Source organism: Medicago sativa, chromosome 8 (genome assembly GCF_051527215.1).
Source record: "Medicago sativa cultivar Bolivia chromosome 8, Bolivia_mono, whole genome shotgun sequence".
Classification (NCBI taxonomy): domain Eukaryota; kingdom Viridiplantae; phylum Streptophyta; class Magnoliopsida; order Fabales; family Fabaceae; genus Medicago; species Medicago sativa.
The window spans coordinates 88,134,157-88,206,245 of NC_140756.1; the positions used below are offsets into that span (position 1 = coordinate 88,134,157).

The 72,089-nt window shown below is 33.1% G+C and overlaps 4 protein-coding genes and 2 pseudogenes across 6 annotated transcripts; 2 read left to right on the forward strand and 4 right to left on the reverse strand.

The window, feature by feature from the left end:
* Window positions 1-3,548: 3,548 nt before the first annotated feature.
* LOC146902890 (protein SMALL AUXIN UP-REGULATED RNA 12-like) lies at window positions 3,549-5,112 on the reverse strand. Of its 2 annotated transcripts, none has more exons than XM_085738322.1 (3): window positions 4,903-5,112; window positions 4,012-4,516; window positions 3,549-3,908 (listed from the first exon to the last, which is right to left on the reverse strand). In XM_085738322.1, exons 2-3 carry the CDS (start codon window positions 4,439-4,441, stop codon window positions 3,871-3,873), a joined length of 468 nt encoding a protein of 155 aa, XP_085594448.1. In that variant the 5' UTR covers window positions 4,442-4,516; window positions 4,903-5,112; the 3' UTR covers window positions 3,549-3,870. The 2 variants fall into 2 exon arrangements, with proteins under 2 accessions (XP_085594448.1, XP_085594449.1); XM_085738323.1 differs by having other exon boundaries at window positions 4,012-4,505; window positions 4,903-5,037.
* Window positions 5,113-6,043: 931 nt separating this feature from the next.
* LOC146902891 (protein FAR1-RELATED SEQUENCE 5-like) lies at window positions 6,044-8,230 on the forward strand (annotated as a pseudogene).
* A 3,789-nt stretch (window positions 8,231-12,019) lies between these two features.
* LOC146902892 (uncharacterized) lies at window positions 12,020-13,842 on the reverse strand. The gene is made up of 2 exons (XM_085738324.1): window positions 13,639-13,842; window positions 12,020-13,525 (listed from the first exon to the last, which is right to left on the reverse strand). The coding sequence occupies exons 1-2, from the start codon at window positions 13,755-13,757 to the stop codon at window positions 13,396-13,398; spliced, it is 249 nt and encodes an 82-aa protein (XP_085594450.1). The 5' UTR covers window positions 13,758-13,842; the 3' UTR covers window positions 12,020-13,395.
* A 939-nt stretch (window positions 13,843-14,781) lies between these two features.
* Window positions 14,782-17,099, forward strand: PRXQ (Thioredoxin superfamily protein). Its single transcript, XM_085733417.1, has 4 exons — window positions 14,782-15,051; window positions 15,137-15,274; window positions 16,535-16,624; window positions 16,695-17,099. The coding sequence occupies exons 1-4, from the start codon at window positions 14,830-14,832 to the stop codon at window positions 16,911-16,913; spliced, it is 669 nt and encodes a 222-aa protein (XP_085589543.1). The 5' UTR covers window positions 14,782-14,829; the 3' UTR covers window positions 16,914-17,099.
* An 11,333-nt stretch (window positions 17,100-28,432) lies between these two features.
* LOC146902894 (putative flavin-containing monooxygenase 1) lies at window positions 28,433-35,082 on the reverse strand (annotated as a pseudogene). The gene is made up of 5 exons (XR_015022720.1): window positions 34,441-35,082; window positions 34,135-34,375; window positions 29,584-29,762; window positions 29,097-29,446; window positions 28,433-29,008 (listed from the first exon to the last, which is right to left on the reverse strand). The product of XR_015022720.1 is annotated as a putative flavin-containing monooxygenase 1 (transcript).
* Window positions 35,083-38,285: 3,203 nt separating this feature from the next.
* Window positions 38,286-43,716, reverse strand: LOC146902895 (putative flavin-containing monooxygenase 1). Its single transcript, XM_085733418.1, has 5 exons — window positions 43,148-43,716; window positions 41,330-41,570; window positions 39,426-39,604; window positions 38,956-39,305; window positions 38,286-38,862 (listed from the first exon to the last, which is right to left on the reverse strand). The coding sequence occupies exons 1-5, from the start codon at window positions 43,613-43,615 to the stop codon at window positions 38,520-38,522; spliced, it is 1,581 nt and encodes a 526-aa protein (XP_085589544.1). The 5' UTR covers window positions 43,616-43,716; the 3' UTR covers window positions 38,286-38,519.
* Window positions 43,717-72,089: the final 28,373 nt, after the last annotated feature.

Genomic DNA, 72,089 nt, shown 5'->3' on the forward strand with positions numbered 1-72,089 from the left:
ACAACAAATCTTGCCCAAATTTGGAGTTTTGTTGCTCAAAAACACCGCATTTCAACCCTTGTCAAACATCATGGAAGGTAAGTTCGATTTGTGTACACATGCAAGTTTAATTTGGTCGATTTTTTTAGTAATTCTGGTCGAATGCAATCCGGACTTTGTATTCCGGACTAGGTTGTTGCCATTCCGGATTATGAAATTCGGACAAACCCATAATGTTTTTTTGCTTTTGTTTTGTGCTGTTTGATTGTGTTGTTTGATTGTGATGTTTGATTACCCTAATTTGAATGTTACAGAAGGTTCAACATCTAATACTCAGCACGTAAGTGAGGCAGGGCATGCTTCCCGTAGGAGAGCGCATAGGCAACAGCTAGAGGCTGAAGGTGGTGTTCCTCCGAGGCGTTGGGGTGGTAGAGGACGCCGTGCTGATGTCGAGCCTGATGTCGAGCAGCAGCAATATATGGACATGGAGCAGGAGCAGGCTGATGTGGATTTGCAGCGTATGGAGGAGGAGGAGCTGCAGGGTATGGACGAGAAAATGGAAGATGCCGAGCCACGACGAAGGCGAAAGAAGAAGGTGGTGGACCCTGAGCCACTAGAAGACTATCCCGGTGGCCCACACCAGACTGACCTGCTGTGGAGGTACCATGTGCACGTGGCCAGGAAGGCGGCTGATGGCGTGGTATGTATTGTTAAACTCACTTTATATCTGAAACTCACTTTATATCTGAAACTGCATGTTTATGTACTGTTAAATCTTTGTGGTTTATTTATTGTTAAATATGTTTGTGAAGCCATGAGTTTAAACTCACTTTATTAATTATAATTATTTGCAGTGGCGTGGAAAATTAAAATGCATTAACAACGGAAAGAAGATAGAAGCGATGCATGATGATGACACCAGACCTATCATGGCTGCACGGTGGTGGGAGAACAGATTGCATGCCACATGCCTTGGTTGGCTCCAGGATACCAGCTACAACATTATTGACCATGGGCTGATTTGTGCGTTCGTGGAGAGGTGGCACGAGGAGACTTCTAGCTTCCACCTTCCGTTTGGGGAGATGACAATCACACTTGATGATGTGGCCTCTTTGCTGCATATCCCCATTGACGGCATGCTCCTGTCCCATGGGTCCATATCACGAGACGAGTCGGTGGAATGGACGGTGGAGTACTTGGGGTCTGATCTAGGAGATGCTCGTAAAGAGGTCGAGAAGACCAAAGGTGCACATTGCAGATTTAGCTATTTGGAGACGATATTCAAGGAGCGTTTGAAGGAGCAGAGGGATTTGGCGGCCGAGTATGGTGTGACCGAGGAGGTACAGAGGTTGCGAGACCAGACTGTCTGCATATATTTTCTATACTTGGTGGGGATCACGATCTTCAGTGACAAAAGCCAGTGGGATGTGGATGTTGTCTACCTAAAGTACTTCAGAGACCTTGATCTTTGTGCTGGTTATTCATGGGGAGCTGCAGCACTAGCTCACTTGTATAAGGAGCTCAACAATGCTTTACGTTGGAACACCAGTCAGGTGGCAGGATACCTGAGTTTGTTGCAGGTATAAATTAAGAACTATGTTTTATTTGTTTAAATGTAAGTGTATATGGTTTGTATATTTATATGTGGTTGTCTTTGGCGCAGGCTTGGGTGTTTCATCACTTCCTAGGTATGGGAAGCAAGGATGTCTGGGAAGGATATGTAGAGAATCAGTATCCCCGCGCGATGATTTTTTTACCACTGCAGGGTTTAGGCACAGTTGACAACTACAGAAACTATCTAGATGCGCTGGATTTGACGAGGGTTGTCAAGGCCCCATATGTTGTGCACCGTCAGGCACATCAGTTTGAGCGGGTCAGCCTTTACTCTAGATGGTTGAGATGCGGAGAGCGCATGGTGAGATATCTGCCGGAGAGGGTGCTTCGCCATTTTGGGTGGGTTCAGACCATACCGAGACATCCCCTTCAGAGTGCACCTGTTGATGTTAACTTGTCGCGGATCACAAACCGCTTTCAACGTGCACTTGATTATGCGCTGACACCTCAGGAGTTGGGAGAGACTGCAGTTCATAGTGTGGAGGTAGCAGATGGATACATCGAGTGGTTTTACCAGGTGTCTCATCCACGCATGATTCTTCCAGACATGCCGGTACCGGTGCCGAGGCCACTAGAGCGTGAGCTCCTTGATGCTCAAGCTGCTCAAGATGATGGAGACCTTGCGTACTTACAACTTAGCGGAAGGATGACCCGCATCAAAGACCACATCTATGATGTGATGAGAAGCGGTCTGGTGCCGAAAGGGACTGAGGAATGGCAGCATTTGGAGGATGCGTTGAGAGAGGTGCATGATGGGAAAGTTTACCGTCGTCGGGGAGCTACTGAGGGTGGCAGGGATGGTGGCAGAGGTGGCGGTGGTACGGGTGTAGTTATTAGGGGCAGATAGTATTATATTTTATGGTTTATGTTTGAACATTTTGAATTATGTAACACTTGGATAATTTTTAATGTTTCTTGGATAATTTTTAATGTTATTTGATTAATGTTTTGTTCGAAAATTATGTTGTGTTGATGATTTTAATGTTATAAGTTCGATTTACTGTTAGAACATGTCACCGGCATGATATGTCTGTTTGGAAGCGACCAAAATGCGCCAAAACAGAGGCTCAGCCAAAACATATGGCTTCTGCCTCTGTACTGATGCAATCCGGATTATATAATCCGGACAGGTTTAGCACATTCCGGATTATATAATCTGGAACCGTCGTTCACCACCCCCTTTTGTTGACTTTCAACGGGGTGATTTACACGTTTCGGATTATATAATCCGGAAGATATCTCACTTTTTCGGATTATATAATCCGGAACAATAATTTTCATGACTGGCATCATCATCCATCCGGATTATATAATCCGGATTTAATATTCCGAAATGGGTTCGGATTATATAATCCGGACTAGGGGTATTTTTGGAAAAAAAATAGGGCGCGCGAGGAAGGGCATAGGGTGGAAAAAGTAATACTCTATCTTTAAAGTCCCTTAGATACACATCTGTTAGTTATCTAACTACCGGATCTACATTTTTTATTTAAACGTACATCTAGTAGATAACTACATGATGTGTATCTAGGAGGCCTTAAAAATATTAAGGGGGCACAAAGAGAAACGTTCCAACAATTCTCACATTCCATATTTATGGTTAAAAAATTGAGCATCTCTCTGTAATTTTATTACTCTAAAAATTCAAAGTGTGACAATATAGGTTCACGCTGTTACTTCTCCATGTGCACAGATTCGATGCAGAGAATAAAGGATGCTTTATTATCAGAACATGAAGAAGAACACTTTAATCATTATTTACTTCAATAATAAATATGCATATGGTCCGAATGGATCAGAGCCAGCTCAAAACCAGATTTGATTGAAGATTATGTTACAAAAGCACATGCCATATTTTTTATATAACAATTATTTTAAGAAGAGAGAAGTAAAAAACAACTTTGGTGTATGAAAAGTGTATACTAAGTCTTAATTAGTATAATGATGTTTGAGAATGAGAACACAATTGAACATCACGTTCTATATACTAATGCTGTTCTGTTACATTTGAATATGTAAACAGAATTTAGAAAGCAAAGTACAAGGATTAGGACAATAATATGAGATACAGTTCTTAAATACAGAAGCATATAAAGAATACAACCATTGTACCAATAAATTGAATTTTTGTAAAGGAAACATAAATATTTCTAACAAAGTAACAAGGTTATTCTATCATTTCTCACATGAAATCAAACCAAAAAAAAGATGGAAGCAAGGGAAACTTTCTTCACACTTGAAACCAGCACTATGATTTGCACCTCTTTAAGTATCATACTAGTTTATTCTCTCTTCCACAGTTCCTGTGTTTCCAGCTGCAATTTCACCAATAGTCGAATAATTAGTTAAAAAAAGAAAAGGCTATTAATGAAGTAATGAGTTAAACCTATATGAAATTATATAAAGTAATTAACTTACAAGAGGTTTGATCATGATGAAGCTGAGTATTCTCCATACAGCTGAGAAGGTATTTAAAGGTTTCAATTTCACATGGAATTGTAAGTCCACCACACTGATTAAAACCAAATTCATCAGCAGCTTTTTCCAACAACATTTTGAAAAGTGAGTGGCTAAGGTAGCTTGTGGGAATGATGAATCTCCTAAGCTCAGGACCAACATAGACAGCTAAGTATCCTTTGGGAACATCGTGCGGTGCTTTAGGACTATTGCAACTATCTTCATCAGAATCAAAAGACACTAAACTGTTTAACCTTTTGTTAATCATAGGTGAAATTCCTCCATGATTCACACCAGAATGATCAATATTGCCCTCTTTATAACCCACTTGCCACTTTTGAAATATTTCTTTCAATTTAGCAGTTAATTTCGAGACTCCAGCATCGTCCATTGATGATAAGCTTTTGCCACAAGAGTTAAAAGTATCCCAGGATCAAGTTTAGCAGATTTGAATCCTTATGTCACACTAAATACAGAGATGTTATAAAGGAAAAAAAAAAAGTCAATGTTTGATTTCTTCAAAAACTGTGTAACAACGACACTTTAGATTGAAGACGTGTTAGGCATCTTACACATTTTGTTACATTCAATAACTTATATTTTTTAAAATTGTTAACTAGTGTGCAGTGCAGGTAACTGCTAAATTTTATGGAAGATTATATTTGCTTAGATTAAGATCTATTGTTCTATTTAAAATTTCTGTAATCATGGGAAGCCAAGATAGATGATCATAGATCCATTCATAGAATAGTAGAAAACAATGTATAGTAGCATGTTACATGAAATTTGAAGCAGCATTGTAGTGTTAACAAAAAAGGAAAAGAAAATGAATGAAAAATTTGATGTACATACCTGATATTGAATAGAAGATAACATTAGATATGAAGGGATGTCAATGAGATCGGAATGGCAGAGCGTTTGTTAAGCTGGAATGGAAAACAAAGACTTTTGACAAATGATGTTTCTCAATTTTATTTGCTTCCGTTTTCTTGTGTGCTCCAATGTCATTATCCACCCTATATACTTGCACGACACGAGTGCTATAGTTACGTGAAATTCTTCAAAATGAAGTACAGTGCTATACGATTCATTAATATTTAATGGAAAATGCTAAGGGAAATATTTTGGAAGTTTAAAAGTTTAAAAAAATGTTATTTTTCAATACAAAACTTTATTCTTTTAGTCCCTTGACAAGTACACTTGTTAGCATGAGTGCATAACCCATACTTAATTGGGACACCTTTGAATTTTATATGCTAAATTCTTTTCTTTGTGTTTCTCTTTTTATCACATCATCAACATTTCACATTTATGTGTTCACAAAACATTTTTCCAATATTTATGCTACTTTTGACAAAAAGGTATGTATAAATTGAGTCCGGATCCTCTCCATTTCCAAAGGAAATGGGGATCGACATTTCCTTTCCTTGCAAAACGACACATGGCGTAAGTGGAAACCAACGGCAGGGATTTAAAACAAATTAATATTAATAAATAATAAAAGAATTCAATCACGTTTTCAGTTTGAGTTGCCATATTTGCCGGGTAAAATTGCAGAACGGAAACCCACGACTGAGACAGATTTCCTTCAACTGGTTCCTCCCTATTGACCAACTATATCGAACCACATTCTTCATTCTCCCTTTCGGTACCTTCTGCAGGTACTCCTCCACTCCTTACCAGCATTGTTGCACTCTCACTTTACTGTTGTTGTTCTGTCTCGCCACCACCTCTCATGTCGACGTCGACGTTCCGTGAATTGTGTGCAAGATGGAGAAAACCAATTCTGGCCGTCCACCACCTCTTTGTCATTCCACGGGTAAGAAATTCACTCATTATTATTGAAACCTGGTTTAACAAAATACTTATTTCTCATTCTTTGATCACGTTTCTTGAAAAAATCCTCCTCTTTTAATTAATACTACAAAATTGCATTTGATTTTACTTGTTGTTTTTTTCGTTAACCGTTGACTCAATATTTTTCCCAGGAAACCTTAATGAGCCATCAATTTCAATTGTTGAAGGTGTAGAGAAATTGGTTAGTTCCATTCATGAAAGTATTTTGCCAAATAGCCAAGAAACTTTTGTAGATTATACACCACACTTGGAAATGGAGTTTGAATCTGAGGCAGCAGCCTATGAATTTTATAATGAGTATAGCAGGAGAATTGGATTTGGTATTCGTCGAGAATATGGCAATAAAAGCAAAAAAGACGGAATTCTGACTTCAAGAAGATTCTCGTGCTTTAAAGAGGGAAAGCGAGGTGATGACAAGCGAGACCACTTGACAAAAGAGTCTAGAGCAGAAACCAGAACTGGGTGTAAAGCACGTATGGTTATTTCACTTGATTGAAAAATTGGAAAATACAAGGTTGTCGACTTTGTATTTGAACATAATCACCTTCTTCAACCACCAGGGTACGCTCATATGATTCGCTCTCATCGACGCATATCTGAGTCACAAGCATCACAAATTGTGTTGGCTGATGAATCCGGATTAAAGCCAAAGGATTTTCATGAGTATGTGTCCAAGCAAGTTGGTGGAATAGACATAGTTGGTTATACAAGGCAAGACCATAAGAATTTCCTTCGAACTAAAAGGAATCATTCACTGAGGTATGGTGAAGTAGGTGCATTATTGATGTATTTCAAAGGACAAAGTGAAAATCCTTCTTTCTTTTATGACTTTCAAATGGATGTTGAAGAGCAAATAACAAATATCTTTTGGGCGGATGCACAGATGATAAACGATTATGGATATTTTGGTGATGTCATCACTTTTGATACAACATACAAGACAAATAAGGATTATCGACCATTGGGAGTATTTGTTGGACTGAATAACTTCAGACAAACTGTTGTTTTTGGGGCAACATTGCTGTATGATGAAACAATTCCTTCCTTTCAATGGTTATTTGAAACTTTTCTCAAAGCAATGGGTGGAGAAAAGCCAAAAACCATGTTAACAGATCAAAATGCAGCAATGGCAAAGGCTATTTCTCTAGTTATGCCTCAAACATTTCATGGACTATGCACTTGGCATATAAGAGAAAATGCCCTAAGGCATGTGAACCACCTATACCAAAAGAGCTCCCATTTCTGCTCGGATTTTGAAGCATGTATTGATCTACATGAAGAAGAAGATGAATTTCTGAACGCATGGAATGTTTTACTTCTTGAGCATAATGTTTCTGATGATTCGTGGCTGCATTCAATTTTTCGAGTGAAGGAAAAATAGGCATGGGCTTATGTTCGAAAAACTTTCACTGCGGGTATGAGATCTACTCAATTAAGTGAGAGCTTCAATGCTGCTTTGAAAAATCATTTGAAGTCAGATATAAATTTGGTCCAATTTTTCACACACTTCGAAAGAGTTGTGAATGGAAAACGAAACAATGAGTCAGAAGCCGATTATGAGTCAAGACATAAACTTCCTAAGTTGAAAATTAAGAAGGCACGTATGCTTGTTCAAGCCGGAAACATTTACACTCCAAAAATATTTGAGGAGTTCCAAGAAGAATATGAAGAATTTCTAGGCACTTGCATAAAGAATTTGAATGATGGGTTGTATATTGTTATAAATGATGATGACAATAAGGAGAGGAAAGTAATAGGGAGTTTCGAGGATCAAAAGGTTGCTTGTGATTGTCGTAAATTTGAGACACATGGTATTTTATGTAGTCATGCTTTGAAAGTGTTGGATGCAATGAATATTAAGCTAATTCCTTTGCACTATATACTCAAGCGATGGACAAGAGAAGCAAGGTCAGGAAGTAATCGAGATTGGAAAGGACGTCATATTGATTTGGACATCAAAGCTCACTTCATGAAGCGATACAATGATTTATGTCCTCGGATGGTCAAATTAACAAATAGAGGATCTGAAACTCACGAAACTTACATGTTTTAGTCCAAAGTCTATGACGAGTCCAACAAGATAGTTGAGGATATGTTGGCTAATAAGCGTACTGATGGAGAATCAATTGGAACGTGTCATGTTTCCATATCAATTACAAATGGTGAGATAGACAGCAATGTGAACACTACTGTTTCTGTTGAACCAAAAGCAATAAAAAAGAAAGAATGCTCATGTAAGAGTAATAAACGTCCTAAATCATGGAAGGAGAAATTGGATAGAAAGAAAAAGGCGTGCATATCAAGGAAAAAATGGAAAACCTAAAGAAAATTTGGTAATTCACTCCTAACTTTATTATTATATAATTTGTTGTGCTGCTGGTTGTGATGTGTTTTTGTATGACAGTGGAGTGTATGTATTTTTGCTGATGATTTTTAATCCTGATGCCTGCGGTTCCTACTGGCTTTGATGTGTTTTAGTTAATTTTGGGGTCTAGTTTGGCCTCCTTTAGTGCTTGTATTTGCAGCTCTCCCATTTACTTCTTGTTACTGTGATTTACTTGTTAAGTAAAATTTATTGTTTCAAAAATAAATAGGTTATTTATACTTCAATTATGCAGGAAAAAGCTTCAGTAACAGATGATGGTGCACATCCCCTTCATACAAGTCCCACTTTTACTCAATTGTTGAGTGTAAGCAATTAATTCATTTGGCTGCTGTGCCTGTTTTTTTCTGCCTGCGCTACTGTCATCTGTGCCAGAATTTTCTGGTTTTCTGTTTTGGTGTTTCAGCTGTTATCTTTTATAAAAGTTTATTTAACCTTCCTAATCATATGCAGCAACAACTGGACTACAACTCAACTTCTCTATCTTCAGATTATGTAATTTTGGATGGAAGCCATACTCGAGGTGGAAGCCACGTTGACACATTGGGGATGCACAACAAAATTTTGGTGACTCATGAAAAGGAAGACCTTAGGGACACTACCTTTTTTGCATGACAGCTTTGCTTTGTAGTTTTGTGTGGCTTTTGTTAAAGATAGTTAACTTGATGGAAGTTAGGAATGCTGCAGTTTTGTAGCTGTGCTGCCTTTTAATTTATAAGTAGTAGGAGGTCTGTTGAACCTTATGGTAGTTGGTTTTATTCCAAAATGCTTTGTAAGAGGATTATGAATACCTTTTGATTTAGCTTTGTTAGCTCCATGACTTTGTATTTTTGGTTGCCTTTCACCATTGTCTTATGCTTTTTTAAGAGTTATTAATTAATTTGCATTTTCAAAAAAAAAAAATGACAAAGGAAATCGCAGAATTAGACAATGAGGTAAATATAAATCTGATTTTTTTTAGAAACAACTACATTTATTAACGACGAGTGTGTGCAAGGAGCACAACAAAACTCGCGGCCAGCAAAAACAAAATACAAAGGGTACTGATATACCAGAAACCCTACAACCAGCAAAACCCCTCAAAACAGCAAAACAGCAAAAAACCTCCTAGCCTAAAGCGCTAACAGCAGAAGCACACAAACAGACCAGCACCAAAAACAATAAAATTGAGACTGCCATATGCAAACTAGCAGAAAAATCAGCACTGCTATCTCATCCACTTCACAAGTTGAATTATTGAAAATTCGATCATTTCTCGCCCTCCATAAACTCCAAACCAAGGCATGCCAAATCAACCGGAAACCTCTATGAATCCTATTATTACTCGCAGCGCCATTCCAGCCCTCCCAGCTTTGCATGCATGGATATCACTTCACCTTGATTATATCATAATATTTCACCATTGCTTCATGTTGTATTGACTTCAGCAAACATTTTAAGCTCATTCCTTTATCAAATTCAGATACCCAGTTAGCATATAAAGAGCAAATTATCATAGTTACATAACTCCCAGCAGATACACAATACAATCACTACTCCAAACTATCGTATAAAACGTAAAGAAAACAAGAAAACAATAACACACAACCCACAGAACCTTATTCCAGAAGTAACTGCACCATATATTCTAGAATTAACCACACATTCAAAACTTAAAAGCTGCTGCAAGCAAGGACAGGAGGTCGTGTAATATTCCTCACTCTATAACAATTACCTAAATTCAACTTCACAAGACTACACCAATTTTCCTTGCCCCAAGCATGTAGCTTAATTATTTATCCATAAAACATAATCAAACATCAGTGAAACAGGGAGGCAATACCACATTTTAATCCATAATTTACAACAACCAATTCACACTAAGTTATTCTCCATTAAATTGGATCTAATCCACATGGATAAATAAGCCAAAAGCCACAAATGAATCCTAAATATATAATTGAAGTTAGGTAATTAAGATACAATCACACTAACCCAATTTTACACAAGATACCATTCCATTGTGTTTTTGAAAGCACTGTCCCAAACACAACTACATGAATCCATCAATTCCCTATGGAAACCACATGTATAATGTTAATATTGGCATCGACATGTAACACTGTCTTTTTATAATTCTGCTATTCAGCTTATGCAAACAGAAGACACAAACACGGTATCAAATGCATTTCCCCAATTTAAAGTTGAATCCTTTCAAATTTTTGATTGAACTTGGCTTATTCTAGTTTCATTCAGCCCTCTCTTTTTCCTTTCAAAATTGCAGTTGTTTTTGAAAAATTCTTATTTGGATCAAAGTTTGTTGACTAAAACAAAATTAATGGATAAGCTACATACTCGCAGGTAAACATGAAAAAGAAACCAATCTTATCTATTGTTAACAAGTAATGCTATATGATTCCCCCAAAACAAATCAAACAGAGAAGCAAAAAGTGTCTCACCGTTGCAATGGCATCAGACTGTGTTCGACGATGTAGAGAGCGAATTAGTGAGGCGTCGACAAGGGAGACGTTACCAATTTCTCATCGAAAATCGAAAATGGAAACTGCCTGTTAAAACGACGGGAGACGACATAGGTTCGGTAGTGTGCATCGAAACTGCATCTAAGAAAAAGAGAGGAAGGGGATTAAGTGATTGTGAATCCTTCAATTCATCAAAACGAGTTCTGATGAATTGAAGTCGACCAGAGTTGCCGGAGTTCAACAAACAACATAGGGTTAAACTGGGTATTTTGTATGAATTAATTGGTTTTAAAGAAAGAATAGATCTCAACCGTTGGTTTCCACTTACGCCACGTGTCGTTTTGCAAGGAAAGGAAATGTCGATCCCCATTTCCTTTGGAAATGGAGAGGATCCGGACTCGTATAAATTTTGAAATGGATCAATATTATCTTTAGAAAATATGATAAATATTTTTTTATAAAGAGAAAATGACATTTTTTGGGTTAAAATACCACATTTTAATTTTACAAGAGGAAAGTTTATATTGAAAATATAACATTTTAAAAGTTGACAACACAATTTCTAATAAAATACTCCCTCCGTTTTTTAATATAAGCAAAATTTACTTTTTAGGTTCATTCATTTAATGATGTATGTGGTTCATAATATGGACTACATACATCATTAAATGAATCTAAAAAGTCAATTTTGCTTATATTTTGACACGGAGGGAGTATTATATTAGATTAGATTCCTTAGCAAGTACTATTTGTTAGCAATTTTTAATTCATTGTTCTCTTAAAAGAAAATTGTCGGTGTTTTGATGAACTTGGCAAATGATACATGATGTGTGGTTAAAGGTGTTCATATGAATCAATTGAGTTTTACGCGTCTTGTATTGTTTTTAGAAACCAGGTTGTTTAGGAAAATTGCAAGAAACAAGTAATTTAAAATACTCACGCCTGTGGTAATAATGACTTGTAAAGATTAATTACAATCTTTACATAGTAATCCCAAATACTCCTATCTCTTATAATGAGTCAATGACTAATTTATCCTTCGTATAAAAATATCAGAAATTAATTTGAGTTTTGAAGAATTAAATTGGACCGCAAGGATGTTGTAAAGGATCAATTTGGGTCATTACTCTTAAAAGGAAGAAAAACACTAACTTAGATTTTATGTTATAGTATCTATTTTGACACACAGCACAGATTTGATCATTGAACAAGAGATCACCAGTTTTATAAAGTGTACCTGTTTTAACAAGAGATAAGTACATGCTAAGACTTGAGAGTAGCAATTAATATATTATAAGCCACAGCACGAGTACTTGATCATAGAGCATACTCAATACCAAGTCCCCCAAACAGTGTTGAATGCAATGAATGTTTATGTTACACAAGTAGAGGTCTGGCCGTCTGGCACTCAATATTCTAGACTTCATGCTCTTGGGTTATTTATGATATCTGAGCAGAAGTTAGGTTGTCCCAGATTTAATGTCACGGTGGCATTATGTCACCCAAGTGCTTCCCAATGGCAATAACATCAATCTTTGAGCATCAGTTGTAGCGGCAGTCACATTTATTTCAAATATCACATCCAATAATGTCTAGAATCCTTATGCTGGCTTTTCACGCGATCAGTGATTATTGTATTATATGACAGTGGTGCATCATGTGGGTATGACTCATCAGAGTGGCTAGTTAGTATTGAATGGAATTTTGATAGTTATGCAGAGCACATCTGAGTTGCCAAGTGATAGCTAAGGCTGAACCTGACAGACTACAAATACAATTGCTTACCAGTAAACTACTTATATGAAAGGAGGGAGAAAATAAGAATTCGATACCATGAAAATGGTTTTACAGGAACGTGTCTATACTGAAGTTGTACATCTAATGGAGCTGTAAAATACAGTACAGCTCAACTTGCTAAGTTTTCTGCGTTTTTAGCTTTAACGCAGTTGCATTTTCCTGCATTTGTCACAATTGCTTGCAGGTAATCCTTGATTATGATAGAATGACCTGCAATCTATGAGTGCATCAAATGTGGGAAATCGTGATCATTCGTTTTCTACACAGTAAAAGTTTTTTCTTGAAGCAATATGACAGTTTTAACTTGGATCATTCAAGAAAGTTTATTCATCTTCTAAAACTCCAGCACACAGGAAATTAAAAGAAAAGGGAAATGTCTTCTTGACCAATAATGACTAAGAACCACATGATCACATATAAGTAACAGCGAGTGGGAGTAAACTGACGAGGTTAAAAATTTGTAACATCACTTTCAGTCGAAATTCTGGTAATTGGAAAATAACAAATACATTATTGAAGAGATGGATCGAGATTCATATCTGCTGCCAAAAGTAAACTGATTGGAAAGCATAACTGAAGTAAGGTAGGTTGAATATAAACTATCTTGAGCAGTGTTAGAAAACCACAAAGTGAAAATCAAATGTCAAGTTCCAATCCAAAATCCACATTGAATAGAGAGGAGAGTAGAGGAGTATAGTTAACAATCTTTGTGTAGTTAACTGTGTCTTTCAAAAGCAGCAGAATTAAGCAAAATCAATCTTTTTTCTCTAGCTAAGATATGAATGAAATTGAACACTAACCAAATCAGTAAACTCTAATCACTAATTAAAAAAAAAAGCAAAGTGTGATTCAGGTAAGCTTGTTTAGAATTTTGGAAGCCCAACGCTTAACACGACCTCTGAGAGTGTAACCAAAGATAACTCCACCAACAAAACAAATTGCACAAAGCTTAGAGCATGTCCAATAAGACAGAACTCGTCTGCAAGAATAAAAAAAAAAAAAAACTATCTCAATTCAAATCCTAATGAATTCACACAAACAATAGTGATATCGAAATTCCCAACAAACAAATTAATGGAGAAAGAGACATGCCTGGAAGATCTGGTAGCCAATACATATGATGAATCGTAAGAAGGGGTGGTCGACGACGACGACGACGACGTTTTGTGGTCTCCGGAAACCTTAACAACAGTTTTCACAGCACCGTCCATTGCTGGCTACAAAACAACGCTGCTCTTCGTAACCCTTTTCTTTTTATTTTTCTGTCTGTATATTTTGGACCCGAACGACGTCGTAGCAATAATCATTTTTTTATTTTTATTTACTCTTCTCTTATACTAATATTTTAGACCCCAAATATATCTCCATATAAATTCATTAAAGGCCAAATACCTCCCTGGGTCCTTTAAGTTTTATGTTTGTAACAGATAGGTCCTTTAAGTTTTTTAGGTAACAGATAGGTCCTTTAAGTTTCTAAAGTTTCAGATAGGTCCTTAACGGAGTTGATATGAAGGACCTATCTGAAACAAACTCGAAACTTAAAGGACCTATCTGAAACCTTAGAAACTTAAAGGACCTATCTGTTACCTAAAAAACTTAAAGGACCTATCTGTTACCTAAAAAACTTAAAGGACCTATCTGTTACAAACGTGAAACTTAAAGGACCCAGGGATGTATTTGGCCTTCATTAAAACAGAAACTTCACATAAGTTGCCCTAAAAAAAAACTTCACATAATCTTTCTTTCAAAAAAAAAAAAAAAAACTTCACATAAGTTATTAATCTAATCAAATCAATCACTACTACCAAAGAAACACTTGAATAAGATGATAAATAATCAAAAGTTATGAGTTTGAATCTAGCGCTCTAAGAATGTGTGAGTATTAAATCTCTTGATACTACACTTTAACATTTATTGTGGTTCTACCTAACTTTAGACACTAATTCTTTAGCTACGCGTATAAGATATTAATCTATTGCGCACCGAAAATATCCGGTTAAAAAAATAAATTATTACTTTTGGCCTTAAAATAAATATAAGTTAAGCAATAGTAACTACATCAAGCATCTAGTGGCTAAGTTAAGGTTAGTAGAAAGAGTTACAACTTAATTACTAGGTTGAGTTGGGGTGAGAATTTGGCCACGCCAGAAAGCCAATCTTGTTTCGCTGGCTTCACTGATTTCATCCACCCACTCAACCCAATGTATACACTTTCCCTCTCTCATATCATAATCTATCTATCTCTATCTATCACCCCAAAAGGAAAAGAAAACGTAACACAACATGTTATCACTTTGCTCTTCATCTTCCATGGCTAAGGTTTCCCTGATCACTCTCCCTACCAATTCTTTCCCCACATTTATTCACCCTCAAAACATATCATCATCACTTACTTCTACTCCATTCAATTCTTTATTTTTTGGCCTCAAGTTATCCCATTCTTCCATTTCCAAAACCACTTCTTCTACACCTTCTTCGTTCAAAAGAGGTTTCATTTTTGCCAAGGTACTTTATTCACACAATATACTTTTTTTCTCTGTCTTACATGTTACAATCCACCTGCATTTTGAATTTATTGGCAAATGAGCAGGTGAGTAAAGGTTCAAAGCCACCGGCTTTCACGTTGAAAGACCAGGATGGCAAGACAGTGAGTCTCTCCAAGTACAAAGGGAAACCTGTGGTTGTTTATTTCTACCCTGCTGATGAGACCCCTGGCTGTACCAAACAGGTAAGGAGAAAAAAACATGTATTCTAGTGTTATATATTCTAATGTCTAATGTTTATAATCCATAAATGGATATGCATTGTTTGTTCTAGTGAAAAGGGAAGAGGTGAATGGTGTACACTACATGTTATGTTAGATTGTTAGAGTTGGTTAGTATTTGGAATGGATGGATAGTTAGTTGCTTTATATATATAGAGCACACTGTAGCTTTCAATATTAGTTATTTAAGTGTCGTTAGTAATTCTGATGCGACTATAGTGTGTAGTACTTCCCTTGTGTTAGTTCTGGCAGACCTTTTGGGAAGTTAATTAGTTAGGTCTCGTCAATTTGTTGGTTAAGTTAGTCGGTGAATCAGTTATAACTAACTTCATAACTACTTTTTGTAATAGGATAGTATAGAAACTGATATATCCTTGTAAAGAGATGAAAGAGTGACATTTTCATTGAATCGTTGATCATGAGAGAAAGTTGCGTGCTCAAGTGAAATTTTCCTTTCCTTGAAAGTCTTGTACATATGTTGCGTTCAACTTTCAATACCCTAACAAACAGCCATTACCCAGAATATTAGTCTTGCTATCTCAACCATGCAACAATAATTTGGGAACTTGATGTGCAGTTACTGTGGCCACAATATCTTAGCAGTAATGCATAAAATTAAGTCAGTGCTATTAGGGAAAAGAAAAAACATTGAATACATGAATCAATAGATCATAGTTGGTATATATGTTGGTTTAGAGGCACAAGAGTCAATGTGGCCGGTGCAATGACAATGAATATTTTTGTTCGTGTTATAAAAAAAAATTGTTTACCTAAATAGGACAGGGATCATGTAGTATTTTTAGAGCTCGTTTTTAAACAGGGTGTTTTAGCCCCGTCCGATAATGCTTGAAGCCTTTTCAGGCCGGGTAGCCTGTTTTTACAGCTTTGTAGGGTCAACCTCGGTGAGGATGTAGAAGATCAATCTCTGAACTTCGATAAATCTTGTGTGTTAATTCTTTACCTTCTGCAATATTTCATTTCTCCACACATTTTAGAATTGCTTTATCTTGTCTGTTCAATCCACATGAGAAGAGTTCTCAAATTTTGTCCAATATTTATCTACTGATTATTAGCACGTTGTCCTCTAATTCCTAACAGTAGTTGTTTATGAAGGATCATGATATAATTGATTCCAATATGGTAAAGGCATGGAATTAGATTATGCAGAGTAGAGCAAATACTTGATATAGTTAAGGAGACAATTTTATGAATTTATTATTGCAGGCCTGCGCTTTTAGGGATTCATATGAGAAGTTCAAGAAAGCAGGAGCAGAGGTTGTTGGGATAAGTGGAGACGATTCTTCCTCTCACAAGGTAAAACTTGGAATTTTCACTGCATAATTTTTGTGCCAATTAATTAACCAATACATTGCATGAAATGTAGGCATTTGCCAAGAAGTACAAGCTTCCATTTACCTTGTTGAGTGATGAGGGTAACAAGGTAAGGAAAGAGTGGGGAGTGCCTGGCGATTTCTTTGGATCATTGCCTGGGAGAGAGACTTATGTTCTTGACAAAAATGGTGTCGTTCAGCTTGTATACAACAATCAGTTCCAACCTGAAAAGCATATCGATGAGACCTTGAAACTACTCCAAAGCCTTTAATGCTTCCGTATCCCTTTTGCCTTAATTCAAGTATGTAACTATGAATTGTATGTAACCATTGTAATTAAGTAGCTGATTTTGAACACTTTGGTCACATGAAAGTGATAAAAATAATATTCCTTCTCATATAGAGATCAAACAATTATAATGTCTCGCGATGGAAATAATACCTTCAATTATCACAAACACTGTTACATATCAGTATCTTTTGCATATGGTAAATTAGCTTCAATTGACGATTCATTATATTTTGTTAGTGTGTGAGTTTTCTATGTGAGATAACAATGTGCATCAATTTGTATGATTTATTTGAGCAACATTGCTATAAACCTTGAAAGATTCATGACTAAATTTCAGTAACATGACACTTGAGAGTTGAGTGTATGAAAGACATTTAGAACACCATTTTGAAAATAAAACGTTTCACTAAGTTTTCCCCTCTCATTTTTAATGGCGAGAACGTGCAATTATTTTTAATGGTTTTGTATTTTTTGTTTTCATCAAAACCAGTTGCGAGGATCACTACATGAGCTTCCAACTTAGTGATATTTTTGAATTCAATTCCTCCATTACATAGCCAACAACTTTGATGATCTGCCTTTATCGACCTCAGAACAAATTTTCTGCCATGATAGCCATTTGACATGATGCATAATCTTCCTCAAAAGGGTGTTGTGGTTTTAAACCGTACATCCCCAAAGGAAGTATCCACAGAAGGTAGGACTCAATGAACTTTGAAATGCCAAGCCTCTGTTATAGATTGTTGGATTGCAAGTTAAGAAACAATTAGCTATGCATTTATCAATCATAATATGCTTTATACATTATTATATGATCCGGTGGTTAGTGAATTTTTTAACTTTATTTATACCATTGGAGAAAAAATAAAGCAGAGAAGGGCTCTGAGTAGGCCTTGGTTTGGTCTTTCATGGAGTAACTGAGAAGATCTTGTTTAGTAGAACAAGAAAAATGGCAAACCCCGTTCAATCAAAGTCCTTATCACCACTGTGCATGGTTTCCCTTCAAAACACAAGTAACAAGTAAATGTTGAAGTATGAGTTAATGAGTACTAGTAAAACGATGAAGTATCCATACCAGGTACATACCCGTACTAGTAGACATATGGTAATTTTCGAGTACTCAATTTTTTCTTTATTGTTGAAATATGTGGTTTTCTCATATATTAATATAGGGTGGACACTAGTTAAGAAGTCAAATATAGTAAATATTATATTGGAACTTGTGCTGTCAACTCTTCAAAAACATAAAAAGTGTTACTTTCATTTTAAAACTTCTTTTTTTTAGTTTCCTTAACCAGTGCTCCAGGGCCAGTGGTTAACATGACCCATTAATATAATATCATTTGTGTATTTGAGTTTCTTTATTGTTATAACCAAACAAAATTTTAGATCTTTTAAACTTTATTGTGATGTTTTTGCTGTAAATTGAAGAACTTAACTGTGGCATGTTACTCGTTTTTTCTTTTTAGTTGAGGTATCCACCTTAATTATTATTTGGCAAATGTTAACTTGTGCCCTCAAGGGCACATGTTAAGGAATTAATTATGGAAACATACGTATGAGAAATTGTGCATTCAACTTATTAAAAGTCAACATGTTATGATTTCCAATGCAAAGTTTCTCTTTTTGGATTGCTTAACATGTGCCCTTAGGGCACAAGTTAACATGACCCTTATTATTTTTAAAATTTCGGTATTCTCGTATTGAACAGAGTATTTTCTTCTTCTTCTTCTTTTGTTTGGGTTTAAACTCAGAACCTTCATCTCTTTTAACCATTAGTTTAAACAGTTGAATATCCAACCTTTTCCGCTTAGTTATCCTAATAGTACATGTTTTTTTTTGACAAAACTTGGTTATTATACTTGGACAAACTAAAGGAAGAACTCCAGTTGGACAATGTTGACTTTTGTGTCAAAATGTGTTAACTTTATGCGTTGACTTGACATACACATACTAGTATGTTTTATTTTAGCCGTAAAGTTTAAGCATTTGTATTTAACTATTTATATACTCAAAGACATGAGGTGTTGAAATCTGAGTGAAGTTTATGCTCATATTCATTTTGAATGCATAAAAGTAATCCTTGTCTGCGACTGTCATGCGGGGCTCTAATTTCTGTTCAAAAAGAAGATGAAAGTCAGAATCAGTCATTGAAATGAAATTCATTTTCTAGATATCCATTCAAAATGTATACCTTAGAAGAGTCTACAACTAAGGGGTCTTTGTGGTGGATTTGTCTTGGGGTTAGTTGATTAAGCGGCGGTTCTGCTCATAGTCTTTCTCTTGTTCAGCTGTACTTGGATGTTCTTGTTAGGAGTTTTGTTTTTTTTTGTTGTGGCTTAGTTCTTCTCTTGTTTTTTGTGAGAGGGTTTCTTTGATTTTGTTATTGCTTGACCTGAGTACTTCTTGTACTCAAATTTGTTAGACTCTTGTAGGAGACTTCTCTATATTTACCATTCAAGAAAAAAAGCTAAACTATGAACAACTATTAATTTGCCTCCGAACAAAAGAGAACTGAAAATAAGCATGAATAAAATGATGTAAATACGTGCTTAACTTTGACTAAAATGGTCTGAAGGTAAATAGATGGATTTTTTTTAAAATAATCCAATTTAAAAAAATAATAATAACACAAAATTACCATAGTTTGAAAAATATATCTCATAATGATCTACTTTTAGGCATCTAAAAGGCCTACATCGTTCTAAATGACGAGTAAGGGTGCAATATGCATTTTTGAGTCCTAGTAGGACCTCTCCAATTAAAATGGCGAGGTTGTGTTGTTGTTTTAAACTCCATGAAACTAAAAAACCGTAGAAAAAGTTTAAAAACCCAACTCAATCTCGTCATTTCAATTGACAATGTCCTACTATGACAAAAACATCATATTAGACACAATATTGTCATTTGACGTTACAAGGTCCGACTAATACTCTAAAAGTAGGGCGTTTTGGGCAATTGTTTTCAAACTAAGGTACTTATGTAATATTTTTTTCAAAAAGTCGTTTACAAAAACAAAATCCTAAATACTTTTATGTTTAGATATAGTTTTATAAAATTGAATCGAACAATAAATAATATTCAAACTGAAAATATAAGTTTTCGTTTAAAATAAATTTTGAAACCAAAATCAAGTATACACTTGCAGAATCATTTTTTTATTTCTTCTAAAATGAGTCTAAAGTCTAAACACAAACATACATGCGTTTCAACATTGGACATCCCAAAATGTTCTTAACTCTGTAACAAACTCTATCGATTAAATCATTTTAGAGAGGAGGGCTAAAAAGACCCATGTGATATAATACCTAATTTTGTCTGGTCAAAAAAAAATCCAAAAAATAAGTGGTAGCAATTTAATATTATTATGTTTTTCCATGTTTCTTAATTTTCTCGTAAAAGCTAAAAAAAAAATAAAAAAAATGTCTTCATTTCATTTATTAAATTTAATTACATGAATCCATACCTATGAAGCCCGGATACCCCAAAATGGTGCCGTACCCGTGTCGGATACGTATCGGATACCGATACTCCGCGGATACTCCGGATATCGTATCCCAGAAGTATCGGAATTAATTATTTTAATTTAAAATATATATTTTATAGGATACTTAAAAGATATTCGACGGATACACACAGATACTTATAAGATACTTCACACAGACGTATCCAAAAAAAAATGAAGTGTATAAAAATGAGATTGTGTTGTGAAAATTTAAGATACGAATCACTATAATTACTTTTCAATTAACAAATTAAATATTATGATTTTGGTGGATGAAAGTAACGAGAGAGGGGAGATTTAATCAATCAACATTAAACAAACTTTGTTTTGAGTTCTTTTATTGATACATTTGTTGATATCCTAACATATGAATGAAAATAGAATATGATTTATACAAAAACTTTACATTTTTTATTTTGATCATATGTATTTTTTTTTTTTTTGTAAATTGTAACTTTTATGATTATATAGTATGAGTAATCAATGTTTTTTATTTTAAGTATTTTACACGCATATAAATTTTAATATAAATATTTTGTTAACGTATCTTAGCCGTATCGTATCCTAAATTTTAAAAATTTCGCGTATTCGCGTACCCGTATCGTATCGTACCCGTATCGCACTACGTATCTGGGCTTCATAGATCCATACAATTGAGATTAATTGTTAATAAACTCCACTAAAAAATGAATGGTTTGGAATAACCGAAATTCGATTCCTAGTATAATAATTTTTCGTCAGATTAAATTCTACATCACGGTTGAATTCTAAATTACCATACCCATTCATTTGAGAACCGAGGACTTAATATCAAAAGATAATTTAATCACATGGAAAAAAAATGATAGAACATTATTCAATACAACACAAAATACAATTAGAAGAAGAAGAATAAGGCTAAAGTCAAACATTCTTTCAACCGGTAGCACACTCTATTTACCAATCTAGCAAAATGTCAAAAATATGAAAAAAGCAACAAAAAATAAATACAGGAAAGAAATAACAGAAGAGAGGACGGTCCAACGGGTGTTTCATCATTTTGACCATCTTCAATATCATGTCAAATCTTCTTTCTCAATAGCTTTCTCATGTTTCTATTTTGGGTTAAATATGTTTTTGGTCCCTATAAATATGTCAACTTTTCGTTTTAGTCCCTCTAAAATTTTCCTTCAACTTTTAGTCCCTCTAAAATTTTCAATCTTCACTTTTGGTCCATCTTTTAAAGTAAACTCATATGTAGAATTCATATTTTTTAATAAAATTTTCCAGAAAAATTCAAAATATTATAAGAATCACTCCAAAAAAAAATTCAGAATTTTTTAACAAAACATGAATTTAATATAAATTTTTATATTTTTTACGGTTAAAAATTCAAATTTAATTTATGTTTTGTTAAAAAATTCTAATTTTTTTTAGGAATTTTTTTTTAGAGTATTTTACACACTTCTGCATAATTTCATTAAAAAATACAAAAATTAAATTAAAAATAGGGACCAAAAGTAGTGATTGAAAATTTTATAGGGACTAAAAGTCGAAGGAATATTTTAGAGGAACTAAAACGAAAAGTTGACATATTTATAGGGACTAAAAACATATTTAACCCTTCTATTTTTTTACTCCAAAACAAACAACACGGTTTCTGCATCACTAACACTACAATTGTATCTCCTGCAATTTTGGTTAGCTCACAATCTCCAGCTAGCAATTATTGCATCTTCCTCATATCTTAACCATATTTTTTTAGTATAAATAGGAGTAAAAATTTAGAGCAAAGGGGAAGTTGAAAAAAGAGGAGAGAACCGAAAGAAAAAACATATAGGCTGAAGAGAGGGAAACAAAGAAAATAAACATTGGAAAATAGGAGAAAATGTAGAGAGAGTAAGAGAAGCAAAAACACAGCACCACTTCCATTTTATCATCTTATGTAAACCACCATGAATCCCCATTTTGCAACCTCATAAGCTATCCATCATTAAACCCATTCTCTCTCAATTCGTATATTCTAACCCCTTTGACTTAATCTATGATATATTTAAGACATCTAACTTGTGACAATTTGATGATTTTAACTTCTAAAATAATAAATTTTTTAAAACAATAGGATTAACCGAGACGTGGCATCTTGTTAATTATAGTTTGAAGGGTTAAATATGTTTTTGGTCCCTATAAAATTGCGACCTTCTAAGTTTAGTCCTTACTTAATTTTAATAGCTTTTTTAATCCCTAAAAAAAAATTTTACTTATAATTTTAGTCCCTGCTAAAATAAATTTTGTTTAATTATCCTTAAACTTTAAAATTTTTTAACGATTCTTTTTATAGAAGTTTAGAACACTATGAAAGGTTCATTTACTAAAATCTATAATTTTTTAACATGAAATAAATTAAATATGAATTTTTTAAAACGACAAAAGTTTAAGATATAAGTAACAAAAATATGGACGTAGAAATCAAATTTTTGCGATATTTTTTTTGGAGGACCTTTTAATAACGTTCTCAACACACTTGTAAAAAATTGTTGAAAAACTTAAGAGTTTAAGCATAAATTAAACAAATTTGGATTGAGTAAGGACTAATATTGAGTGCAGAAATTTTTTGTAGGGATTAAAAAAGCTATTAAAATTAAGTAAGGACTAAACTTACAAGGTTGCAATTTTGTAGGGACCAAAAACATAATTAACCCTAGTTTGAAATGTGTCATGAATATTGACAATTTGATGATTTTAAGCTCTTTCGATAGCAAACTATTAATTTTTAGACGCCATTATATATTATTTTGCTTGATATGCATTATTACATACATTTATTTATCTTTTTATTATATATTTTATATAGAGGTGTGTGTGTTTTTATATTATATATATTGTATAATTATTTTATGGATAAATATATCGTATATGTTTTTTTTAAAAGAAAACAAATATTAGGTCAAAGTTTTTTTTATTTTGATTTGCTTATTTGGTGTAGGGCTAAAGACAAGTTTGTAAGAGTTTACATTCGTTTTACCCTAATGTCATGTCTCTTCTACTTACAAAATATTATGTCGAGGTATATTTAATGTATGATAATTAGCTTAGTTTGAATCATATAAATAGATATATATTATATGAGATTTTATGAAGATAGATGCTATTTGCATAACCAAGTATATTCTACTTACAAAATATTATGTCGAGGTATATTTAATGTATGATAATTAGCTTAATTTGAATCATATAAATAGATATATATATTATATGAGATTTTATGAAGATAGATGCTATTTGCATAACCAAGTATATGTAGCTTCTAATTTATGTAAATTTTCATCATATTTATTTAATCTAATACTAATAAACTTACATTTCTTTGTTGTTTTGTTATCTATCAACATCTTCCGATGAAATGTTTAACTCAATATTGATTTTTTCTGTTTTTAAGAAAACTCAACATTGTTAGTATCCAAACTTTTGCTATTGTTTTTACTGTTGTTTTTACTTTTTTTTTTTTTTTGTCAAGTAGCTTAGTGGTTAGATTCACACACAATATGTGTAGAGAAGTGGGGAATCCGGGGTTCGAACCCCGACCCCTACACAAATTATCTCTGGTAGCTACCAACTGAACTACACTTACAGGACTTGTTTTTATTGTTTATTAGAGTTACTTTTGAAATTATTTGACGTATTGAGATCATGCATTTAAAATTTGTAAACACCTCTTGCTTCAAATAATTAGTTTTACTTAAATCGAATTTTTTTTTGAACAACTTTTATTTCCTAATTTTAAATTTTCAAAATTTAAATGATCAAATTTTATATATTTTACATGAGGCTAGACTACTTTCCAAGAGTAACGATGTGACAATTGTAGTTAGTATAAATTGTTGGACCTCCTATTCTCAAACTTAAATCTAAGTCAAAGAGAATGTGAACAGAAGGTATAACAATTTGTGCTAATTGACCGCAATTGTTAAATTGTCAACTTGTAAAGTGTTCCAACCTTGTATGTAAAATAGGAAAAGTTGATCATTAAGGCTTTATAAATTTGAGACTAGGGAATTACAAATAAAGATGTTTATTTTGGTATATCAAGTAAAACTAATTTAATTAATCAAGAAGTGTCATCAAATTTTGAATGCATTATATGACCAATTTGTTAAACAATTTCAAGAATAACTCTAATAAACAAGAAAACAATGCTAAAATTACAAGAATAGAAAGAGTTTAGGCTCACACTCTTGAATTTAGTTCAGTTGGCAGAAACATTACATAATATATGCAAGGGTCTTAGTTTGAATCTCAAAAATCTCACTTATTCGCTTTAAAACATGAATTAGATACTATTCGGGACAAAAAGAGATGATTTAGTTAAATACTTGATCATATAAGTAACATGTCTTCCTATTCGGGACAAAACTCTAATCGCTCGAGTCTGGACCCAAATGAGCGACAACTCTCCCCAAGAGGTTTGACGTTGTTTCATACCCAAGACTGAATTAGAACTTATGATATTGGTTAAGTTAGAAGAGACTAGTACGATCTAATCTAAACACTCTAGGGTAATTTTAGGTTTTTTCTTTACAACTTTACGCATAAGTAACAACAATAAATGGGAGTGAAAAATAACAATTACATTACTGCATAGAATAATCAAGATTCAGGCTTTGACGACCTTATAAGAAATTCAGTTGGGGATTGGGTCACTAGTTTTGCGAAAAGTTGTGGTCATACTACTAATATTAAGGCTGAGCTTCGTGCTACTTTCTATGGGTTGCAACTTACTTACTTGGGACCATGGATTTAGAGACATCATTTGCAAGTTAGACTCTCAAACAGTTTTGACTTTTATCAAGGACAGAGTCCCACCTACTCAACCTTATGCTCTTCTAGTTCATAACATCCGTTCCTATATGATGAGGGATTGGAATGTGGTGTTTGCTCATACTTTGCGTGAAGGAAACTCTTGCGCGGATTGACTTGTTAAATTGGATGCATCATTTTCTCATGAGAAAAAGATCATTCCAACTTGTCTGTCTCCCCGCCTTTGGTTTCTCGCCTTTAGTTTTTTTTCCTTCTCATCTTAATGCTCTTTTAGTTTTCCTATTCATCAAAAAAAGAATAATCAAGACTCATGCTCTATGATAAAATTTGTGCCATCTGCAGCCAAAACAGAACTGGTTGGAAATCACAACCGAGATGAGAAGTGAAGATTAGAAGCCAAGTTCCACTACAATCCATATTGGAGAGACTAGTTGAGAAAAGACATGGTCATAAACTTAAAGAAAGAAGAAAAAAAAGCAGTAGGTGATATTGTGCATAAATTAACAACCAGTTGTGTAATTGTTGTGAATTCGATAAAAAATCACACCAATAAAATTTGATGTGTGGAGTAAATTAATCAAGCAATCAAGCAATAACCAATATATGCGTGGGTAACAATTATAAACACAAGAAAAAGTTAAAACAGCGAGAGAGAGAGAGAGAGAGAGAGAGAGAGAGAGAGATGAGAAAGAACACAAGCAAATTTGTTTACTTAGTTCGGTCCAATACTGACTTAGTCTGGGGGAGAGGGGGAAAGAGCAGCTCTCCGTTAATGATTAGTAACTTTACAAATAGATATCAAATGGTTACAAGAATTAGTCTTCAAACCTAATTCTACCCAAAGTCCTGAATCTCTTCTCGTGACCAAGAGACTCAATCCTAATAGTGTTTATCCAAGGTAAATCAATGATGATTCAATCCCAACCCTAGTGTTTGTCGCCAAGAGAACTCTCTACAAACTCTAGTTTTGTTGTTGGCTTCTAATCCTTGTTTTATACTCTCTGCAATTCTATATATGCAAGGTTTATATTTATAGAGAAATAAATCGCTTAAAATTTGGAACAAATCTCACGCTGAAAATATGTTTTTATTTTTCACCTTCAGCACAAAATCAGGTGCCGATTTTATCACTTCGGACGCTGATTTTGTCAAGACAGAAGTCTCAAAACTGGTCCCAAAATCGGGCTCCGATGTTGCCAAATCGGCCGCCGATTTTGGTGAAACATCAATTTTGAGTAAAAAAAAATTTAAGTGTGACCTTCCAAACCATAACAAATTAAGTATCAAGCAACAATCATAATCGGTAAGTATCTAAGAGTGAAGCAAAATAAAAAAAATAATTTGCACCCAAGATTTGTATGAAACTGAACTCTAACCAAATCACTAACTATAATCAATCAGAGCCATATTCATAAACAAAAAAGTGAAATAAAAAGTGTTTTTCATCCGAGGAAATCTTTTTTTTTTTTGGTAGTGGCCGGGGTTTGAACCCCGGACCTTGCATATTTTATGCATTGTCCCAACCAACTGAGCTAAGCTTACGAGGACCGTCCGAGGAAATCTATACTATATATAAAAAAAAACTACCCCTTCCAGCACTTTTAGGTTGGATTTTTCCTTTCAAAAATAGCCTCAATTTTCAATACAAATAACACATGTAACAAATAGATAAAAATACATTTAAATATTAAAATAAAAATGTAACAAACACAAATGTTCAGTTTTTTTCTTTATCATTTAAAAAGTGTCATTAAAAAGATGAATGAAGATATATTTATTTTTTCATTATCCCAATTATACCCTTAAACAACAACTTTTTCTATAATAAAGATTGTTGTTTTTTTTTGACAAGAAATAAAGATTGTTGTTTGTGTCATTAAAAAAATAAGAATTTAGATTATATATTTTTGTTATATTGTTAGTTTAATTGAAATAGATAATTATGATTAGTTTGATTTGTTATAATTTGAAAGTAAAAAACAATTATATTTTTAGTTTTAATCAAAATTAAAATTTCATAAAAACATTGTTCATAATTTTCAAACGTTAACATAATAAAAAGAGCGGAAAGACACGTGCCCGTTTTTTTCGCTAGTCACTGATAGTAACAAAGTGTGTAACCAACAACAACTCTGTCAACATAACAAATTGCACAAATAATTGAGCATGTCTCCAAGAACAAAAAAAAAGATGCATAATCAATTATTCCACGTCAAACCATATTCACCGCATTGCCACACTCTTCCAACCAATTCTTTCTCCACATTTCTTCACCATCCTCCATCTTCTCAAAACATATCATCACTTCCTTCAACCCCATTCAATTCTCAATTTTTTTGCCTCAAGTTATCTCTTCTTCTTCACCATCTTCACTCAGGGGAGGTTTCCCTTTTGCCAAGGTACGTTAATTCACAATATACAAGCGGTGGCGGAGCCAGAAAATATATCTGGGGTGGGCCAACAAAATTAACTCTAATATAGTAAACAAAATACTTATGTTGTAATAAACGTTAATCACAAAGTTCTTCAATCATGAAGTAAATTTTATTCTCTTAGTTACAACCAAACACGATATTTTCAATTAAGCCTATTCAACAAACAATAACAACAAACAAGAGAATAAGAAAAGAATGAGAGAATGAGAAGTTTAGTTATCTAACAAAGGAAGTGAAGAAGTTGGGTGGGCCAGTTGGGAAAAAACAAATCAAGCCAAAGATATTTTAGTAATTTCCCTATAGGAAATTTTTTTTTGATTGTTAGTGTTGTTTTGGACTCATTCAATTTCTGATCGATTATTAGTGTTGGTTACATTTTCGATGTGTAGGTAGTTGCTTTATATATAGGGCACACTGTAGCTTCCAATACTAGTTAGTATTACGTAACAATGTAAGCGTCATTAGTCTAAAGCGACTATAGTGTGTAGTATTTTGATTGTTAGTTCTTGTTGGATCTTCTTGGTTAGTTCTGAACAGCTTGTTGGTAATTCAGTTATAAATAACTAAATAGAGTAAACAACCATATTGGTACTGGAATGTGTGAGACACTGTCACTTAATGTACCGAAATTATAAACACATCAAAGTCTCTTTTTTATTAGTCATTTTGGTCTTTGTATCTGTTTTTTGGTAGTCAATCGAGTCTTCAAATGTGTTTTCATTGGTCAACATAGTCCATAAAATTACTCACAAAAAAGATATTAGGGATGAATTTTGCTATTTCAATACATTTAAGCACTAGTGTGACAACGTCTCACACATTCTACACCAAAATCTTTTTTTGATTAACATGGCAATAAACCTATTCATGACTACATTTCAGAAACATGACTCTTGAGTTTATGAAAGGCGACACCATTTTTAAAATTAACGTATCACTAAATTTTTCCCTATTATTTATGCAGTGGCTACTATAATGATTATAAGATATATATTCAATCTTCCTTCTCATAGTCTTGACTACTGTAGGGTCCAAATGCATCAGATTATCCAGTCCTTCTTCCTCCACGAATTCCATCCGAGATCGGTACATATTTCATCACTATGGTTAATGCTATATGTTGAAATGCAGTGTCTCTTATAAAACCTTGTAGCCCTTTTCATTACTTCTGTCTCCTTAAGAGTTTGTGATAGCATTCTCTCAACTTTTGGAAGCTTGAATTTGTCATCTACAAGTCCAGAAAGCCACATTGTTCGTAGCTCTGAAGAGTAAAGATTTGAATAGGTCTCAACGTATCCCACAAAAGCCATGTTTGGAATCAATGGATGGATGGTTCCCCTTTCATGATTAGCATAAATCAAGACATTAGTTTCTCATGTATTTTCTTTTGAAAACGCGAAAATAATCATAAACAAGGATTTCTTACCTGTATAATGGCATAAGACCAGAGGGGTACTCCAACAGGCTACAAAAAGGCTCTGGTAAAATGGTTTTGATCTTTTTCTTTCCATCAAAACCAGTTGCAAGGATCACTACATCAGCTTCCACCTTTGTGTTATCTTCAAATTCAATTCCTTCATTACAAAACCACCACTTTGATGCTTTTTTAAATAGAATTTTACCTTTTTCCACCTCTGAGAAGAAATTTTCTGGCATTATAGCCATTTGACATGATGCATAATCCTCCACAAAAGGGTGTTCTGGTTTTAAATTATACTTCTCCAATGGAAATTTCCACAGAAGGTAGGACTCGATGAACTTTGAAATGCCAACCCTCTATATTATAGATTGTTGGATTGCACATCATAAAACAATTAGTTACACATTTAATTAACAGTCATGGTAATATTTGGTCAATGCTGTATGCATTATTATATGATTCAGTTAGTGAAAGATTTTAATTACATTTATACCATTGGAGATAATATGAAGCAGAGAAGAGCTTTGAGTAGGCCTTGGTTTGGTCTTTCATGGAGTAACTGAGAAAATCTTGTTGAGTAGAACAAGAAAAATGGCAAACCCCATATCCAATAATATGGAACTGTCCAATGCAAAGTTCTAATCAACATGGTGCATGATTTTCCTTCAATTCCTTCAAAAACAAAGTCAGCACAAGTTATAGTATTTTTTTGACAAAGCAATTAATTACTTATACTTGTAGATGTTGAAGTTTAAGAAACAAAAGAAAGAATTGTAGTTTGACAAATTAAATAATGTCGACTTTTTGCGTTGACATGTATCAACATATTTTTCCATATTTTTTTTAGTAAACATATTTTTCCAACTTACTAGTGTAAAACTGGCACACGTGGCTCTAATTTATGTGGGAAAAAAAGATGAAAGTCAGAGTCAAGTCATTGAAATTCATTTTCTCAATTCAACAAGTATACCATAGAAGAGTCTACGTGTGTGAATTTTTTTTGTAAGAGTTAACTTAAAATCAGGTTCAGAAATCAGGAGCAACGTGCCACGATCAGAAGCAACGTGCCACGATGGAGAGCAACGTGCCACGATGGGTTGAAAGCAGATCCTGATGCAAGCACTGGAAAAATCGTGCCACGATGGAATCGTAACGTGGCACGATGGTACGCTGAAGGAAATAAAGAAAACGTATTTTCAGTGCAGATTTGTTCCAAATTTTAAGCAAAACTTTTACTATAAATATAGGCCTTGTATCAGACTATTTTAAGAGAGATAGAGGGGCTGAAACAAGGGTTTAGAAAGGCAACAACAAAACTAGGGTTTGTATAGAGTTTGTCTCTTGGCAACAAAACTAGGGTTTGTGGGTTGATTTACCTTGGGAAACACTATTAGGATTGAGTCTCTTGGTTACGGGAAGAGGCTGGGATTTGGGTAGAATTAGGCGGGAGACTTATTCTTGTAATCCATCTCTTTGTAACGCTACTCATCATATAGTGGAACGGAGGGCTGCTCTCTCCCCCAGACTAGGTCAATTTGGACCGAACTGGGTCAACAAATTCTTTGTGTTCTCTCTTCCTTTTCTTTCGCTGTTGTTTTCTACTTTTGGCTTGTGTTAATTGTTCCATACACTTTGATTTTGGTTGCTTAATTATCTCTTGCTCCGCACATCAAGTTGTTATTGGTGTGAGTTTTCTCATCGAATCCTCAACAATTGGCGCCCACCGTGGGGCAAGGGTCAAAGGATAATCAAGTACCATGGGTTCGAAGTGGGATATTGAGAAGTTTACCGGAGATAACGATTTTGGGTTATGGAAGGTAAAGATGGAAGCGGTGTTGATACAACAAAAGTGTGAGAAAGCTTTGAAGGGTGAAGGTTCGTTACCGGTCACCATGACACGAGCGGAGAAGACCGAGATGGTGGACAAGGCCAAGAGTGCCATTGTCTTGTGCCTCGGAGATAAAATTTTGAGAGAAGTAGCAAAGGAACCAACCGCGGCATCGATGTGGGCAAAGTTGGAATCTTTGTATATGACAAAGTCTTTGGCTCATCGGCAATTCCTAAAGCAACAACTCTACTCATTCAAGATGGTGGAGTCAAAGGCCATCATGGAGCAACTTACGGAGTTCAACAAAATCCTTGATGACTTGGAGAATATTGAGGTGAATCTTGAGGATGAAGATAAAGCTATACTCTTGTTGTGTGCTCTACCTAGATCTTTTGAATCGTTTAAAGATACCATGCTCTATGGAAAAGAAGGCACTGTTACCTTGGAAGAAGTTCAAGCAGCTTTGAGAACCAAGGAGTTGACTAAGTCGAAGGACTTGAGAGTTGATGAAAACGGGGAAGGCCTAAGTGTTTCAAGAGGGAATGGTGGAGGTAGAGGTAACCGGGGAAAGAGTAGTAACAAGACAAAGTTTAAATGCTTTAAGTGTAACAAGATGGGTCACTTCAAGAAGGATTGTCCGGAGATTAATGGTAATTCTGTACAAATTGTCTCTGAGGGTTATGAGGATGCAGGTGCTTTGATGGTGTGCTCTTTGGAGGATGAAGGTGATGTTTCTCACCTTGGGGGTGATGCCTGGTAGAGCGGTGGTCGTCTGGAGAGACGTTAAACACTCAACATCAGCCTGGAGAGGCGGTGGTAAGAATACTCATGATCTACCGGTTGAGGTGGAGGTTCAAGGTTGAAGACATAATGGGATGTACTCATTTGCTAGTTGAGAGGTTGGAAGCTCAGCTTTAGGTGGAGTTGAACACACCGGGAGTGGTACGACTATGGAGGACCTTGGGTGCTATGCTCTAGTGGTGAGCAAGGGATTTCTTCATGAAGACGGAAGGCATTCCGGAGGTTGAAGAATGTATAGCACGGCTTGTGGAATTACCCTAAAAGTCCAAGGGTGATTGGATGCAAGGTGATCTTCAAGGAAGCGGGAGATGTCTCGTATTGAAGAGGTATGGTGTAGTCTTGTAGAACTACCTGAAATTCCTAGTGTAGTTTGGATACAAGGATCTTCGAGAAGGTGGAAGACATTCCGATGGCTGAAGAGGTTAAGGTGTGTACTTGTGGAACTACCTAAAATTCCTTGAGTAGTTTGGACACAAGGATCTTCAAAGGGGCGGAAGGCATTCCGATGATTGAAGAAGTTAGGGTGTAAACTTGTGGAGCTACTTGGTGTAGTGGGAACAAGGGAAAGAGCAGCAAGGTGGTTGATGGTTTGGTATCATCACTGATTTGAAGTCAAGGTGGAGAATTGTAAGAGTTAACTTAAAATCAGGTTCAGAAATCAGGAGCAACGTGCCACGATCAGAAGCAACCTGCCACGATGGAGAGCAACGTGCCACGATGGAGAGCAACGTGCCACGATGGGTTGAAAGCAGATCCTGATGCAAGCACTGGAAAAATCGTGCCACGATGGAATCGTAACGTGGCACGATGGTACGCTGAAGGAAATAAAGAAAACGTATTTTCAGTGCAGATTTGTTCCAAATTTTAAGCAAAACTTTTACTATAAATATAGGCCTTGTATCAGACTATTTTAAGAGAGATAGAGGGGCTGAAACAAGGGTTTAGAAAGGCAACAACAAAACTAGGGTTTGTATAGAGTTTCTCTCTTGGCAACAAAACTAGGGTTTGTGGGTTGATTTACCTTGGGAAACACTATTAGGATTGAGTCTCTTGGTTACGGGAAGAGGCTGGGATTTGGGTAGAATTAGGCGGGAGACTTATTCTTGTAATCCATCTCTTTGTAACGCTACTCATCATATAGTGGAACGGAGGGCTGCTCTCTCCCCCAGACTAGGTCAATTTGGACCGAACTGGGTCAACAAATTCTTTGTGTTCTCTCTTCCTTTTCTTTCGCTGTTGTTTTCTACTTTTGGCTTGTGTTAATTGTTCCATACACTTTGATTTTGGTTGCTTAATTATCTCTTGCTCCGCACATCAAGTTGTTATTGGTGTGAGTTTTCTCATCGAATCCTCAACATTTTTTATACACTTTTTTCTTCTTCTTCACACCAAATTTTATGCTTGATGAACATGAATACGGAATACATTATTCACTTGTTGCATTTATGTGCAAAACATTTGTCCACGTTTTGCAAAGGGATGGTAATAAGTCAGACTAGTTTAGAGGGGCTTACAACCTAACCTAGAATAGGTTAGACTATGCTTTTGTCTGTAATAGGGAATCGCTTAGACTTTTTTAAAAATCTATTTAACTAAAAGGTTAGGTCGCGGATCATATAAAAGCTTCTTAGACATTTCAGGTCGGCCTACTTAAGTAAATATGAATAATATTTATTTTAAGAAGTAAATATGAATAATATTATTTATTATTAAAATTATTATACTATATACTTTGAATTAAATTATAAATCTGTTAACCTTTTCAGTAATTTAAGCCTATTAGTATACGATAATTTTTCGCAGTTTAAATGTATTATTATAAACTAGAAATGAAATATAATATAAGATATAGTTAAATTCTCAAAAAATACATATCAGTCTTTCAAAAGATCATACTCAAGTCTTAAATTTTTTTTACTCGCAAACTAATTTCTTGTAAAGTCTAGTTCAACCTAACATATTCCCACTTGTAATTTTGAATCATGTAAATTGGTGCTCATAGAGGGTTTGTGAGTGATTATTGTATTACATCATCTCTGTCAAAAAAACAGAGAGTATGTGAGATTGTGATTATTGATTACGATAGGATATCTATATGAAGGCTAGACTCTTATTTGTGTGGTTTTAGTTGATCCTTAATGTCATAAGAAGCAATATACAACGATATTCTATAGTTTTAGGTTGAGTTGTTGAATTTGGATATTGGTCTTCCCTGCATTCAAATCGTCTCTTTTCATCAATCAATGAATCGACATTTCATTTTATATTGTGCATATTATTAGTTTTGATTTTTTTTCATAAGTTCTTCTGTTTTTAGAATCTATTTTTTATTTTCATTTTAAACATAATGATTTTTTTTTAATTAAAAAAAAAATTTATACTCAAGTAACTTGAGAATAGGTTTTAATTAATCACCTTGGTTTGCCTGTGCACACTCCATGGCTAAATCGATAGCAGATTTTTTTAAACCAACCACCACAACCTTTTTGTTGTTGAGAAGTTGATTAGATGCTTGTTGATCAAGTTTACAGTAATCAAGTGTATGGAGGACCTGGCCATTGAATACCTCCGGGCCTTTTTTGTGTGGAAATACTGGAATATTCGGTATGTCCCCATTTTTCCCTAAGCAAACCACAACAAACTCGAAACTGTACCACTGAAATACATAAAACAGTTCAGTTGCCATTAAAAAAAATAGTTAAGATAGAGGTGAATGAAGACCTGAATGGTATCTGAGTCATTTGTCTGCACAGCAACATCCCACATGGATTGTCCAGGAAGTAAACTTCCATAATCAAGATCATTTGGTAGTCCTACTCCTCCAAACTTGGGGTTACCAGTGAACTTGAGTTCAACTACCTTAGAGTTAAACCTAACATTCTTTACCAAATCAAAGTGTTTAGCATATGATCGCAAATAATCCAACACTTCCGTGTGTGTAGGAAAATCAGGATTATCTCTATTAGGCCATGGGAAATCAGTGAATTCATAATCTCTACGATGAGATTGAAGCTTTGTTGAATTGTAAGTACAATGCTTCCACACCCCACCAATGGAGTCAGTGGCTTCAAATACAATAGGATTGTGGTGTATTAGTTGTTTTGCAATTGCTATGCCACTTACTCCACCTCCTATTATGCCTATTTTTGATACTATTTTTGGATTGTTATTTTCACGGTTCATAGACATGATTCAATTTGGTATTGATAAAAAAAAAAATATTGTAATGAATTTTGGTTTGTTGAAATTTAAATTAGCAATGATAGGTGACTAATGAATGTGTGAGAATGATGAAATGCAAGGATTGGAGATTAGCATTTATAGATCGCTCTAGATGCATTAATCCTATAAAAATAATATCCTATCAAAATAATCAATTTCGTGCTATATATCTACGGGGTAGTCTTTTAATTCATTCATGACATTAATTAATATGGTCAATATATATATTTCAAAAAAAAAAAAATATGGTCAATATATAATTAATACCACAACATTATCCATCATACATACATGCTCGTTCAAATTGTTGAAAAACATCTTCATTTAAAATGTGTGACACTTAACCTAATTATTTAGTTGGACAAAATATTAATTGTGCAAACATATATACTTCCCTATTATTCTTGATGGTCTTGAGTTGAACTCATCTTTGCACGATATCAATGAACTACTTACCCATTCAACTAACCTTTGCACGATATCAATGAACCACTTACACATTAAATTAACTTTGCTGACTGTATCCTATACTAATCTAACGATACTATAGACAAACATACTACCTCCGTCCTTAATTATAAGACCCTTTTACAAAAAAAATTTGTCCCTTTTAATAAGACCCTTTGGTATTTCCAAGTACATTAATTATTTATTTACCAACTACCCTTATTTATTTTGCATCTTTTTCTTCAATCAACAATAAATATTATGTTGAAAACATAAATTTATTCTCTCTCTTAAGGATAAAATTGTAAAAACAATAGTAATTATATACAAATTTAATACTACAACCAACTTTCTTAATTTCCGTAATTTTGGCAAAAGGCTCCTATATTTAAGGACGGAGGTAGTAATTTTTTTACATTGAAAATAGTCAAATGTAATGTATTTTTTTTTTTTGAAGGAAAATGTAATGTATTGATACTTGATAGATTGCATTGAAAACAACACAATTTTAACATCACTAAAAACAAAATGAATGAATTTACGAACAAGTTCATGGCAAAACTCAAGTTAATAGCATAAACCAACAAAATACTTACATTATTAATATGATAAAATCAAATTGACTGAAATAATTCTATCACATTAATAAACCAACAAAATACTTACATTATTAATGTGATAAAATCCAAAATTAACTATTAAGTCATTAATTGAATATGTAGTGGATGTCTCCATAATTGAGACTAAGTCTTTAATATATTGAATGTGTAATGGATCCAAGCTTCACACAAACAAACATTATAAAAAACATAAAATCAAACAACCGCACCAAGTCAACAAGTGAAAATCACTTATTTATATTAAAAGGGCGAAAATGATGTGTATAAGTAATTTCGAATAAAAAAACTCAAAATCACCCCTCTACAAAATGAAGAGAAAGAAAGAATTTAGAGAAAAGATAAAATTTCTTCATCTTTCTTTGATCTCCATTCTCCACCCATTCGGCTCGGTTTGTCAGTTTCAACGAAATATAGGGAAATTTATGTGAACCAATTCGTAAAGGTATCACAAAACAGTACACACGGTTCGCAGCATGTCAAAAGAATTATGTGACCGTCCATTTTTACAAACTACAGTAACAAAACAATGCTGCTTTCACAACCTTCTTTTTCAATTTTCTTATGATGATTATTTTTCTAAGGGTTAATTAAGTTTTTAGTCCCTATAAATATTCACAGTTTTGTTTTTAGTCTCTACGAAATAAAATCACACTTTTTAGTCTCTGCGACATTTTCCTTAAACATTTTAGGGACCAAAGATGTTGATGGAAATTTTTGACAGGGCCTAAAAATGCTGATGGAAAATTTTATAGGGACTAAAAAATGTGATTTTATTTTGTAGGGACTAAAAACAAAATTCTAAATATTTACAGGGACCATTTACTTAATTAACCATTTTTCTAATGTATGACATCTAAACAACCTAGTAAAAGAATTATTTTTCTAGTTGCGTTAGTATTTAATTTTGTAAAAAGATTGTGCTTCCCTAAGAATGAAATATGATAAAAAAAAAAAAATTAAGGATTATTTTATTTATTTTGACATGCAGATGTTAGTTGTTAGTTAGTATGTTTTGTTAGTAGCTACAGTTTGAACTATGATCCTCCTTTGGATCTTCTTGGTTAGTTAATTAGTTAGTTCAAATCAGCTTGTTGGTTAAGTTAGTTGGTAATCCAGTTAAAAAAAAAAAAAAAACTATATAGATTAAACAACCATTTTGGTTCCCAAATCTGTGAGTCGAAGGAGTCGAAATTATAAACACAACCAAAGTCTCTCTTTTATTAATCATTTTGGCCCTCGTATCTGTTTTTTGGTAGTCAAATGAGTCTTCGATTGTGTTTTTCATTGGTCAATTTAGTGCATAAAGTTAATCAAAATAGAGGTATTAGGAATGGTAGTATATAAACTGATGTACTAGGCGTTTTAGAATTGCTTTATCTTTTTAGCTTCAATCTGCATTAGAAGAGTTCTCATGTTTTATCCAATATTCATGTACTGTTAATTCTTAACACCTTGTCCTCTGATTCCCAACAGTAGTTGTTTATATGGTACATGGTCACATGGAGGATTATGATATAAATCCAATTTGGCAAAGGCATGAAATTAGGTTATGCAGACTAGAGGAAGGAAATACAATAAACCATTTAATTTCCATTCTCCTACTGATATAGTTGAGGTGCCAGTTTTTATTAACTTATTATTGCAGGTCTGCTCTGTTAGGGATTCATATGAGAAGTTCAAGAAGCAGGAGTAGAGGTTGTTGGGATACATGGCGATGATTCTTCGTCTCATATGGTAAAACTCAGAATTTTCACTGCATAATTTTTGTACCTATTAATTTACCAATGCATTGCATGAAATTTAGGCATTTATTGCACCATGAGCAAATAGAGGATGAGAAGCACACTAATCCTAATACCTTGCAGTGCAAGTTATCTCTGTGTGGTACAATTTTAGTGTTGTACAATAGGATTCGTATACAGCATTTGCTTCATAATATCATTTGCCAAGAAGTGTAAACTTTCATTTACCTTGTTGAGTGAGGGGGTTAACAAGGTAAGGAAAGAGTGGGGAGTGCCTGGTGATTTCTGTTGTGTCCCTTTTGCCTTAATTAATTCATAGTTGGTCAAGCATGTAACTATGAAATTGTTTGTAACCATTATAATTAAGTAGCTGATTTTTATCACTTTGGTCACATGAAAGTGATAAACATAATATTTCTTCTCCTGTAGAGAGCAAACAATTGTAACGTATCGTGATGGAAATATTACCTTCAATTGTCACAAACACTGTCACATATCAATATCTTCGGCACATGGTAAGTTTGAGTTTGCTATGTGAGATAACAGTTATCAGAAATTTATATGATTTATTTGATTAACATAGATATAAACCACGAAAGATTTATGATTACATTTCAGAAACATATTATTTAGCACACCATTTTGAAAAGAAATAAAAAAAAATCACTACATTTTCCCCTCTCATTTTAAAGGGGAAAACATGCTGTTTATGTTTACTATTATTTATGCCGTGGCTACTATAATGATTATAAGACATGTATTCAATGATTCAATCTTCCTTCTCATAGTCTTGACTACTGTAGGGTCCAAATGCTTCAGATATCCAATCCTTCTTCCTCCATGAATTCCATCCGAGATCGTTACATATTTCATCACTATGGTTAATGCTATATGTTGAAATACAGTGTCTCTTATAGAACCTTGTAGACCTTTTCATTACTTCTGTCTCCTTAAGAGTTTCTGAAAGCATTTTCTCAACTTTTGGAAGCTTGAATTTCTCATCTACAAGTCCAGAAAGCCACATCGAGCGTAGCTCTGAAGAGTGAAGATTTGAAACGCTCTCAACATATCCCACAAATGCCATGTTTGGAATCAATGGATGTATAGTTCCCCTATCATGGATTAGCATAAATCAAGACATTAGTTAGTTTCTCATGTATATTCTTTTGAAAACGCGAAATGAATCATAAACAAACATTTCTTACCTGTATAATGGCATAAGACCAAAGGGGTACTCCAACAGGCTACAAAAAGGCTCTGGTAAAATGGTTTTGATCTTTTTCTTTCCATCAAAACCAGTTGCAAGGATCACTACATCAGCTTCCACCTTTGTGTTATCTTCAAATTCAATTCCTTCGTTACAAAACCACCACTTTGATGCTTTTTTAAACAGAATTTTGCCTTTTTCCACCTCTGAGAAGAAATTTTCTGGCATTATAGCCATTTGACATGATGCATAATCCTCCACAAAAGGGTGTTCTGGTTTTAATCCATACTTCTCCAGTGGAAGTTTCCACATAAGGTAGGACTCAATGAACTTAGAAATGCCATGTCTCTATAATAGATTGCACATCATGGAACAATTAGTTACATATTTTATATTTAGCAGTCATTATAGTATTTGTTCAAATGTTGTATGTATTCGGTTAGTGAAATTTTTTAATTAAATTTATACCATTGGAGATAATATGAAGCAGAGAATAGCTTTGAGTAGGCTTTGGTTAGGTCTTTCATGGAGTAACTGAGAAAATCTTGTTGAGAAGAACAAGAAAAATGGCAAACCCCATATCCAGTAATGTGGAACTGTCCAATGCAAAGTTCTAATCAACATGGTGCATGGTTTTCCTTCAATTCCTTCAAAAACAAGTCAGACTAGTCATATACTTTTTTTTTTTGACAAAGCATTTAATTAGTTATATTTTTATACATGTTGAAATTTAAGAAACAAATGCAAGAATTGTAGTTTGACAAATTAAATAATGTGGACTTTATGCGTTGACATGTATATCAACATATTTTTCTCACTTACTTGTAGGCTTTTTTAATTGTAAAGTTGATGTGTTGATATTTACTAGTATATATCAAAGACATCGGGTATTGAAACTTGAGTTAATTAATATTAGTACACATCCTATTGTGTAAAACTGGCACACGTGGCTCTAATTTATGTGGGAAAATAAGATGAAAGTCAGAGTCAAGTCATTGAAATTCATTTTCTCAATTCAACAAGTATACCATAGAAGAGTCTACGTGTATGATTATTGTTTTTTCAAAGTAAAATAAAATACCTGCTCGCAAATTATTTGTAAAAAAGCTAAGAGCTGTGGTTGATCTAGAAGAAAGCCAAAATATTCATAATTGGTTAAATCGCAATAAATATGAATTCTATGTTTTTATTTTAATGTAATTTTCATTGAATACCGTACGTAGGAGTGTCAAATAAAAAGAACAGCACTTCGTACGTAAGTTAAAAATTCTTTATTTACATAGTGTCCAACCAAACCAGGCAAAAGTAGAAAATAACATAAACGTTCAAAAAAAGATTAAATGACAATATATTAGTTACATAGCCAATAACCTTTTGAACACTTTGCACGCATAAAATATTATAGTAAAATAAAGAACTGAAAATGACAACATGAGAATAGAAAAACGACGAACAAGCATCAATGCACCATGCATATTACTCTCATCCCAATAATTGAAAAATTGCTAGGAGAAAAATACTGTCATCATGTCCCACAACCCAATAATCGACAAAATGGAATATAAAAGGCAAATTTGTAAGGTAGGGAAAGTGTCCAACACACAAGTGGTAGATCCATTTCTAACAAATTAGTCAAATTTGTAAAAGAAAAAATAAATTAGTCAAAGTAATTACTAACATATTAAATTATCTAATACAATATTTTTTTTTCTTCATAAGAATGTTTAATTGTGGCCATGAAACTTGTCACACCCACAAATTGGATAACATAAATAAGCTTACCTTTGAAACAAAAAGAAACACTAAAATTGGAAAACTAATTAGTATGAAAATGACCAAAGAAAGCTGAATGAATATTGTGCTACAAACAAGCCTAACTGCAGTTGCTTTCATCAAAACGTGCTATATAAGATTTTGTCAAAACAACAAAACAAAACAATAACCGAGAGAATCAGATATAGGCCGCCAAGAATTTATGAAGACCCCCAGTTATATTATTGTTCCTCAACTAATTTTTTTTTCTCAATAATTAAAATTAATGGTTTTCAAAAGACTAAAAATCACAATCATATTTAATGCAAATAGTTATGAAGCTGACTTTTTTTTTGTGTGTGAAAGGCATTATGAACTTGACTATGACAATATATCTACGTATATATTTATGTGTGTACACACACACACGTACGTACGTACATACATATATTCAGAAAAAGCATTTTAATAAGTGGTAATCAAAATTAGCTGTATATTGCAAATAGTACTACTATCACTTAATCATAATTCAAGTAGTATATTAATTATGAAATACCAGACATATTTTTTACATAAATATTTATGATCGAGTAACTTAAGATTAGGTTTTGATTAATTACCTTGGTTTGCCTGTGCACACTCCACAGCTAAATCGATAGCAGATTTTTTGAAACCAACCACAACAACCTTTTTGTTGTTGAGAAGTTGATTAGATGCTTGTTGATCAAGTTTACAGTAATCAAGTGTATGAAGGACCTTGCCATTGAATACCTCAGGGCCTTTTTTATGTGGAAATGCTGGAATCATTGGTATGTCCCCATATTTCCCTACGCAAACCACCACAAACTCGAAACTATACCACTGAAACTTGGATAGAGGAAATAATTATCAGTGCAATTCATACGCTCATGTATATGTACATTTGTGTAAAAAAAAAAAAGTGTACGTACATGTGAATGCTCAAATTATTAAAACCTTCTCTGCATAATATAATTTTAATAACATATAGACCCATTGCAACGGTGATCCTCCTACTTTTGGTAAATTTTAATAAAATATTATTTTTGTTTTAATTTTTTATTATTATGAAATTCTTTTTTTTGGTGCTAATAATGGTGCAGATCCGCCTTTGCACCATTTTTGTTAATATATAGCACTCTTTGAAATTTATTCAAAAAAAAAAAACTGCAAGTATAGCTTTGAATAAGGGTCTGTTTGTTACGGATTAAAATAAAAGTGATTTTCTTATAAAATAATTTAGAGATTATATTTTAGAGATTTTATGAAAAATCAAAATCTATTTTGCGTTTGTTTACCGTAATAAAAATCACTTTTTTTAAACAAATAATTTAGTTTGTTTGGATGCAACTATATAAAAGTGATTTTTTGTTACAAAATTAGTTCAACTAATTTTCTCTCTCCTCTAAAAAAATCTATTTTTTGAGAAGCTGCTCTTAACAGCTTCTCATTTGAAGCTGTTTTTAGATTTTTTTTAGATTTTGATTTTTTTAAAAAGTTGTAACAAACGGATGCAATATTCTTAAAAGTGATTATTTTATTAAAATAAGTGATTTTTTCTTAAAAAAGCTATATCAAACGGGCTCTAAAATCATCTAATCTACACAAAGAAAAAAGTTAAAGATGAGCTGATTTTTATTTTATTTTTATTGTTACTTATTTTATTTTTCTCATCTACCAAATTTGATCGCCACTTATTCAAATACATTTTATGAATATATTTAATATTGTGTCAAAAAATATTTCTAAATGCTGGACACTTTTCACCTAACAAGTCAATTTGTAGACTTCCTTCAAAAAAAAAAAAAGTCAATTTGTAGACTTAAATTAGACTCAACACAAATTTTAAAATAATATTACATATTAAAAGAATTTATAGTTTTACATTTAATTTATCTAACTTTCCATTTTATCATTTTGTGGAGGTGAGGAGACGAGAGAATATATTATTTACATTGTGAGGGAATTTAGAAGTATGTGGAGTGAAAAGAAATGTGGATCCTCTCATGTTTAATTAAATATGAGGAGTCGTGTTCATCATATATAAATTGTTCATATACTAAAAGTATGGATGTATCTAATATGATCCTCTTAAAAATGATTCAAAAGTAGTATTATTTTTGGTAAAAAAATAATTTATAATAATAAAAAATGCAGAAAAAATATAAAATTTTATTAAGATTTATTAAAAACACTAAGGTCTATTTTTGAATCAGGTCCACATTAGACGTCTCTTAAAAGTATTAACCAGTTTATGATGCTCTGGAAGCTAGTTTTCTTTAGATAATCAAAATTGATTAACAAAAGTAATAAGGTACTCTAACCTAAATGCAAAATAGCTAATTAAATTAGAGTTTGAAATACATAAAATAGTTTAGTTGTCATTAAAAAACATAGTTAAGTCAGAGGTGAATAAAGACCTGAATGGTATCCGAGTCATTTGTCTGCACAGCAACATCCCACATGGATTGTCCAGGAAGTAAACTTCCATAATCAAGATCATTTGGTAGTCCTACTCCTCCAAACTTGGGGTTACCAGTGAACTTGAGTTCAACTACCTTAGAGTTAAACCTAACATTCTTTACCAAATCAAAGTGTTTAGCATATGATCGCAAATAATCCAACACTTCCGTGTGTGTAGGAAAATCAGGATTATCTCTATTAGGCCATGGGAAATCAGTGAATTCATAATCTCTACGATGAGATTGAAGCTTTGTTGAATTGTAAGTACAATGCTTCCACACCCCACCAATGGAGTCAGTGGCTTCAAATACAATAGGATTGTGGTGTATTAGTTGTTTTGCAATTGCTATGCCACTTACTCCACCTCCTATTATGCCTATTTTTGATACTATTTTTGGATTGTTATTTTCACGGTTCATAGACATGATTCAATTTGGTATTGATAAAAAAAATTGTAATGAATTTTGGTATATTGAAATTTAAATTAGTAGTAACTAGGTGACTAATGAATGAATGTATGAGTTATGAAATGCGAGGATGTGAGATGAGTATTTATAGATCGTTCCAGCTCCATGCAGTCGTCACACTGAGATCACGTGCCGTAGACTTTTACTTGTTTGAAGTGAATCAACAAGAAAAAATAACAAAAGTGTTTACATGTCTATTGATTTCTTTTGGCCAAGTTTGCACTATTATAATAATAATAATAATGATAATAATACTTTTCATGGAAATTCATTGGTTTTGTTTGAGAACTTTCGTGCTACCTACGAGGTAGTATTTTAACTCATGGCACTAATTTGTTCAATATAATACCATTGCATTATCCATAATGCATATACGCTCATTCAAATTATTTGACAAATTACCAAATAATTTTAATATTTGATCAATCCAATATAAATAATCAACTTGTTTTTTTGACACAAATAATCAACTTGTTTGAACCGATGAAAATTAATTAATATGTTGACAATATTAATATTGTTTGTGTTTATAATTGGGAACTTCTACGGTACATCCGTAAATTAAGGTGTACCGATACTCCTGCTTCAAAAATCTTTAAATTAACTATTATTTTTATGGAATAAAGAACTATTTGTTGATATTTATATTTTAGAAAATGTCATTTTATAAGAAAAAACATCATTTCATTGTTTATAAAAATCATACTAATTTTTTTTTATATTTTATTGTAAAAAATAATCAAAATTATCTATTATGAGTACAAAAAATTCAGAAAAAATAAATTTTATTTCTTCGACGTTTTTGGTAAATAAGATTTAATTATTATAATTATAGGTGATAGAAAACAATTTTTCTCTTCAAAAAATAAAAACATTTAACTATTAATTTATTGATTTTGTGTACCAATACACCTAATTTTTTTGCCTGTATAATTACTTTTCATGTTTAATTGAAGATATTAAAGATAAAACATATGCATTGATACGTGTGTCGGAGTCAACTAGGTCATCTATTGAGGGACGGAAGGAGTAATATTTTGTGGTTAATGGAGCAGTGAAATTGACTAATGACAAAACTAAAGAAATTGGTTAAATAATTGAGTATGAATTTTTTCAAAATGTTTTTTGGCAAAAAAATAAAATTTGTCCACCGTTAAATATGGTGAACAGTGTGCGAGGTTTTGTATTGTTATCAACAATTTGAGTTCAAATAGCATATCTGATATTTAAATAAGCCAGACTTAGTTTAAAAAGGTAATACTCGAGTCTGGTGTATTACCTGTCAGAAATTATATTTTAAGTCGGCCTTTTTACAATATTAACTACCTCGTTTAAAAATCATTTTTGTGTTAAGTCTTTTAAAAGAAAATATTTTGCCTACTTCTAAAAAGACAAGGCCAAAGTATAGCCTAGACTTTATTTTATTTTATTTTTTGGGAAATTTTTCTTGATTATTATAATATATTACCGCCGTCTTTAAATATAAAATCCTCTTGAGAAAACTCTTTGTCCCTCTTGAGAAAACATATTTCTATTCATTTTATCATCTTATTCTGCAATAAATAATAAATAATAAGTTACCACAAACATACTCTCTCACCACTACTAAATAAAATAAAAATTAGTGAGGGAAAACATGAAATCTCTCTCTAATTCCGTCACCAAATTTTGCGATCAAAGAATTTGTGAGGAATTTTATTTTTTCGCCACTAATTTTTCTTTTCCTAATAGTGCACTTAAAGGAAAACACAGACTAACTCTCTCCCTTAAAAAATAAAGTTGTATAAATAATATTACTTATTAACAAATATTTTTCTGGTACAAACTTATTAACAAGTTAAATACTACAACAAATTAAAATATCTTAATTCTTGTGATTTCACCAAGAGGATCTTATATATCAAGGGACACAGGTAAGTGGGAAGTGAGGTAAGTGGTTGATCATTGTATATATAATGGTTAACTCAAATTCTATAATTTGGAGCATGCTATAGATTTTAGATGATAGAATCCAAACGAGATAAAATGAGTATTATGAGAGGTGTGCGAGAGGAACAAAGGATGGGATAAGAAACCATCTTTAATAAATAGTAGTCTTTTAAAAGAGTTTGAGTCTGATCTTTTTACTAAATGAGTTAAGCTGAACTAAATTTTAAGCAAACCCTAGACACAATCTGTGTTCTTTTTTTGGTGGCGGTCGGGGTTTGAATCCCGGATCTTGCATATTTTATGCATTGTCCCTACCAACTGAGCCAAGCTCACGAGGACAGACACAATCTGTTCTATTCTCATCTCTGAGTTGTCGAATCCAGACCGTTGTAGGATATCAATCAACTTCTTCCGGATTGAAACAACCTTTTGTATCCTATACTAATATAACACTACTCTGTCCAACTCCAAACAAATTTTTAAAATGTTTTTGGCAGGTATGTTTGTTAAAATATCGCAGTTTATTGAAGCAAGTATGTTTGTTACTCTATCAATTCAAATATGTTTTTAAAGTTGTTTCCCAAAAATTCATTTTGATTAATAAAAAGATTTTAAATAGGTATCATGCTTTTCTTTTGTTCACTCATTCATTTACTTTTTCATTAATTTAAGTGAAAATAATTGATGGGATAAATGTATAAGTAAGATAAAGAATAGTAGTTATGTTTTGTAAAAAAATAAAATAAAGAATAGTCCCCTGAGCATAGCTCAGTTGGTAGGACAATGCATTATTATATGCAGGGGTAAAAATATTTTTTAAATATAAAAATGATATTATTCATTTAAATATATAAATTACATCAAAAATAATACAAATTCAACAGTGCTAGAATTGAAAAGAATGAGAAAACTAACAACACTCAAATTAATAACACAAAAAGGTAAAATACCTACAAAATAATGGGATAAAATCAAAGTGATCAAAATATTCATGCCTCCGGATATGTAAAATTGATGGTAAGTTGTTGATTAAATTTATAATGGATCAAATTTGAATCAAACAAATACCACAACAAAATAAAAAATCACCACAACAAAATAAAAAATCATTCAACGCTACACTAAGACGGCGAATAAAATAACTACACACTCGTATTATAATATCACACAATAACACAAAAGGAAAACAAGATCTATACATCCTCTAGTCACTATTTTAAGCAAAAAATCAATATTTTAGGTCCATTCAATAAATGATGTATGTGATCACATACATCATTTATTGAATAAATCTTAAAAATACATTTTTATTTATAATAATGACCTGAAGATGTAGATTAAAAGGAGGAAAAAAAAAGGTTATGCAGAAGAGAGATTTCAAACAAAAAAAATACTAAAATTTCTTCTAGGATGAATAAAGAAAAAGAAAGAGCAAGTTACAAGTGAAATTTCTCTCTTTAACAAAAAAAATAAAATAAAAGGGCTTACTAATGAGTGCCCCAAACTTTCTTTTAAAATTTTCAAATAAGAAATCATTCTATTAAAAAATCAAATATTTCAATTCTCATTACATTGATTATAATTTTATACTCCCTCCGTTTCACAATACTTGTCCATTTTGGAGAATTATTTTGTTTCATTTTACTTGTCACTTTCAAGTTTCAATGCAACATTAATTATTGGTTTATCAATAATACCCTTACCTATTTATTTTAGAGAGAGAAATAATAGAATGAAATAATAAATGAGTAAGGGTATTATAGAAAAAGCACAAAGAATTTCATCAAAAATGACAACATTTATTTGATTCCTTAATATGTGTAATTTCTTCAAAATGGACAAGTATTGTGAAACGGAGGAAGTAATAAAAAAAACTATCATTTAAAAGTCTTAAAGGGATCTCAAAACAGTCGGTATTTCCTAAAAAGTACTCAATCCGCCTCACAATATTAGTCATTTAAGGCTTGTGCACGATTATTAAGGAAATGATTAATTGTGTTGATTTCAATGGTATAGTTAGTTGCATTTACTAAAACACCCTTATTAATTGTAGTTAGTGGAATAGTTAAGTTAGATGAAATTTAATAAATAAGGGTATAATAGTGAAAAAAATAATAAATATTGTATTGGTATTGTAAAGTGGCAATTATTTTGAGGAAAAAAATAATATCAAAGAGGCAATAATTGTGAGACGGAGGGATTATAACAACTGTTTTTAGGTTTTAGAACATACTGTGTTGACAAACAATAAACAACTTTTCTCTACCCTAAAAAAAAAAAAAAAACTTTTCTCTATAAGCAGTATATTCTCAATTTCCATCAATAGAAAATGTTCAGAAAATTTAGGGCTTAAATAAATGGGAAGATCATGTAGATATGATCAGAAATAGAGTCTGAATACGAGACTATGACTTCCTTTGAATCATTGACCAAATAAATTGAAAATACTTTCTTCACGACCAAGGATTCTAACACACGATAAAAAAACTTCGTGTAAAACCAATAAATGTGGTCGCAGAGAATACCATGCGTTAAATTACATTACACTTCAACAATTAATTTCATTGTAATAATTTTATAAACTTTAGTTGAAATTCTTTTATGAATTAACCAACTAATTATAGGTTTGTTTTATGTCAAAAACAAATTAGGGATGCCTAATTATAGGATTGTTAGTTATTAAGGAGGTTTTGGTTCTTGTCCCCCTCCTCTTGTTTTCCTGTTTTCTCCCTGGCTTTGGTTTATATATATATTTTGGTAGTCTAGCACTTTGTTAACTACTCTTTTTTTGCCAAAAAAAAAAAAAAAACCAACTAAAACTCTATGATTTTATGTCACAAAATGGTGAACTTCAGACTAATCTACTACTGATATAAAAGAATAGTCTAACCAATGATATCTTAGGCAAAATGGTGAACTTCAGTTTTATTATATTAGTAGTAGATTATTTTTTATAAGCCTATTTAGGTAACAATTTTTAAATTCACATAACAATGATTTGTGATAGTAATAAATCTCAACAAACTCATGTAACAAAACATTAAATTGAGGTAACAGCTATTGTTTAGATAACAGTGACTTGAATAAATAATTTGTTATCGAATTTTAATGCTTAAATCATATGTATCTTTTCAAATTTTGTATTATTTTTTGAGGTTGTGTTTAGTACGTTATAGAAATCTCTCTTGCAAAAGTTTAATTTTTTTTAAACAAGTGATGAATTAAATATAAATTTTTAACTTTTTAAGAAATTGTCTTGAATTAAATGGGATACTTTGTGTTTGGAAAGGGAGAATGGAGGTTTGGTCGTAGGGGATTAGGAGACTTAAGGAGTTTAATTTATCTTTACTTGAGAAGTGGGTCTGAAAGGTGCTGGAGCAGAGGGAGAGTATGTGGTACAAAGTATTGTGTGCGCGATATGGTGACGAAGGCGGGAGGTTATGTTTTGGAGGGAGGGTAGGGTTGGTGTGGTGGGAGAATTTGAAGAAAATTTGTTTGGGGACTGGTTTGTTGAACGAAGGGTGGTTAGTAGATAATATTAACCGCGAGGTGGGGAATGGGGTGTCTACTTTATTTTGGTGTGACCCGTGGCTCGATGGTGTTTCTTTAGAATCTAAATTTAGAAGACTTTTTGAGTTGGAGGAGAATAAGCTAATTACTGTTGCTGATATGAAGCTGCTAGGTTGGGGTGTCAATGGAGAGGCTTGGAAATGGCGTAGGAGGTTGTTTGCATGGAAAGAGAATCTGGTGAGGAAGTGTGTGGATAGGTTATCTAATGTTATCTTACATGTTGAGATGGAGGATCGTTGGGTTTGGAAGCTTGATTTGTCCAAACGGTATTCAGTCAAAAGTGCTTATGACAACTTAACTTCAATAGAGGTCGATTTTAATGTGGGGTCCAACCATGTTTTGTGGCTTTAAATGACCTCGCTTAAGTTTAACATTTTTGTTTGGAGGTTGATGTTGAATCGGATTCCAACTAAAGATAATGTGGTTCGGCGTCATTTTTATTAACTACAATGTGTTTGGCAAACTTTGGTTAGCGGTCTCTGGTTGGTTAGGTCTCTTGATGGATTCTCTAAAAAATCTCGCTTGACTTTTAATATTTTATGGATTTCAATTCTCTGTGTTATCTGGAAGGAAAGAAATGGAAGGATATTTCAACAAAAGAGTGAACTTATTCAGGCTTTGTGTGAAAAGGTTAAGCTGCAGACTTATTGGTAGGGCTGAGCAGAACATCTTGACCCGCCCGAAAACCGCAAAAACCGAGTCAAAATCGGGTGATTCGGGCGGTTTAAACCGGGCTTCGGGTTTAAAATTGAAATAAATCAGTTAGAGGTGGGTTTGTTTGGTCGGGCTCGGTTTTGGAAATTAAAATTCGGTACTACCCGTACCCGTCGTGACATGTAAGTAACCATGACTCATCCTATAAATAAAAGCTATCTGACAGAACCATGTGCACACTGCTATACCTTTTTCCCATTTTTCCATGTGTTTATCCCTTTCAATTGATGTATCGTTCCATTCCATCATTCAACATCAATTGAAGATAAGACAAAAAAGCCAACACAAATATAAAATATAACAAAATTTAATTCTCTCTCCCAATCTTTTCTTCTTCTTCCTCACGTCCTTATTTTACTCTGCATTTGTTTTTAACACCATGATAACTATTCAACACGATCCTACCCAGTTTCATCCTTTTTTACTCTCCATCTCTAGGTGAAGACTGAATGCAATAACTGACTCAACCCGCCCGCCAAACCCGTTGTCCGTCTAACCCGCCACCCGACCTATCTGTTGCTTCCCACGGTCGGAGATGGGCTTGATAATATCCTCTGCGGGTTTCTTTGGATTGTCGATTCCAGAACCGAATCCGACCGAACCCGAACCGTGCTCAGTCCTACTTATTGGTGGTTAAAATCGTATTATGTCTTATTCGATTTTGACTACCTCTTTTGGCGGCATAATCATTTACCCTGCTTAAAGCAGTTTTATAATTTTTTTTTTTTTGTAGTGGTTCAGACTTTGCAATGTAAACAAATATGTCTTTTAGCTGCTCTGGCATACCTTGAGCTAGAGATGTTGTCCATGATTTTTAATATATTTTCGTTAGCTTCTTCAACAAAAATAAAAAATTAGCGTTTCAAAATTCATATTTTATTCATATCTTGTTAAAAAATTCAAATTTTTTTATAGAAGAAATTGTTATAATATTGTAAACATCTTTATAAAAATTCATTCAAAAATTTAAAATATACACATGATTTGATTTAAAAACAGGAACCATAAGTGGTGGTAGAAATTTTTTTAAGGACCAAAAATTGATGAAAAGTTTTATAGGGACTAAAACTTAAAATTTTAAAAATTTATGGGGATCAAAAACATATTTAACCCGTACATATTACTTCTTTGATATTTCTAAAAATATATTTATGTCATGGAACCATTTTCTAATTATTGTGTAAAACTTCTAACTTGTATTATAGCTATGTGATGTGAACTCTCTTCTCTAATTGGCATATACATGTGTCGGAGTATCTTTTTGTTATACGAAGTGAATCTATTAATTTTTTCCATACAAAAAAAGTTCAAGCCATCTCTCTGCGCTTGAATATGTGAGAGATGCATGCATGTTAATCGCATTTGGCATTAATTTGACAATTTATAGTAACTATCGTAGGTAGATTAAGTTTGGCATTATTTTTGGAAAAAGAAGCCTCATGGAGGCTTGGAGGGAACAGCAAGGAACCTAAAAGGAAGTTCCAAGGAAAGAAACCAAGCATTTGGAAATTTGATTCTTATTCATTTTTTGCATTATGAAAGAAAATTTAAAAAATAAAATAAAAAATATTACATGGCTCTTGATTTAGAGTCCGTTTGTTACAGTTTAATTTGTAAATCAAAATCATATTTGCAAGGATGAACAAAATCATGTTTGCAAGTCTCTCAAAAAAAAATCATGTTTGCAAGTATTCATCCGTTTAAGACAAATTATTAAGAAAAAGGGAATTTTACAACCAAAAAAAAATGGGAATTAGAAAATATATAATGTAAAAATCGTTTAAACGAGAAATTGTTGAATAGTTTGTCTTGAAAATCATTTTCTACAACTGATTTATTTATTTATTTTAAGAAAAATTAATAATTTTTATTGATTTCTGCATAAACCCAACTTAGTCAATAAGACACTTTATTTTATAGTTATCCAACTTAATATTTTATTTTATTTTTAACAAAAGACGGGGTGCATAGGGGTAGCCTGCTACGACACCTTAATCTTATAATATTAGAAATAAAAAGAGTACAAAAAAAACGGGGGACTAAAGTCAAAACCCTCAACAACAACAAAAAAAAAAAGAGGAAAAACAAAAGGAGCAAAATAAAAGCATGAGGAACAACAACACACCAAAGGGCTAGCGCAGAGTACGGTTCGAAGCACCTTCCTTAAATCCTTTGTTAGCCTCAGTTTGCTGCTTCTTTAACTTGCTCTTTGACTTTTTCAAAACCACCGGTTGAAATGGTTGATTTTTGTTTCCAACCAAATCAACCCTCTCATCATTTTGAGCCATGTTAGACCACTAATCTATATGGATTGAATTTCAACAATCATAAATATGAAAATTCTTATTAAATACACTATATGTTTTATAATGTATGTCGCATTATTACAATGGGTATTATTCACTTGACTTACTTTGTAAATATTTTTTAAATAATATATAAATACAAATGTTAAACATGTAAGATATTGTCCAATTTGTCTCGATAAACATTTTTTAAATGAACATAAACTATATTAATATTACCATTACACAACTACAATTGCCAAACTTTTCTAAAATTTGGTGTAGATGATTATAATGTAATAAGACAATCAACCAAATAGTTGAATATCAAGTTGGTAATAAATTACTGAGCATGTAACTTTAAAAACATTTACTCTTAAGGTAACTTGATGTATCCATTCATATCAAGTGAGACCGTCTTTTAGTCTTTGAATTGGGATGATACATTTGGGTATGTCAATCATTTGATTATAAAATTTCATGTACAATCTTGTCAATGAGTAACAAAGATTATTTGTTGGAAAAAATTCACATTATAATATTCTGTATATTAAATTTTTCTTATAGAAGAGTAGATAATGTTGTTTTTCAAACAGGTATTTGTAAGTATTATTCATTTTAAAATGTGAATTTTTTTAATCATTAGACTATTCGACCTTAAAAATCAAAATATATTGCTTTTCGAAAAGTATACGTCGTCAACTGAGTATTAGTTTTCTTAAAAAAAAAAAAAAAAAAACTGAGTATTAGTTCCCTTCACCCTTAGTGCAGCTACTTCTTAATCTATTTGCTTAGTTTCCACTCTAACAATGATAATGCTAATAATTGAGAAATTTTAGATGTAAACCCGTACGTGGTCGGGTTGACTAATGTATAAATAATGGATTATATATGTTGACAATCTTATGATTGACCGATGGCCACGTTATAGAAGTTTCAAAGCCACCCGGAGAGTCATATAAGCATATGGTATAACCCCAAAAACTAACGTCGATCATATTATATTTTATGACTCATTATCATCCCAATGGAATTATATTCTTTAATGGGGTTCACTTTCGTTGTTTCCCCTAAAAAGGTTCTTGTTAACAAATATATTTAGGGTATTTGTTAAACAACCTAAAAATATAAGTTTTATATCTATAACAATATATAATGAATACACTTTTCAAAAAGATATCATAAGAAAAACAATATTAATGTTTCATTGATATTGTCAAACGGCTTATATTTTGGGTCAAATTTGTTCCCAAAACGACTAACTATAATTTATGACGGATGAAGTATTTAAAAGTCACAAACATTTATACATAAAATTTTAATCAAAATAAAATTTTTATAAAAAAAATATTGCTTATAATTTACATGCATTAACACAGTAAAAAAAAGAGGACAAACAAACACGAAGTGCCCGTCTGAACCCTAGTTGAAAATAATATATTTTATTAACTTTTAAAGTATTGATGGAACTCAATTAGGTTGACATGATGGTATTGATTTGAGACATGGGAGTGTGCTCCTCTTTAAGGTCTCATATTCGATTATCCTCAGTGTCTGTTTGAGTGGAAGTGTCGGGGTTTGAACTTCAATCATGATATCTGACATAACAATTTTGACATTTTACCAGTTGAGTTAGGACTTATAGATAATATTTTAAAGTTTCATGCATATGAAGAAGAAAAAAAGAGTTTCACATATAAATTGCTAAAAATATTTTTATTAATAATCTTAATACAATGATTGTGGTTATACTTTGTTTTTCTTGTTTATTGAGAGGACGAAGGACAAAACAAACATTACCACTTAAAGGAACATAGATTAGACTATTTCACTTCTACCTTCCAACTTTGTTAGTTCAACACAACACAGTGGAGTATCCCTGTGGTGCGTTGACAAATATTATTTTTTGAGTCCACACATGTCCACATAAACAACAAATTCAACAGCCATAACTGACGCATACGTTGTACCCCAGCACTGAATTTATTTATTTTGGGAAACCTTCTGTCGACGGTCTATTTTAATTTGAATAACTGCGACAATTTAACAGCTATCTATTTTTACCATCATTTTCGGTGTTACTCGAAAAGAATTCAGTAGTTGATGTCATTTTCAAATTGTTACATCAGCTCTCGCAAGATCTTGGTCAACGATCTACAGCTATCCTTTTGAGTCTTTGGAAGCATAGAAATCTCAAACTTTGGTAAGATGTCACAGAAACATGTGCTCATGTAGTAGACCGGGCTTGTCACTTATGAAGGATTGGTATGCACCTAACGGTACTCTTCCGGTAGCTAGTCGAAACAATATTTCAATAAATTCAGTTCGTAATGATCAGACGACTACAATAACATCGATAAGACAAGGCAATTCAGTTACAACTCGAATTTCTTCTTCTACAACAACAAGTGAGATGGCTTCAGACAGATGGCAGCGTCCACAACGAAACCGTCTGAAATGTAATGTTGATGCCTCATTTTCGAATCAGTTGAATAGAACAGATATTAGAATATGTATCCGTGATGATGAAGGTACCTTTGTGTTGGCCCAAACTATCCTGCTCTCTCATGTGTATTATGTTGTCGTGGGAGAAGCCTTGGGTTTATTCCACGCCTTACAATGGCTAAGTGACATGCAATTTGTCGATATCGTCTTGGATTCAAAGATTACAATAAACGCCTTCCACCATCATCAAGTTGATGTTACGAAATTTGGACAATTAATTTCAGCATGCCGGGGTCTTTTCAACACACACTTCTCAAACTCTAAGGTCGAGTTCAACAGACGACAAGCAAATGAGGTAGCTGACGCACACCGTTGTTGGGTTACCGCATTAGTCGTTAGTTCCACTATTTATTTTTTTGAAAATAGAAATTCATTGCATTTCATTAACTAAAATGTGTCAAATACATGAAGGAGCATCAACTATATATAATATAGTCCCACTATTTATTATTGTGTACCTCGTTGTATAAACTCTCTTATTATTAATGAAATGCTATAAGCATACTCCTTTTCTTTAAAAAAAAAAAAAAAAAATTACCATCATTTTATTTTGGTCAAATCTTACCGTCATTTTAAATTATCTAGTTTTGTTTTAAGTTTTCTGTTTTTTTTAAGGAAGATTAATTTTAAGTTTCTGTGAATAGTTTAAAATTATTTTATTTATGAAATTAATTTTATAGTTATATCTACTTTTTATTTTACCCTAGCCCTAATTTTACAGCCATATTTTGTTTTTCTTTTTTTCAGCTTATTTTTATTAAAATATTTTAATTTTTACTTTGTTCAGTTTTTTTTGTTTATGGAATTAATTTTAATACATTACAAAAAACAAATCACTTTTTCCAAAAAAAAAAAATCAAATTTTTTTGTTATTAAATTAATTTATAAATAAACTATTTATATTTTATCAAATGAATGTGTTTTATCTTAAGGTTATTGATTGGACTTTTAAAAAATGTAGATGAATTTAACTCATTCATAGTTTTAAATGGATGAATTTAAATTAGGGGTGTTCAAAACCGAACCAACCCAATAGAAAAACTGCAAACCAAACCAATCCAAACCAAAACCGCAAAAAATCGCACTTGGTTCGGATGAATTCGGATGACTTTTGCCCTGAATCGCGCGGTTCGGTTTGGTTTGCGGTTTGCTTCTCAGGAACCGAACCAAACCAAACCAACCCGCAAGAATAATGAATATTACTTAAATTTGTACTAGCCCAATTACATAGCCCAAGAATAATCTCTTTTGATTCGATTTTTCCATTGTTGCACCATCAAGTTCGATTCTAATTGTAACGCCCTCCTTTTTATTTAATTATTTTAATTAGTTTTAGAATATATTTATATGATTGTTATTTAATTATTTTAATTAGTTTTAGAATATATTTATATGATTGGTATGATTTACATGATTTATGTGATATTTTGTTATGTTATATGTTGGTATTTACTAGCATAATATAATTGTTATTTGGTGTAGAAATATATTTGTTATTTGTTATAGATATATTTGTTATTTGGTGTAGAAATATATTTGTTATTTGTTATAGATATATTTGTTATTTGGTGTAGAAATATATTTGTTATTTGTTATAGATATATTTGTTATTTGGTGTAGAAATATATTTGTTATTTGTTAGAGATATATTTGTTATTGGTGTATTATTATTATTAAGTGGGGGAGAGATATATTTAATTTAGAAATAAATAAGATTACGAGGAATAGAGTAGTTTTGAGGTGTAAGAGAAATAAGAAGGGGGTTAGAATAGAAAGAAGAATAAGTTGTTGGGCCAAAATAGATTTAGGAAGAGCGTTTAGTATTATAAATAGAGAAGCTTAGGTTAGAAAGAGTTTACCAGAAACCGCTTTTTGGAAAAGAGGAGAACAAGAAAGAAGAGAAGAGGAGAGAAAAGTCAAGAGAAGGGGAGAAGACCTTAGGAAAGAAGAACGCTGCCGCTGATTCAGGAATTAATCTAAGGTGATGGTGAGACTATCTTGCATTAATATTAAGTTGTTAAATCGTTAGATTGCATCTAACAAGTTGGGAAAAGTTTGTGAGAATTTGAAAATTAGGGTTTTGAGAGAGATTTGATGATTAGATGATGAAAACTTGTTGAATTGATGTAGAAATTGTATACAGTCCTTAGATAACCCATAGGATGATTATTGGATGTAGTTTTGAGGTTAAAACCATGGAATTGGATGAGATGTTGGTGAGTTTAAGAATTAGGATTTAATAATTGTAATAGGTTGTTAATAGATTTGAGAACCCTTTGAATTTGCATACAGTAAGTTGATGAATAATTAGTGTCCTAATGATAGGGAAATCATAGGGTAATGATTAGGGTCAAGTTTGGAGAGTATTGGATCGAATAAGAAGTGGAAAAGATTTCCCCAAAGCGAAATCGCAGCTGAACTGCGATTTTGCTGTCAATGTACAAAACGCGTTTTTATTGTCTCAGTTTGACAAGTTTAAGTTCCGAACTGGGTTTAGGTGTAAACACGAAAGTTGTAGGTATGGATGTTAGCTTTCTAATGCCATTGATCTCACGTCAATAGGATTTATAGAACTTGAGTTATGGTCAAATTACTGCACGTAGGTCACAGTGATTTTTTATGGACTTTCAGCACAACTTTTCCGAATTTAAAATAAAAACTGGTATTGATCGGTATAGAATTGGTCCTTGGAGTAAACATGAAAGTTTTATATAATTTTGTTAGCTTTCTAGTGGCTTTGGTTTGACATGAAAATGATGTTTCGTCTGTGAGTTATGATGAAAATACTACAGGGAGGTCTTAGCAAAATTGTACGGTGACAGCATTCTCTGTTTCATGTTTTTGCGTTTTGTTCATATGTTTCTGTTTTGAATTGATCTTTGTTGTAAACATGAAAGTTGTTGATATTTGTGATATCTTTCCAATAGCTTTGGTTTGACATGAAAATATGTTGTGGATAATTTATTATGTTTTTACAAAGATACATAGTGAATTATTGTTGATGTTTAAATACGATGTTATATGAAGTTGTTTATGATTGATGAATATGATGTTTTAAGATGTTGTTTATTATCTTTTGATATTGTTATATTATGATATGACATGAATTATTTATGTGATCCATATGTTGTCAAGATGTTAAGATGTTAAGACGTTAAGATGATAAGAGTTGTTAAGTCGTCAAGTCGTTATGAAGTCATCAAGTTATTAAGATGTTATGTTGTCAAGATATCAAGATGTTAGGATGTCATAGATGTTTATGAAGTTGTCTAAGTTGTAGGAAGTTGAGTCCATTGCATACTCATTAAAGTTGGGGGCTTTAGGCCCGGCAGCCTTGTGCTCATTAAAGTTGGGGGCTTTAGGCCCGGCAGCCTTGTGCTCATTAAAGTTGGGGGCTTTAGGCTCGGCAGCCTTTGTGCTCAAACTACGTTGGGGGCTTTAAGCCCGGCAGCTTTATGCTCACATGTTGAAGAGCCTAATTACGCTCATTTATGTTGTTGAATGGTACCACATGCATTTGCATATCAAGAAGTTTTAAGATGATTTAAGATGTGAAGTTGTCAAGTTGTCAAGTTGTTAAGTTGTCAAGATGCTAAGATGATTTGAGATGTTAAGAGTTACATAGTCGAGTTGAGTCGCATTGTCGAGTTAAGTGAGGTTTGATTATGAAGTTTGATTGTGATTTGATGATTATGATTTAATGATGATGTTTGTTTATGAAGTTGATTATGAACTTGATTATGAAGTTGCTTTCGATAAATGCTATGTTTTGATAATGATACTTATGTGAATTATATGATGATGCTTACGATTATATTTGGTGTTAGATATTGATGCTTATGATCATGATTTAAGATAAGATATTTTATGAATAATAATTGAGATTACTTGATGAAGTATATGACTAATGTAGGAAGGATAATGACATTAGTTAAGGAAGTTTAAGTTATTAGATATGATTAATGAATTATAAGATGTTTAAGTTTTTTGAATGTACTTTATATGATTTATATGCTTAATATTATTGTTTGAGAAATCTCACCCCTCTGCTTGGAAATGTTGCTCTTCGTATGGGTAACTTGCAGGTAACCAGGATTAGATGCGGTCGTGAGTGGACTCCTCACAAGTGTGTCTTAGGTGCTCTGATACGTAACGGGATGGGATTATGTCTTTACTTTCTGTTCCTTACGTATTACTTTATGAATCTTTCAAGAATTGATGTTGAACTAAGTTTTATGAAATTTTATATTGAGGCTCTTGTGCCAAAAATTATTTAAGTTGTCAAACTATTCCGCTGCGAAGTTTTAAAGATTATGTTGTTATATTTTTGAAGGATAAATTATTATTCCATTTACGTTTTTTAAGAAATGTGACATTCCGTTTTATGATGAAAAACTCTGATTTTATTTAAGAAATTTTTACGTTGGGAAATCGGGGTGTTACACTAATTCCTTTCCATTTCCTTCAATTCATTTCCAGTGATGAATTTGTTTCCTTTCTTTCAAATAATTTGTTTCATGCTTGTGTTTCTTCTTAATTTTACCTATTTTGATATAAGTTTTGTTTGGTTTTAATCTAGTTAGTTATAATTTGTATGTAACTTTATGTATTGTCTATATATATTGTGATGAGTGACTTTATAATTTGTATGTAACTTTATACACTCGTTTTGTTTCCTCTTATGAGTAATGAGTGTCAATGATTCCATATTATTTTTGTTTGTTTGATTTTAATCTTTTTTTTTTAGGGAATTTGATTTTACATATTTTGATTAGTCATATAACTTTGGTGGTATGTTCTGGCAGTTTATGACACATGTAATACATGACTATATTAAGGCAGAACAATATATTGTTGGTATTGAAAATAAAAGTTTAGGATTTATGCAATTCATGTATAGTCATATTTTATCATGTAAACAGCAAAATAAAATGTCCTATGTTTATTTTATAACAAGTTGGCAATATTAGAGTTAATGTAATATTTTTTTATCTCGCGATAAACCGCACAAACCGAACCAATCCAAGCCGCATTAGTTTGGTTTGGTTTGGTTTGGATGACTTTTTAAAAAATCAACCGAACCAAACCAAACCGCATGCTTTTTTATCTCGCGGTTTGGATGACTTTTAAGATCAACACCGAACCAAACCGCACCGCGAACACCCCTAATTTAAACCAATTTATTAACAATTTTTTTTATGGAGGTATTAATCAATGGATGAATTAGATGGATGGTGGTTTGGTTGATCAAATTGTCACCCCTACTTACAAAAGGAAATTAATATTTTTTTCTCACTGTAATTTTTTTCTCAAGGTAATTTTTTTGTAAATGATTAATATTTTTTACTCAATGTAATTTTTTTTAAATGATTATAATTACTGAAATACCCTTCTAGTATAAAAACGGTTCACAGATGGATCCTCAAAATACACCATCATGTTTTTTTTTTAATTAAAGAACCATCATATCTGTTTTGTTATGTGAATTTTAAAATATCTCTTCAAATATTTTTATGGTGAGATTTTATTATATGAATGTGTATAAAAAGCACATTAAATTAAATTATTAAAACGAAGGTATGTCCTAGTTTTTAATAATAAAATAATTATTTTAATTACTTTGTAAATGTCCTTAATTGTAACTATTTATTGGAATATAAATTTTAATATTATGATCAATCCACTTTTTATTTTTTAAATTTTTTTAAATTTGATATTCGGCTCAATAATAAACTAATACGAGGGATCAATCTCATTGTCCAAAGACTAGTTGAAGGCTTAATTGAAATCAGGGCAAAATCATGTATGGATTGACCTAACATAGAAATTGTTGGCACGTAGTAACAATGTTCATAAGTTGGGTTGGATCAGTTATGATCAAACCCGTTACTCGATCCAATCAAACTTAATTAGTTTAAGTTGGGTAAATAACCCATATTTTTTATGTCAAACCCAAACCGACTCAATCCAATGATGAGTCGGTCCAGGTTCGCTTGGGTAAGGTCAACGAGTTATTAACATATTTTTAAAATAAAATAAAATAAAATTCCAAGTTAACAATACATTTGATCTTGTTCCAAATTCTCAAACCACTGAAGTAGGTGGCTAATAGCACTGAGTCAAAGATGGAAAATGCAGATGAATTATAGAAGGTGGTGTCAGGACTAAAATAAATTGGTTAGGCTGTGAAATGAACATTTATTTAACAAACAACAATCAATTAAAAGCATTGTATTTTGAGGTAGTCTGTTATTGATGAATTTGACTTCTTGAAATATGTTGAGTTTAACTTTTCTAAATAATTTTTGTCCAATTTTGTTTCCTTTATGCTTCGTCATTTACATTTTATTTACCTAAAAATTATTGTGATTTTACTTATTGTTTAATTAATCTTGTGGTGAAATTTTTAGAGACCACGAAGCTTCTACTGTTAGGTGTTTTGCTAATTTCATTGTGGGTTTTCTGCTTATGAATTTGAATTGATTGCAACAGTGACAACCATTGAAACTTCTTTTGCTAAAGACCGACGCAAACTTTGGCTTGAATGTAATTTTTTTTTTTTTTTGGTGGTGAATGCTTTCAAATACATCCACTACATACATTCCTTGAAAATTCAAGAATAGCTGAGATTTTTTTTTTTTAAAAGATAGGGAACTGTTTTATTTGATATTAGATGGAGTTTGTTGTCTCTCACAAATATAGAGAATGGAATAACTGTGCTGATAAATTAGTTTCCTTTGGTTCTTCAACCAATACCTTGTACTTTGTGGAATTTGCCTCCAAAGCTTTATTTTAGAAGACTTTTGTTGCAATAGACAAATTTTATATTTCGTTAATATTTCCTCTCTCATGGATTTCTGCTCTAGTCCACAATATTTGTTATTTTTTCATTTTATTTAGTGTATTTATTTTTTTAGGGGTTTATTTTTTTCATTTTATTTAGTGTATTTAATATTTATGGTGTGCGGCAAAGGATGAGATGGTTTCTTGGTGGCAACCTAGTTGTGATCATTTTTCCTTCTTTGATGTTTGAATCTCACCTTTGTGGATAAAAAAAAAATCTATTTTTCTTTTAGATAAGCATCTCAATTTTATAGCCAATTAATTAAGTTAAAACAATAGTAGTCATCCTAGATTTTACACACAAACATAGATTATAACTGAATAAAAAAATATCGCAATTTAATAAAACTACTATCCTTATAACTAGTTAATTTCAACTATTATTATAAATATATTGTGGAGCATAATGCTTTGAAAGTAATGTAGGAAAATATTAATTTTGTTTTACGATATTTAGTGACATAGGTAGTAATAGAATTGAAAAATGAATTTTATATTTTTTTTAAACATAAAACGATACTTAATTTTAAAAATAAAATTTAGTAAATCATTACTTAACCTTTTTTTTTACAAATAATTCAATACTTAACTTGATAGAGAATTAGGAAGTATTTCTCAAGGCGTCTTTACCATTTTCCTAACTCTTTTCTTAAAAGAAAAAAAAACTATTTTTCTTAACTCAAATAGAGACGGTTTTTTATTCTAAAATAAACTAAAAATAGAAAAGTTTTTTCTAGGAAAAAGATAGAGAGGTTTTTTCTTAAAGGAAAAATAGAGGTTTTTTTAGGGGGGAAATAGAGAGGTTTAATTCCCCAAAAAAGATATATGTTTATTTCTTCCTACAATGCAAAAAAGGCCTCGTATATTATTTATATATAAAAAAAAATATTATTTATATATAAAAAAAGGGCCTCGTATAAATTTGATTTCAATTTTATTTGTTGGTCATTTTTGGCAGATTTTTAGGAATTTTCGGATTATATAAGTTAGATGTTTTTTAGGGTTTTTCGGATTAAATCTGAAATCTGCTTATATATATGCAACAATCAAAATATTTTCCATTGCAATAAACAAGAATTTTGTTTGTGAACACAATCAAAAAACATAGCAAACAAATGATAAAACATGTCAAGTAAAATCAAAAGAAATATATAAAAAAAATAACACAAAAAATTCTAAAAATCAAATAAAGCTAATGAAAAAAAATTTGAATTTTTATGAGAATATAAAAAATTTATAAATGGGTTTAAACGATGCATTTTAGATTTTGAGGGGTGAAGCAATTCGAACAAATAGTCTGAAAACTGGATTTTTGATTGGGATACGAGGCAACAACTAACAATGTGAAGGTGAGAAAAACACAAGAAGGGAGGTTGAATTGTGTTTTGAAAAATTCTTCGTTTCTCCTTAAAACTGAACACACTGATCAGAAGGTAAGTGAGACAGCTTCTGAAGTGATAATCAGAATCTAAATGCAGCGGAATAAAACAGAGAGAGAGAGAGAAGAAGAACGACACAAAGCAATTATACTGGTTCCTTCCACAATCCGGAAGTAGTCCAGTCCCCCTTGCACTTCCAAGGAGATTTCACTATGAGTAATATCTGATTACAAATGCTCAAGCACACAAGCAAGAGACTTCCTTTGCTCCAGCACACAAGCTAGAGACTTCCTTTGCTCAAGAACACAATCAAGAGACTTCCTGCTCAAGCACAACTGCAAGAGACTTCCTAACTAAACAAAATTACACAGAAAATTGTTTAAGGTTGAACACTTGATATACAATCAGAGGTGCCCACAATACAAATCAGATACAGACTCAATGGACTTAAGAATTTCTAAGATATGACTTTGAGACACAGAAATTCTAAGTGAATGCAGAACAATTTCAGCAGAGGTTTGGTACTTGTGAAACTCTTGTGAGTCTTTCGTTCAGCGTTCTTGCATTACCAAATCTCTAGGTCTTCACTCCTTTATATAGAGGTGTGAAAGAGACGTTGTGAAATTGCCAGCACACCAAAGAGTCGTTGTTGAAGCTTGATCTTTCACCAATGATCTTTTGCCTGATTTGGTTGTTGTCCTATGAAGAACCAATTTGAAATCCATTCCTTATCCAAAGGAACATATATGCAGGCGAGACCGTATTCTGGAGCTGTTTTCTTGTCTTGTAGCGTGGACACAAAACAGAGTAGTGGAGAACGTGGTTGTACAATTCGTACAAAGTACAATGTCAACGCTTTCGTCCAAATTGCAAGCACAAGCCTTCAAACACCTTTCAAATGACCGTTGCAAAACTCCACTAATCCTTTGTTTGTGTTTTCGAATCCAATAGACAGCTTTTGCATTGATAATTCTTCAATTCTTGAATCTTTTGCAAATCCAGTTGAGATTCAGCTTCTGCTGAAATAGCTTCTGATGAGGCAGCTTCTGATGATGCAGCTTCTGATGATATGACTTCTGCAGCTTCTGATGATGCAACTTCTGATGATGCAGCTTCTGATGATATGACTTCTGGACTTCTTGTCTTCAGGAGCACTATTCTTACTTCAGAAGCGACTTAACTTCAGGAGCACTATCCTTACTTCAGAAGCGACTTAACTTCAGGAGCGCTTTTTCTCTTCAGTAACAAGTTGCCTTCAGGAGCGTCCAAGCTTCAAATTTTTGTTGTTTCCTTTGCTCTTTATTTGCTCATTCAGAACCAATGATGATGTAACTTTATAATTATGGTCCTGTACACTTGAACAAATATTAGCTAGTCCAATTTACAATTTTTAATACCTTGTTATCATCAAAACTCTTTAAGGTTCATTGTTAAACACATTTTGTTCCAACAATCTCCCCCTTTTTGATGATGACAAACAAAAGTATTTAAAATTGATCAATTGTTGTTAATCTAATTAACAAGTTGACTTTGGGGTTCTGAGGTTTGTAAGCTCAGAGTCTGAGGTTTGTAAGCTCAAACTCCCCCTGAGTCTGATAGTCTTTAAGGTGAGGTTTGTAAGCTCCCCCTAAGTTCTATCCAGGTTAATTAAATTCATTTTTCGCACAATAAAAATATCAGAGCTTTAAAAAAATGAATCATTGAAAGAATTAACTTATAGATAAGAAGAATGGTTCAATTAATTTTACTTGAATTTTGATACTCCTTCTTTCGTTCATAACTTATACCAATAAGGTAAAAAAAATGATAGAAGTTTTTCAAAAAATTCAAATGCCATTAATGTTAATGGGGCTCAGAGCCTTTAAATACTTGTCACATATACTCCCCCTTTTGTCATTATCAAAAAAAATGAGATAAAAATAAGCATAAAAGACAAAAAGATTTGAGAAAAACTCAAATATGAGAGAGTATACTTAAGAAATTAACTAAATAAATCAGACCAAAGTATATGAACATGAATATCCAAATATCAGAAGCAGCTAAGTAGTCAGAAGCAGTAAGCATTCAGAAGCATAGAAAAATAAAACAAGATGGTTTCAGAAACAAGGACTAAGAAATTAAAACAAACAACAAACAAAAGATAACACTAAGGTGTGCAACTAAGGGTTGGTTTGTTGTTGTTTCTTCATCTTCTCCATTTCTTCAGTTTTTGCCTTCAACAATTCTTCAAGGTATTGTTGCCTCTGGAGAAGAGCCTGTTCCCTTTCCTTAGCCTCTTGCTGCTGCTGTGCCATCTGTTTCTTCAGAAGCTTACACAACCTTGCTTCTCTGGTCAAGTAGTCCTTTTCTGAGAAGAAAGGCTGGTTTGCCAGAAGCAGTGTAGAACTTCTTACTCTGAGATTCTGCTTCAGATGCTCCATTAACTTTCTGACAGAAGCTTCCTTGCTTCTGATGCACTTAGCCCTTATGCTTTCAATTAGCTCAGTTGCCCGGTTCTGAAGTGATGCCCAGGAGTCTTCATATGCGTTGGTAAGATCAATTGTCATCCTTTGATCCACCAGATTATGCATTTGACTAAGGATTGTGAGAAGCTCAGCATTAATATATCCAGATTCCAGGATGTTTGTGGGTGGTTGTTCAAGGGTTTCAAGATCAGAATCACTGATTTCCAGATCTTGAACAGGGTTAGGAACTGGAATGGTAAGGTGTGTTTGTGTGTTTGAAGATGAGGGCTGGTCAGAAGCAATGTGTGCGGTTAGGTCTTGGACATTGACTTGAGAGTTGTCAATATCCATGGGAGTTGGTTGTGGGGAGTGTTCAATTTCAGTTGGTGGTTGTTGTGGTGAAGTTGATGTTTGAGTGTTGAGTTGGGGGTCAATGGTAGCTATTGGTGATTGTGGGGGTGTTGTGGGTTTATGTGGTTCAGGTGTTTATTGATGGGGGTTTTCTGAAACAACATTTTCAGAAGCAGCTGCTTCTGGAGTTGTTTCAGAGGCTTTTTCTGGGGTAGATTTGTCTATAGGTAACTCACCTGAGTAGTGGAGAGCAAGATTGTCTAAGACAGAAGTGTCTTCTTCTTGCTCAGTTGCTTGTGGTGAAAGGGGTGAAATGGGGGTAGAGGTGACTGGAATCTGGATTACCTGAACTGCAGGGCCAGCTTCAGAAGAGATCTTCTGTGGACCAGCAGCTTGAGGAACTACTTCTGAAGTTCCATCTCCTGGAGCATCCTCCATAATAATCACCATTTCTTCTCCCTCGCTGTCTTCAGTAGTCTTACCAGCAATGGCTCTTACTTCAGCCAATTTCTCTTTGAAGAACCTATCACAGTCTTCCAAACCCAAAGCCTTGAGCTTTTCATCTCTTTGATGAATGTATTGTGCTTTTAGTTCCTTTTTGTCTGATATAAGATCAGAAGCACGTTCATCTGCCATCCTTTTCCTTATTGGAGTCATCTCAACCATAGGACTCACTGTTTACGTTGGATTTTCGTAAACAACCGCTGGTTTACACATGGTAACTTGCAAGATCAACCAGTAAATCTTAGGACATATTGTGTTTGTTCTTGTTGTTAGAAATTCTGTGTTTTTTGGTGTCGAAAATATAAGAAATACAATAAAAACAATCGAATTCAATCCACTTGAACTCAATCGAACTTAACAAAGTAAAGTGCAAGAACACTTAAAGAAAAAAGGGTAAATTGCATTGATTAAATAAACGTTGGTACACAGATTCATACATTGCAACTTGTGACTCGTTTCTCGCTTCCATACGGATACTTTGAGTGTAAGTTTGTATGATGGAATTGTGACCTGTTTTTCCTATGAAAAACTACTATTTATACTAAGTCTAAAAATAACTACACTTCTTTGAAATTCAAACTACAACTGCCACAAGTCGACAGTTTTACTTATTTGAAAACAAACTTAAAATAAAAACTGACTTAAAGAATAACTGTTGATAACCACCTTCGAAAACTGCTTTATCGAAGTCTTCTAGCATCTTCGAACCCATATTTGCTTTCAACACAACACTCTGTTCGAATCTTCTTTAAATCTAGGTCAACTATACTTTGACCACATTTATTACAGCTAGTAAAATATATTGGCTAACAAATTGCCCCCCAGAAACGCCATTTTCGATTTCACCGAAGGAGAAAAAGACGTTTTTGAAAAAAAACTAACATTCTCCATCGAAATGAATGATGTCAGTATTTAATTCAAAACTAATTCAAATTTCCTTTAAATACTGACCCCACAATCTTAGTTAGTGGGCCACGTTCTCTATCATTGGAAAAGACAACACTTTAATGGTAAAACTGTTAAAATAAGATCTTGACATGTGTCATGATCAAAGGTCCATATAAAAGCAAACTCACCTTTACTCTTTTCACTTTTCACCATTTCATTTTCACTTTCACTGTTCCTCTTCTCCGCCAAAAGTTCTCTCGAGGAAAAAACTTTAAATTTTCTGCAGCTCCTATCTTTACACACGAACTATTCATCAAATTCTCACAAAAATACTTAAACAATGACGAACGCAGCAGGAACTTCTCATGTGAATCGCGAAGAACCCATTGATTTTACTAAAGAAATCGCCAGTGCTGCTCCTGCTTTTATGAACGAACCAGAGATCAATGAAGCTGAAAAAGCTATCTGGAAAACCCAGGTAATCATCCCTTGTACTGATACTCCACATGCATTTTTAGGCCCCATTTCTCTAGAACCTGAAACTCCAGAGATTAATTCTCTTTTCCCATGCATTGAAACTCAACCTCCTTTAATTTTCACAAAAGGTCCTTTTGACCTAAGTTTTGTAAAATCCAAAATTAGGACTGAACCAAAAACTTATCCAGAATATATTGCTTGGTTAGACAAAGTTCAAAAACAAAAGGGACAGTTCTGGAAGGAGAAAGGGATTTTTGATCTCATCCAAATATCTCGATATGGTCCAAAATACCATAATGAATTGATATTTGCTGCTTTACATTTTTGGAACCCATCGAACAACAGCCTTCACTTGAAATGTGGAATGCTCACTCCTACCCTTTTAGATGTGGCTGGTCTTACTAGCTTAAAACCAACTGGATACACCTTTAATCCAGATGTTACCACTTCTCAATACTCAGTAAATTTCGATAGCCCTGCCTATGGTTTATTTATAGCTAACAACCATGATACCGAATGTGCTGAAGTATCTGCAGATGAACATGTAGCTTTTTTGACCTACTGGTTATCTATGCATGTTTTTTGCTCGAGGTCAGTACAAGTCCCTAAGAAATTCATGTGTCTAGCTAGTCAGTTGCATGAAGGAACAGATATCTGTTTAAGCAAACTGATTATAGGTTCTTTATATGAAACCCTTAACCAAACAACTAATAATCTTAGAGATTATCCCCAAACTGGTGGAAATTTAGTTGTATCAGGACCCATATGGTTGTTTCAACTATGGCTTTTAGCCATTTTTGGATCAAAACTTGCTTCGATCCTACCTTCCTCTTACACATCAGCATACTCAGACAAGACCACTGAAGGTATAGGCTTAGCTATGTTTCACCCCGATGGGAACAAGTCTTCACAACAACTTTTTGAAAATGCTTATACAACCCTGCTTGATTGTCCCATTTTCACCCCTATGATGGCACCATTTACCACTAGGAAATATGGACCTAACTGGTTCAAAGAGGACTTTCCCACTACTTCGAAAAAAGCCAATAAAACAGAAATCAATGCTATATGGGAAGCTTATTTGACCCCTACCTATCTATCTAGCAGACTTACACCTGGTAGCCCTTATGGAGTATATGGTTATCAACCTAACCATGTAGCTAAACAGTTTGGTATGGTTCAATCAAAACCCAGCTCCTTGTTCAAAAGTATAAGTGAATGGAGAATTCCTCTGATCGAACCTGTGTGGAAATCCATAATTCAAGCCAAGAGAACAACTGTGTTCGAGCCTACATATTTCTCAACATCATTTGCATGCTCTGAAGCATTCTTTCGATGGTGGCAAAATTATTACATGCGCCAATCCAATCGAGGGAATCCCGATGAATTGCTGCCTCAACTGACCAGTACTTTTCACACTTTGCAGAACAAAGACAAGAAGACTAGAGGTACGCACATTAAAGAAATTCAGCAATTTCAAAGATATTATCAAACAACATATGACCCTTTACATCCAAAGAGGACAGTATATTATGCTGCTCAAACTCTGAGAGATAAAGTTCGAGAGAAAATTTCAGAAACAATTTTTCCCCCTGGAACACCCAATAAATATCTTTATGTTTTAGAAAAGAAAATGAGACTAGCAAGACTTCCATCTTGTAATCTTGCTTTGGCCTTCAGGCCACCATACCCAAAATGGTTACTTTATAATTTCAAATTCCCACAAAATAATTTAGTAACCTATGCTAAATGCAATTTATACCAATATAATGGTGAACTTGGCTATGAATTATCCCAAGTTCGAATCGAAACTCCCAGTATCATGGGTATGATTTTTTCTTTCGCTAAAACACATTAATACTATTGTTAAAAGAAATAGTACTTATCTGTATAATCACATATTTCAGCTTTGCCTTTAACTCCTGGAGAAGCAAAGCTCGATGATGCCAGCGCCCAGAACACTTCGAAAAGCAAGTCTGACAAGAAGAAAAAGAAAGCTTCCCAAACTAAAGAAGTTGAATCGAAGAAATCTGAGGTTGCATCGAAGGAACCTCCTAAATCAAAGGAATCCAAAGTGAAAACAACTTCATCAAAAGGACATTCTAGATCGAAGAGCAAGAAAGAACAAGCAACTGTCGATCTCTCTGATGATGATAGTGAGGTGGAGATAACTAAAGAACAGATCGAAGCTTCCAAAGTAACACTTCCCAAAGTCCATACTGAAGGAAGAAGGAAAAGAAAACAAGAACAAATATCACTTGTCCAAGAAAAGGAAGTCGAAGTGGAAGCTTCTGAAAGTTCTCCCCCCATCTCACCATCTAAACCATTCAAACGTCGTCGAAAGACTTCTCATTCTAGTGCTCATTCACATGTTGGTGATAATGGTTCGAAGGTATTTTATCGAAACCATATTTTATACGAAATATCTCTAAATGTCTTGTTTTTTAAGCATCTATCTTATTCTTTTTAGGGTATCGAACAAGAACAAACTAATCCATCACAACATGGGCAAGTTCTTCCTTCTTCGAAGACCACTTCACCAATTGCTGAAGACAAAGAGGATGAGCATGATGATGCTAGCAGTCCAGAAGGTCTTAAAGTGGATCATCTTCAACAACAACAGGCAGAAACACCCACTGATGACTTGGTAAATGATGAATCACTTAACAATGACCAATCTCATTCTGCACCCACCCTTGGAGATAATGTATCGAACTTTGCTACTGAAGATACAAACATAACTACTCAACAAGATGCTCCTGGTGATGCAGAGATGATTGCTCAACAAGATGCCCCTATGATCGATCTGGAAGAAATCGATCGATTGGCCAAAGATGATCCTTTCAATGCCTTTGCCTTGATAGCTAAGAGTAATACTCTTTTCTCAACTAGCACTGGCCAAACTTCTGATTCATCCAAGGGAAATCCCTCTGAGACTTCAAAGAACAACCTGCTAGCAGAATTTCAAAAGAAGATCATCGAAGCCAACTTGCTAGAGTTGATTGAAAAAGATGCTGGAGCTCTTGCTGAAATCAAGAGTTTATTTGAAAAACTTGGTGCTCTCCCAACTGGTTGGAAGTTTCGAAACCTGTTTAATTATCTTGAACCAATGTTGGAGAGTGCTAATCAAAATTTCCAGAAGAGGAAAACTGGTCAAGCTCAAATGGCAGAGAAGAAAGCGCATCATGATCAAATTGTGATCGAACTGTCATCTTTCCAAGAGAAATTTAGAATTCTTCAACAAGAGAGAGACAATGCGAAGCAGCAAGTGGTTGACATCGATGCCAAGATTAAAGAACTGGAAGCTCAGAAAGCTGAAATTTTGGCTAAGGATGAAGCCAGAAATCGAGAAGCCAATGAAGCTGTTAATAAATTCAAGCTCTCCAAGGAACTAGAGTCTACCATTGCTCAACTTGCAAATGACAACCATGCTCTCGATACCCAATTGGCTGAATACAAAAGCCAAATTGAGAAACTCATCTCATCATTTGAGATTTAGTTCTGTTTCCATTTTATTCTCTAAGACTTTTATTTTATTTCAGCCTTATCGAATATCTTGGTCTATAATGTTTTTATAACAATTTGTGGACCATTTTCTATTTCGAACGACAATTTCTTTTCAATCATCGAAATTCCTTTCTTATTTTCTTGTATCGAATTTAAATTTTATTTAAATCCAAATAAGATTGGAACAATTTCCAAGACATTTTAATGATGAGGAAACAAAAAAGTAACTTTTTGTTTAACCCAACAAGTTAAACTTGCCTAGGAAGTTGAAAAGAAATAAAACAAATAAATGGCCTTTTAACACAAATTAATCCTTTTTAAAATAAAACCTTTAAAACTTCCCTCAGATTACGAAGTTAAGTAACCATTGGCCATCGGAATAACTGTTCCCACGTGTCATCATCTTCAAAGCAAGGAGAACCGTTTGATTGAGCCACTTCTTTCAACTTCCCTCCATTATAAATATGATTTTCCCTTTTATAAAAATCACTCTTTTTCTTTGTTTCGTCTTCGTCTGAAAAAATCCTTCTTACTCAAAGCTTTTCTTTCTTAAATCATCATGACCACCATTGATAATCTGAGTGATGATCTTTTAGTCAAGATTGCTGCAAAGATTGCTGCTCAAAGCAGGAAAGATCTTTTCGCTTTTCGCCATACCAATAGCAGGCATTGGCGCATCAGTGAGGATTCTGAAGTTTCTAGGGCTTTTGGAAATGATGTCCTCTACTTCCTCTACGACCCCAATGAATGGTACAACAATGCTATGGTGGCTCATTCTAAGTTTGCTTTTAAACTTAGACTCTGGAATCATGGCAACGCCATGTTCTGTATTCTTCGAAGCACTCAACACATGTTGGATGCTAATCCAAACGTTGAAGAAATGAAACGCCTCCTTACTACTGCTATCAATGCCACTGGCTCTCTGAGTGCAAGGTACTACCTTCTTCTCATCAATGCGCTCTCCATGCCTATGCCAGAAAACATCCTCGAAGACTTCAAAGATCTTGCATGGACACATCGATTGGCAGAATTTCGA

Bases quoted from the DNA above. Each gene is read 5' to 3' on its own strand.
- LOC146902890 (XM_085738322.1), bottom strand. From the start codon at position 4,441: ATGGACGATGCTGGAGTCTCGAAATTAACTGCTAAATTGAAAGAAATA. The intron at 3,909-4,011 runs GTAAGTTAATTA...GTGAAATTGCAG, and splicing joins TCATCATGATCAAACCTCTT to CTGGAAACACAGGAACTGTG.
- LOC146902892 (XM_085738324.1), bottom strand. From the start codon at position 13,757: ATGGACGGTGCTGTGAAAACTGTTGTTAAGGTTTCCGGAGACCACAAA. The intron at 13,526-13,638 runs GCATGTCTCTTT...TTATTCTTGCAG, and splicing joins TTGGCTACCAGATCTTCCAG to ACGAGTTCTGTCTTATTGGA.
- PRXQ (XM_085733417.1), top strand. From the start codon at position 14,830: ATGTTATCACTTTGCTCTTCATCTTCCATGGCTAAGGTTTCCCTGATC. The intron at 15,275-16,534 runs GTAAGGAGAAAA...TTATTATTGCAG, and splicing joins CCCCTGGCTGTACCAAACAG to GCCTGCGCTTTTAGGGATTC. The intron at 16,625-16,694 runs GTAAAACTTGGA...CATGAAATGTAG, and splicing joins ACGATTCTTCCTCTCACAAG to GCATTTGCCAAGAAGTACAA.
- LOC146902895 (XM_085733418.1), bottom strand. From the start codon at position 43,615: ATGTCTATGAACCGTGAAAATAACAATCCAAAAATAGTATCAAAAATA. The intron at 41,571-43,147 runs GTCTTTATTCAC...TCCAAGTTTCAG, and splicing joins ATGACTCGGATACCATTCAG to TGGTATAGTTTCGAGTTTGT. The intron at 39,306-39,425 runs GTATAAATTTAA...AATCTATTATAG, and splicing joins GCTTCATATTATCTCCAATG to AGACATGGCATTTCTAAGTT.